The 72,089-nt window shown below is 34.4% G+C and overlaps 2 protein-coding genes and 1 long non-coding RNA gene across 3 annotated transcripts; 2 read left to right on the top strand and 1 right to left on the bottom strand.

The window, feature by feature from the left end:
* The first annotated feature begins 35,722 nt into the window (after positions 1 to 35,722).
* Positions 35,723 to 38,298, top strand: LOC131653205 (receptor-like serine/threonine-protein kinase At4g25390). The gene has a single exon (XM_058923294.1). It carries the CDS (start codon positions 35,814 to 35,816, stop codon positions 37,938 to 37,940), a length of 2,127 nt encoding a protein of 708 aa, XP_058779277.1. The 5' UTR covers positions 35,723 to 35,813; the 3' UTR covers positions 37,941 to 38,298.
* An 8,338-nt stretch (positions 38,299 to 46,636) lies between these two features.
* On the top strand, positions 46,637 to 49,347 carry LOC131647620 (transcription factor bHLH36). The gene is made up of 4 exons (XM_058917491.1): positions 46,637 to 47,052; positions 47,393 to 47,740; positions 48,416 to 48,485; positions 48,596 to 49,347. Exons 1-4 carry the CDS (start codon positions 46,942 to 46,944, stop codon positions 48,667 to 48,669), a joined length of 603 nt encoding a protein of 200 aa, XP_058773474.1. The 5' UTR covers positions 46,637 to 46,941; the 3' UTR covers positions 48,670 to 49,347.
* A 13,364-nt stretch (positions 49,348 to 62,711) lies between these two features.
* Positions 62,712 to 64,917, bottom strand: LOC131647619 (uncharacterized). Its single transcript, XR_009297887.1, has 3 exons — positions 64,399 to 64,917; positions 62,994 to 63,608; positions 62,712 to 62,902 (listed from the first exon to the last, which is right to left on the bottom strand). It is a non-coding gene; the product is annotated as an uncharacterized LOC131647619 (long non-coding RNA).
* Positions 64,918 to 72,089: the final 7,172 nt, after the last annotated feature.

Here is a 72,089-nt window from a genome sequence, read left to right as displayed (position 1 = left end):
ATCTGCTTCACATCCTGAGTCACCTCCTCTTTCTGGAGTTTCCTTGTCGGTAGCCTTCACTTGTCAACCGAGACAGAAAGAGTAAGAGAAACAAGCTGATGAGAATCATAATGCCTTGTATCTGAGTGGCTTACTTGCTTGTGGGAATTTCAATTGGTTAAGATTCTTGCTTTGGATCTTTCTCATCACATATAGCTCTCCTGATTCCGATGACAATACTCGGTGTTCCAATATGGGGACACCTGATCATAATGTCAAGCCTTACAAGGTGTTGAGGTGCAAAGAGTCCAGGACTTGCTCGATACATAGATGTTTGAGTTTACTCATAATGGTTTCTACTGGTAAATCTCATTTCATCTTCCGCAAGTAGAATGTTTATTCTTCCTCGAGGAGTAACGCACGAGAACCACTTGCAACTCGTACTGCCAGAGGCTTCCTTCACAACAGCTACTGTGTGTTCCAAGTAATGACTTTGAAAGCCAAGCGTCAGAGGTTATTGTTGTTCGCTGATAGTAATACAAGTTTCCTCCATTCATGATGGTGTTTTCTATTTCAGCAGCTATATTTGGGGCTCCCGACCGAGGGATAAGCAAGACTCCGTGTTCTTGAGTTCACATCACTGGCAACTCAAATCCCTAAAGCATTCACAAACTCTAGTCGCTATATTTGGGGCTCCCGACCGAGGGATAAGCAAGACGCCTTGTATCTTGAGTTTGTGCACCACTGACACATCTCAAATCCCTAAAACGCACTTACAAACTTCTGTATGGCTTCGCCAAAATCTTCTTCCAGGAAGTAATCTAAAGTGTTCTACGGGAACATATGCAATGCTTGGTGTGTTTTCCACTCTGGGGCACTTGGTTATCGGATTGATGGTTGTCAGTCATTCAGAGACAAGGTTCAAGACCTGATTGACACTGAGGCTATCATATTCGCACCTGAAGGCCAGAATTGAAGTTCTCGTCCGACTCAGCGGATCTTCTAAAGCAATAAGTCCATACGGAGAAAATCTCCTCAACGTTGGCAATTCCTAATTCATCATGCATGTTCATGTTTAAGCTTTCTTGCTTTGTTCAATACCGTTTGTATGTAAAACTTGTTTATTTTTGAACTATAATCATAATGCATTGGATATGTTTGTCTTGAAAAAATCCATTCGCTTTTGCTCTTATATGTTTTATATGCTTTTTCTGATACCTAACTCTTGTTAACAAAGCATGATAACTCCGAAGGGAGAATGATGGACATAATACCAAAAACCTCAAATGGTATGCTTTTGAGTAAAACCCTGTTGATGATGTACAGGCATTGTTTCAATTCCCAAACACTGGAGATATAAGGGAGATAAACCCTCGTTAACCCCTCTGAGCCTTCGAAGTAGGAGTTTCTTTTCTCAAAATGAAAAAACCCTCACATTTAACCCAGGGGCAGGGTAGTATTCAGTTGACCTGATCGAGCATTCGAAATTCATCAAGAGCACACATCTAAAGACACAATAATGGTTATCTTTCAAAAGAGTGAGGCAAGTCAAAACCACAACGGTTATCTCTCACCTCAGGAGGTTGAGACATCATGATTATCCCTCACATCAGGAGGTTGAGACTAACATCAAAACCGCGGTGGTTAATCCCTCACATCAGGAGGTCAAAAGAAGATAATACCACCATGGTAATTCTTCATCAATCAAGGACTCAGGCAGTCACAATCACTTCAAACAAATCAGAGATTCCGAATCACACGATTTGTTCAAATAAAAAATAAAAAAGGAAAAAGAAAAAGCCCGCTAAGTCAATAACTTGAAAACAAGTGACTTAGGCAAAAGTTAGGGCATCCCGCTGGACATCCAAATCAAAATTCAAAAGAATTTGTCCAGGCAAAAGTTAGGGAAACAAAAAAAAGTAAAGCAAAAGCGAAAAACAAGGATTACAAAATAAGAATCCTCATCAAAAGAGCAAAGTCGTGTGATCAGACACCAAAAAGAAAAGGTAAAGTGACGGTCGTGTCCAGAAGACCTCTTTGACTCCTCAGTCATTTCCAAACTCCTCTTGAAAGCCGAATGCTCATGTCAAGTTAACTGAACTTAGGACTGGAGAATATCACGAAGGGGGTGGGCACCAAATAATTTGAGCCTAAAAATCCTTTTTTCTAAAAAACCGTGAACCTGACCACGTTACAACCCTTAAAAGTCCTAACTGAAGCATGGGGTTAATTCGAAAGCAGACTATACATGAGAATACGGTAAGCTGACTCCTAGGAGATCCGCTAAACGCTTGAGTTGGTATCACACCATCTTTCTTTAATAAAAAACTTGATGTTACGACATCTTTTCAAAAAGTTTCTTTTGACTTCAGGACAAACATACTCTTTGCATTAGAATTATATTTCTCATAATAAACATTCTTTGCATATGAACAAGTGCTTGACATCAAGAAAGTTTCCATCATGAACTTCAGATGAAAAGTTTTATCCTCCCGAAGGACAAGTTGTCTTCCGAACTCCGTTGAGCAGAGGCAACAATATTTCAAAGTCTAATCACCCTCAGGGGGCACAAAAGCATTTAAATACTCTATCGAGTAAGTTTTTAATCAATCTGAGGCAATCAGGTCAAGATTCGAAGAATCTCTCTAAGTGCTAAGCAATCAAGGGCATTCACCCAAGCGTATTTGAAGCTACCTCCCATACAAGTCAGGCAGGGGCATGGTGCCAAAATTCATGATACTGGGGCAAGTTGGTTTAATAGGCACAGATATCAGAAGGTCCTTACGAGATGAATTCTTCAAAGTCCTTACAAGTTGGGGCAAGACACTATGCATTGACATTTTATTCTCATCAGGAGGTGTTCAGTTTAAAGTTCAGGTGTGAGCTAAACAACTTATGAACTCGAAGACCGTCGAGAAGTCAGGGTCATCATCCTCAGCAGTTAGAAGCTGAAATTCTAATACTTGTTGGCATCCTTACAATCAAGGCGAATATTCAGAACACTGTAAAAGCCAATGCCTGTTTGGTCCCTTTGAAGCCAACACTTGCTTGACCCCTTAAACCCACTTTCTGGCGGCATTCTCTCAGAGTACCAATGCCTGTTTGATGCTCTGGCCAATACTTGTTTGGTGTTCTAATCATTGCTTGCCTATCAACTCATTGAATCCATTGCCTGTTTGGAAAGCTTCAAAGCCACGATGTCTGACAATCTGTTTGCTCTTGCATTTACCCATTGTGGGTGAGCATCACTATCCTCTGCCATGTGAGGAAATCCCGTGAAGACATCATGCTATACTTGGGGTATTTTCTATGTTACCTCGCAGGTACATGTATCCATTCAAGTGAAGCACGCCGATGCAAAGGCAAGTCTTGCCAAGCGATGGAAATATCCCTAGCCTGGGTTTTCATAATCCCCAGCATTGTCTAAAGATCCTAGTATCTCTCCAGCGAGTTACATTAAGCAGGGAGGATCATTCCCCAAGTTCCCTAGTGGAAAGTGCCTTATTCCCCAAGTGGAATTCATCCCAAGTGGATATTCTTTGAAGCAGAGCTATGCCTCTCATTTTTGAAGGTTCTCAAATTGTCCTTCAATCCCCGCTGATGGGATGCTCCCCAGTTGAATCATGATTGAATGGTATCTGATTCCCCAGCAAGCTCTTAATGAGGTTCCTTGCCCGAGTTCCTCATTTTCCCCAGAAGAGCGTTTCTCTCCCAAATAGATGGACCTGTTTTCCCCAGGAGAGTCATCTTATTCCCCAGTGGAGTTGTCTTAACAAAATGTTCTTATGCCAAGTTCCTTATCCCCAGCGGATTCCTTATCTCCACAGTGGATCGTTATGCAGAAGTATCCATCTTCTCCACTGAGTCTCTCATCAGCAGAGGTTCACATGCATCCTCAGCAGAATCTGTTTATGTCAAGGATTTCCCCAGCGGAATTCTTCATGCACCAGCAAGTTTGTCACTCCCCATCAGAGTTGTCTTCATGACTTGCTCACATCTCCATATCCCCAGTATGTCGAGAATTTGCTTCTCCAATGAAGTTTCCAGGGTATTCCCCAAGCGATTAATTGGGATGTTCTTATTCCCATGTGGGATTTATTTCCCCGATCAGAGCTCGCGTATAGATTTGATCGTCTCCAGCAGATTTCCGATCCATCTTTGCCAGCTCGCAGTTGTGACCCTTGGTCACTCATCTTGTCCTCCCCGCAGAGTTCTATACTCTCTTCAGGACTTCTTCAGCAATTCAGTGCTCATCCGTTGTTTCCTTAAGCAACGTCCGAATCATGCATCATTCGCATTGCATTCTCTAAGCGTGTAGCGTCTTCCTTCTCGGGAACGTTATTCCATACACATTCATACATGCATCATGCATAAATCATATCATATCTGTTTCTTTCTGCAGGAAAGTTATCCAGATTCAAATGCTCCCTAGAGAGCAATATTCGCCTAGTCATTACAGGCGTTTATCCTGATGTTTTGAATCAGAAGAGGATTGTTCTACTTATTTTCTGACACAGCTCAGATCAGTTCAAAGACATTCCTATTCCCGATGCCCCCAGATCGGTGGAAGATATTTGTTCCTATCCTGATATCCAGCTCAGTTGAAGGAACCGCCTCCGGATCTCCCAAGATCTTCCGAAGGAGCAAGCCCTCTGATACATCAGATCAGTTGGAAATATCTACTCCCTGGCGATTTAGTTCGTTCAGAAGAAGAAATTCGTTTGCCCAGTCCTGATGCCTAACCATCAGTTGAGGACGTTTTCTTTACCCGGCGTACACAGTTCGGAAGAAACATCTGTTCCTATCCTAATATTCAGATTCAGATTAGTTGAAGGAACCGCCTCCGGATCCCCGTGGTCTTACGAAGGAGCAAGCCACTGATATCATCAGATCAGATGGAGATGTTTGCCTGATCGACTTTGTCTTTCAGATGAAGATTGTCCTACTTATTTTCTAGCATCATGTCTAGATCAGTTTAAAGGCATTCTTTCCCCGGCGTACACAGTTCGGAAGAGATATTGTTCCTATCCTGATTTCCAGTTCAGTTGAAGGAACCGCCTCCGGATCCCCGTGGTCTTACGAAGGAGCTAGCCGCTAATTCCCAGATTAGTAGGAATATCTACCTGATGATTTAATTGCATCAGAAGAGATGTCTGCCCAGATTCCCAGATCATGATTCCCATATCAGAGATACCTATTACCCGTTGATGTCCGATTCAACCGATGTATCTCCCTCGATTCCCAGATCGACCTAAGACATCTATCCCGATGCAAGTTCGGAGACATCTGCTACGTCTGATACTCAGATCATTCGAGATGTTCCTTCTCTTGATGCCCAGATCATTTGAAGTGTTTCCCCTGCCTGTGGGTGCCCGTTCCTTCTTATCGCAAGTTGGAGCATATTTAATTATCCAGGTCAATTGAAGTTTTTTCTCCCTGCTTGCGGGGTGGTACATTCCTTCTAATTGCAAGATGGAATCTTCTATTGATCAAGAGCGCAAATTTTCGAGTTCATTCTGGTATTCAATCTCCTTCCACCTCAACGGTTCGAAACTTTCGTTTCTCACTCGTCAGGTTCAAGAAGTTTGAATAGGGGCAGCTGTTGCACCCCAAAATTTGCCCTCTTTAGTTGAACTATAAGTTATCAAGGACGTTTATTTCATCGCTTAAAAAATCAAGAAAAATTAAAGAGTTTTCATTGTTTTGAGATTGTTAAGTCAAGAGGTTTGTGAAGTGAATTGCAAAAGAAGAAGTCATGGTACAAGGTTATGAGCTTAAGGTGAGCATTGTGTTTAAGGCCTCATTATACTTCCAATTTACTGGTGGCTTATTGTACAAGTTTGGTTTGAATTAAGGAAGTGATGTTGAATTAGGGTGCTATTGATTCGAGGGTGAATTCGATGTGATGATCTAATTGATTCTATTGCTCAAATTTTGTTCAAGACATTTTTGTTCATCAAGAATTTAATTCAAGCTATTGAGAAATGATTCTTTTTAAGGATTGTGGGTTAAGTATGTTGTTGTTGCAATGCCCTTATGGAAATCGGAAAATGTTCAAGAGTTGGATTTAAGTTCATTCATCACAATTACAAAATTCCAATATCCATTACAAAAGTCGAATTACAAAAGTCAAATTACAAGGAGCATTCCACAAAAATATTGTTAGCTTATTGTTAGTGTTCTTAATCCTGCTTCATAATCTTCAAGACCCTTCATCAAATATCTCAACCTTGATCCATATTCTTTGGATAACGCATAGCCAAGCCAATGCAGTCAAGATTCTGCCGCCAAAGCCAATAAACCGACCCTGCACCAAGGTCCCCACCTACAAAATAAACCAGCCTGCAGATAAACCGAACCGGTTCGAACAAGTTAGTCAACAGCAATCCAACACAAGTAAAACTGATTCAGCCAAGATGGGAGTAGCAATTAAACAAAAACTCAGCTCACGAATAAACCGGATTCACAACAACAAAAGAGAAGAGAAATTGATAATCAAAAAAGGAGAAGCATAACAGAATTTTGGAAAAAAAAACTCATAACAGAATTGTAACAAACTTTATCTCTCTCTGAGAATTCACTCTTCCCTACCACGATTCATTCACCATCTTCAACACTCCATAATCATCAATCATCACACAAAAACTCAGAAAAAGCTTTCACAAACTCTTACCAAAAATCTTCATCAACCTTGAATCTGAGAATCCTCCTTCAAACTCTTCACTCATCACCTGAACCTTCCCTCAGAAACTCTCCCTCCGTCGATTCTGACCTTCATCACAACCTTCATCTTCTTCGGCAATTGCAGAACCGTCCCTCTCGACACTCCAATCTTCAATTTCCGCGTCAGCATCTTCATCACAAACTTCACTCAACCTTCGTCATCATCGGAATACGAAAACGATTCAAGAGAAAAAGAAAAAGAAGCGCAAATTGGATGGAAGATGAAAAAGATCAACGTGTACGCTTACCTTGATTCCTTGTTGCTAACATCTTCGAATCATTATCAAAGCATCTCCGATCAAGAACTCTTCCGCCACCGTTTGCGAGATCGAACCGAGAGATGTGAGCGGAGATGAGAGAGCAGCGTCGAATGAGTCGAGTCGGAGAACGAGGCTCGAAACGGAGATAGAGGGATACGTCGCGCTGTTGGTTTGCATCGAAGGAGAGAAGCTCGCCGGAGAGGACCGAATCGCCGCCGCTGCTCGGAGAATCAGAGAGGGAGACTCGTCTCCGCCGTCGCTCGTGAGGAGAAGGAAGAGAGCTTCTGTGGAAGCTGAATCAACACACGTAAACCCTATTCCCCTTTGTATTAGTGCTTTCTTTTAATTGGAATTAACTGAATGTAATTGTGATTAGTGGAGACTTAGGTGGAAATCTGATTGGTTAATTGTTGTTAATTAAAGAAGAAATCTGAAAACATTTGTCAAAAAATTGAATGATGGATCAAGTTTAGGCCTCACATGAAAATGCTGAACCCACTCCCCTAGGCCCATACAGTTTTTTTGCTTTGGTGACAAACTGTGACAAAAACAAATCTGATAGGCCACCATATGCTTGGGCCTGCGAAATTACTAGGTTGCAACACCTGATTTCACTTTTACCCCCTGGTTCTCCATGTATTTTTAGTCATAATCTAATTTTGTACTTAGCTTTTCTTTCCATACTTTTGATAGGTTTTTAGGTGATAAAATGACGATAAAACAATGCTTTTTGTTAGTTTCTTAACATTCTAAAAAATAATAAAAACTTGTATTTCCGTGTTAGATTTAATATTTTATACATAGTTTTGTTCTATTGTTTTAGATAAAAATGCCATGAAAAATAAATATTCCTGTTAGATTTTATTCTTAGAATTTAATTAGAATTTTACTTCCATTTTGTTTCATAATCCGATTAAGCGACTTTGTTCGCATTTCCTTGTTATTTCTGATAAGTGTGCTAGCTTGTGCAAGGTACTTTGAGAGAGTTTGATTGGGATTCAATTGCGTTGTGTTCCACTTTATTTGTGGGACACAAACTTATTCTTGATCTCTCATCCATTAAGATGTATTCCTGTATTGTCTGGATTGTATTTCTTGCAGGTTGCTTGTGTGGTTGTGTTTGATACACACCACATCGCGGTTGTGATTTATTTTCGCACCGCATCGCTTTGACGCTTATGCTGGATTCCTGGCTTTGCTGGATGTTAGATTACGTGAAGTTTCTTAGTTCTGCTTGTGTTGCTAGCTCACTGCGGATTTGCTATCCGCTCGGTATCTCCTCCGTCCCTTTTACTCTTTCACGCACCATACGATGCCATGAGAAGTAGGGTAGGCATGCGGCATCATTCATAACATGAGAAGTAGGGTAGACATTCATCTGGCCAAGCCCTCTAAAGAGGCTCTGTTTTTGTTTGTTTACTGTTTTCAGTTTATTTCCAGTTATTTGCTTGTTCAACCGTCTCGGAGGACTTTCCCCGTGGACGGTGGCTTCGGAGGACTTTCCCCGTTAGCTAGAACGTTTATTTCCAGCTATTTGTCTTGTTCACCCGTCTCGGAGGACTTTCCCCGTGGACGGTGGCTTCGGAGGACTTTCCCCGTTAGCTAGAATGTTTATTTCCAGCTATTTGTCTTGTTCACCCGTCTCGGAGGACTTTCCCCGTGGACGGTGGCTTCGGAGGACTTTCCCCGTTAGCTAGAACGTCTCCCTAGTTCCCAGGTCACTACTTCGGTAGTTTGCTTGCTTTACGAGCTGAGCTCGTTTGTGTGTTGCATTTGCATTGTTTACTACTTCGGTAGTTTGTTTGTTTCTCGAGCGGAGCTCGAATGTATGCCTTATGGTTGTGATGCTTGTTCACTATCTTTGTATCTGCTATGCCTGTTAGTATGATATCTCTGTGATGTTTGTTCACTATCTTCTTATCTGCGATGCCTGTTCGTATGATATCTTTGTGATGCTTGTTCACACTTGCACATGTATGCCTGTTACATGTTGTTTGCGATGCCTGTTCGCATTATCACTTGTGATGCCTGTTCACTCACATTCGTGTATGCCTGTTACATGATTGTCTTTCTATCTGCGATGCCTGTTCGTATGATATCTTTGCGATTCCTGTTCGCCTGTTCTTATCTGTGATGCCTGTTCACATGCCATGTTTGCTAGGATCTTTGTGACGCTCCTTGTTTGCATGCTCCCTTAGGGTGCTCGGTTCCGTTTCTCTAGGAGACGCGAATCGAGATAGAAACAGAAACTTTTGGGTCGAACTACGGCGCTCTGATTTCTCCATTGCACATTGGAGGTACGTAGGCATAGGGTACGAACACCCTAGCGAGCGATCTTTTCTCTTTTCCTTTATTTTGTTCGGCCTTTTCTTCTTATCTTATTTTCCTATTATTTGCACGTTTTCCTCTTATTTGTATATCTTCCATTGCATGTTTCCCTTTGCACATAGTATGACACACACACACACACACCCTTAGATTAGAAACTAGCAAGAATGGATCCTGTGGAGTACCACAGACGTGAGGGGTGCTAATACCTTCCCCTCACGTAACAGACACCCTTACCCTTTCTCTAAGACCATTGCTTGTTATTTGGTTTTCTTCGATATTTTCCATTCCTTATTGTAGGATAAATAGATGTTCGATGGCGACTTCATTGTATTTGTTTCGATGAGTTTTCCAGTTGCTTCACTTAGGACATATCCCTTGTTTGTTAACCAAGCCACATTACGATCTTTAAAAGTCCTTGTGATTCTTGCTTTTATATCTTCAATGTGATTTTTGGATGAATGCATAATTTAATCTTTTGTTTGCAAGATTGTTGGGTGAGTGTTAAAAGTCCCTCACCTTTGTGTGTTCTTCATCCATCGATGAAATTTTACTAGGCGTGATTCATGAGATAGCTTGTATTGTTTTAGAATGTTTTGCATGATTTTTGTGCTTAGGATTCGTTTCGTTGTAGGATAGTGGTAAGTATTTACTTTGTCTATACGTTTTTGTATTAAGCCATACATTTGTTTTTGGTTTTTCTAAACTTGTTGATTCACAATTCTTTGGTTTATTACTTTCAATTCTTTGATTTATTTGACAATGTTTGAGGACAAACAAAGTTTTAAGTTGGGGAGAGTTTGATAAGTGTCAAAATGTTGTTATTTTGAGTATATAATTGTGACACTTATCGATTCTATTCATTCCGATTTTGTAATAAAATCCCCACTTTTGTGTATATATTCGCATACTTTAGTTTTCATTTGTTTTATGTATCATTTACTAGCTTTTCGTTATGTTTTTGTAGGTATTTTATATTTTTGGAAGCTTGGAATGAAGCGGGCAAGTTTGGAACACTTTGGAGCAATTTTGGAGCCATTTTGGAGAAGTTTTGTTCAGCAAGCTCCGGTGAGCGCCCGTCCAGCGCGCTTTCCAGTGGCGAACCAATTTTCCTGGACGCTAAGCGGAGGTCTGGCCGTTGAGCGGACCCCTATTTACTGTTCTAGATATTTTTGTAATAAGTGTAGTCCGCTCAGCGAGGTTTGCCCGCTTAGCGGACCTGCGCAGAATTGTCTTTATATTTCTTCAATTGAACCATTTTAGGGTTATGGTTTTGGGAAAGTTTTAGTTCCAACTCCATCATTTTCATTCTTAGATCAAGATTAGCTTAGAAAACAACATCGGGTCATGCACTTGGAAGATCGGAGGTGGATTTCTCATCAACCGGAGCTGACAACCCGCGAGATGTTTGGTTTATCTCTTCTATTCTCTGTGTATTTCTTTGTGTTGGGTTTGTTTGTATAGTTACTCGAATCTTATGTATATTTACCGATTACAATGTTATGTTTAACTTGCTTTATAACTCTGTGTTGATATTGTTCTGGATTTTTGCTCTGTGCTGGAGATTTGAGTTGCTTTAGAGATAAACTGCTTGAATCTTTATCTAGGATGATATTCTGCTGGTTCTGAACTCTAGAGATAGATTTAGAGCTAGCATTCACTGTGGGTATCTGTACTTAATGCTTTCGTGTTTGAGCGGCGCGCGAGAGATCGTCGACGCGAGAATACGGATGTTCTCGCGACTTCGCGTTAGAGATAACCTTAGTTGTGAGATGATCTCGTTTGTGCTCCAGAGATGGACGCTTATGTGAGAGATACGTGATGACATAGATGAGTATCGTAGGTTGAGTATAACGGGTTGGTAAGTGTATGTTTGTGAAGAGTGAATATATTTACATTCCTGATAAGTTATTTCTCTTCTAAGAATGTGTTTATTCTTTTCCTGTCTATATCTTTGTTTACTTTTTGCTCATTCAATCCCAAGCTCGAAACCATAGAAACTGTTGAATAACATCTCTCCATCTCTGAGGACAATAATTACCGGATCAATATTTCCAAATCTATTTTCGTTGCTTGCCATATACTGCATTCAACACCAATCAATATGGATTGTAGTGCTGTTACTTTCGAATGCAAGTGATTATTAGCATCTTTATTTAAGAACTCTCATGTTAAGTTCATTAGGAGACAAACTAATGAAGTTGATCATGTCTTGACTCATATGGCTTAATCTCTTGCTAGTTTTCATATTTTTACCGATGTATCAACATGTATACAAATTTTTACTACTAATAAAATGAGTAAGTGTTTTTCCTAAAAAAAAATATAGAGCATTAGATTAATCATTTATAGTAGAAATTAATTAACAGACATGATGAATTTCCCAAAAAGTCACCGAAACTTGATCAAACATATATCAATTAAAGGAGCGTCAATGCAACTATTTTTTTTACTATTAAAGTATGACTTGTTGAAAAATTATGGAGAAAATGGAGTTGATTAGTTTTTTTTTTTGACTAAATATCCTTTTTGGTCCCTTAAGTATACCTCGTGGTCCATTTTGGCCCTTTATCTTTAAAAAGTTACAAAGTGGTCCTTTAAATGTTCAAAAAAGTGGTCCTTTAAGTTTGTACGTGTGGCATCTATTTATCATCAAAGTAATCAAAATTATTATATAAATTCCAAAATTTTATACCTAAAGCCACCTTACATACAAGAGAAACAACTTACCACTACATCACTTTATAATTGATTCACTTTATAATTGATGTTTATCTTACACATTCTTAATTATTTATTATTAACTTTCTCATTATTAATTAATAATTACAATTCTAACTATTCTTCTTCATCCATTAACGAGAACAATCATGCTTTTAGTCCAGCTTCTTAAAAAAACAAAAACCAAGATATACAAAACCATCAAACTATAATATTAATCACATGCTTAATTATTTCTAGTACATATTCTTTTACAAAGATTCAATTTTTAAACCCACCAAAAATATGCAGTGAGTTTAATATTGCTAAACCTAGCTTTTGACAGTTTTTCCCCAATTTGATTTTTTGTAGTTGGAAGTCATAGTTACAATTTCCGATCTAACTCGAACATGGCACTAAGATTATGCCTAAACTAATACCCTAAATCTTTGCCCTTTTTCAATTTTAGAATTCATAGGCTTCTTCCAATTGATTTTCAAGTTCACAGGCTTCTCTGTTTGGGTAGTATTAACAACACCATCCCTTCAAATTGAAATAATGAACAACATTTTATTATTTTTTACTCTGTAATTGTAATTGGATGAAAAATAATAGTTTGAAGCTTGAACCGATGGCTCGGAGCACTGTGTTGTGGGAGGCCAGGGACGACGCGGTTACGGCGGAGGCTGACGGATCTTAATGGACTGCGTGGGCTGATTTGATGGTGCCGGCGGCGAGAGATCTTGCAGCGGTTGTGCGTCTGGTCGGAGGATAGAGGCCGGTAGACGGAGGATAGAGGCCGGTAGACGGAGGATAGCGGCCGGTAGACGGAGGATAGCGTCTGGTCGGAGGCTGACGTATCTTATTGCTTGTCTCTTTTTTTATAGTTTCTGCAAAAAAAGAAAAAAACACAATTTTGCTTCATCTGATTTGTGATTGTGTTTTATTGTGATTTTTATTTGTTTAGAGTTTATGTTTGTGGAATGTCAGCTTTGGCTACTGGATTTTGTTGTTATGTTATATTCATAAATGGTCGTGGTTGCAGGTGAAAAATTAGTTCAGTAGTGATATTATGTCAGCATGATTATTCTTGTTACTGGATGAAGAAGAATTGTTAGAATTGTAATTGTTAATTAATAATGAGAAAGTTAATAATAAATAATTAAGAATGGGTAAGATAAACATCAATTATAAAGTGATGCAGTGGTAAGTTGTTTCTCTTTTATGTAAGGGGGCTTGAGTTCAAATCCAGCTTAGGTACAAAATTTTGGAATTTTTATAATAATTTTGATTACTTTGATGATAAACATATGCCACCAAAATTTTGATAATTTTGATTACTTTGATGATAAACAAATGCCACCAAAACAAAAGTTAACGCCGTTTGAGAAAAATGGATGGAAAGGACTAACGTGAACCTTTTTGAATATTTAAAGGATCACTTTGAAACTTTTTAAAGATAAGAGACTAAAATGGATCCCGAGGTATACTTAAGGACCAAAAAGGGTATTTAGCCTTTTTTTTTTAAAGAAACTAAGTTATTGGAATAAAAAATTCTTAAATGAATTTTCATCTTTGACAATTTCTTTATAAACTCCATGAGATGAAGACCGCATGAAAATCCCAAAATATCTTTAGATTTCGGAGATGTATCTCCGAAATTATCCATTTTTACATTTTCAATTATTTTGAAAATGTAACTCCAAAAACACTCATTTTTAAATGTTTTCGAATATGCACTTCCGAAATAATGTGGGTGTATCTCTGCCCTACACAATTTCCTATTACATTTGTTTTCCAACTCTAAGTCCTTCATTTGATTTATTGCTATCTATTTTTGGCTCTTTTACATTTTTGTATTAAGATACTAAAATGTTTCTTAGTATCTTAGTGTTATGTGATTGTCTCAACGATTTCTTATTGTCAATTTTTCATAGTATCATTTTCTTTTCTATAGATCTGAAAATGGAAGAACACAAATGTGAAAGAGAAGAAGGTTGAGATCTAAAGATGATGTCTTCATCCACATTTTCTTTTAAGAAACTTTGTCCCTCTCATCTACTTCTCTCGTCATTATGCAGTTTTGTATTTTTACAACATCAACCCACACAAAGTTCATATCAAGGGTGTTTCTATTTGTTTTCCTGTTTGTAGTGTGGGTGTATCACTGTTTCCTAGTTTGGTTTATGTTTCTGCATCAACGTTATTTCAAAAGTGTATTTTTGAAATAATTCTAGGGAATTATTTCAGAATTACATCTCTGAATTCGCATTTTTTTTAAAAAATAGGGTGATTTTAAAAGTGTATCTCTGAAATTATTTTTTTTTCAGAAAAAATGCATTTAAAAACGCACTTCTAAAACATAGAGGCATTTAAGAAATTTCACTGCGGATTTCTAAAAAGGTAGAGAATTGGAAAAAGAAATTGTCTCATCTTTTAATAAAAACTAGCGTGATACCCGTGCGTCCGCACGGGTACCCGTTGTGGCCGTGTTATTTTGTTAAATATAGATATTATTCTAGAGGTAAATGTCATAAAACCAGATGTGTAAAATATAGAAATTTCTTTTTAATAGGTTGGGACAAAGTTTGAGATATTTTCATGAATAAAAAGTATTTTCCCGTTAATATTCAATATTTCGATCATTAACTTCATGTTCCCGTAAATATTTAATATGTTTATCAGTAATTCATGTTCTCGTTAATATTGAATATTTTATTCAGTAACTTCATGTTCCCGTTAATATTCAATATTTTGATCAGTATCTTCATGTTCCCGCTAATATTCATTATTTTGATCAGTAACTTCGTATTCCCGTTAATGTTCCAAACTTGTTCCCGTTAATATTTAATATTTTTATCAGTAACTTCATGTTCCCGTTAATATTCTTTATTTTGATCAGTAACTCCGTGTTTCCGTTAATATTCATTATTTTGATCAATAACTTCGTGTTCCCGTTAATATTCCAAATTTGTTGCCGTTAATTTTGAAAAAATTTATCAGTAACTTTATATTCCGTTTATATTTAAAACAATTATCACTAATTTCGTGTTCTCGTTAATATTCAATACTTTATCAATAACTCCGTGTTCCCGTTAATATTTATTATTTTGATCAATAACTTTGTGTTCCCGTTAATATTCAAAATTTGGATCAGTAACTTAATATTTCCGATTATATTAAAAATTTTGATAAGTAACTTTGTCTTCCGTTAATATTCAATATTTTAATCAATAACTCCGTGCTCCCGTTAATATTCAATATTTTAAATATTAACGGGATATTCGTGCATTCGCACGGGGACCAGTGTGGTACGCTCATTTGTTTTAATATTCAATATTTTGATCAGTAACTTCATGTTCCCGTTAATGTTCAATATTTCGATCAGTAACTTCATGTTCCCGTTAATATTCAATATTTTGATCAGTAATTCATGTTTTCGTTAATATTCAATATTTTATTCAGTAACTTCATGTTCCCGTTAATATTCAATATTTTGATTAATAACTTCATGTTCTTGCTTATTTTGTTCAATATTATATTTTTTTTTAAAGAAATTGATGTAATTATTATTATGATACAATTCGTTCAGCAAAGATACATAATAAAATTAAAAATGAAATTGATAAAGAATGGAATAATGAAGTGTTATTTTATTAATATGCAATAAAAAATGGAAAGATCAATAAAGAATATACAATATCGATTGTCCAATGCAATATAAACTTAGTCACATTTACTTTCAACGTATTAACATTGCTTCCTGTTAATATTTAATATTTTAATTGATAACTCCATGCTCCCGTTAATGTTCAATAGTTTGATCAATAACTTCATTTTTCCGTTAATATACAATATTTTTACCGATAACTTCATGTTTCCGCTAATATTTATATTTTGATCACTAACTTCATATTCCTGTTAATATTCGATATTTTTATCAGTAACTTCATGTTCCCGTTATTAGTAAATTCATGTTTCCGTTATTATTCAATATTTTGATCAGTAACTTCATATAATTTTGATAATAAAATAATTAAAAATATTTCATATTATCATATAATTTTGATATTATTTAATTCATACATTATTTATGTATTAATTATAGATCACAATACTATACTTTATAATCATATCAAAAACTAAACGAAACAAAACATTATTATACTTTATACTCGTCACTAAACAACACTAATAAAAAACATAAGGTTAGTTGTGTATGAGTTGAATAGTATTGTAGAGAAATAACTATTTACTAAAAATAAATATTTACTATAATTGTTTAAAATTAATTGAGTAATTTAATATTTTTGAAAATTGAAGATAATATTAATTCAATTTGTATATTTAGAAGATTAAAAATATATTTAATTATATAATTTAATGTTATTAATTGATAAATGTTTCCTTAAAAAATTATGCCAATTATTTAATATGATTGATTAGAATTAATTATGTAAAACAACAATTGATTAAAATTAATATGATTGACTTTTCCTTTCCTCAAAATGAAATATTTATTAAGAATTATGAGGTATAACTTGATGACTTTTAAACTTGATTTTCATTGCCAAAAAATTAAGTGGGGGTAAAAAGTCGGTGTTATGTCTAAAAAGGGCGGGGAGAATCAAATAAATAAGTATTTATGACTCTTAATATATCATATTTATATAGTTTAAATAATATAATATAAATACATATTAAAAAATATAAAATAAAAATTAGAGTAATATTTATGATAGTTAATTTAAATAATTGTAATTAATTATTGTATAACTAATATGGTTATTTTAAAAAAAATTAGAGTATATATAAATAAGCATTATATAGAAGTTGAAATGTTAGCTGAATAACAAAACACGTGCCTATAAGTTTTTTTTTTTGTATATAAATAATATCTAGATCACTATTTTATAAAAACATTTGTTCCCCGTTGTCGCGGGTCAAAAAATCATCGCCACGAAATTGTATCGAACAGAGTCGCCACCAAATTTTATTTATTCCAATGGGAATGGGAAAATATTGATAAAACCCACAAATGAAATGAAATGGACAAAGATGGTCTTCGCAACCAAATTTGGGTTCGGGAGTCAGTTAAGTAAGGGGAAGGTATTAGCACCCCTTACCTCCATCGTACTCGATGGGACCCATTTAGTTATTCTTGTGATCGATTGTTAGCTTATTATCTACCTGCGTTCTAATTATTATATGGACAAGAAAGAAACGGGATTTGGGTTTTTTATTAGTATGCTCGCCAAGATATTTGAATCTTGTGCCTACATATCTTCAATGGAAGAATCAGAGCGATTGTAGTTCTAAAGAACTACGAGTTTGTTGATTGATTTTTATGGGTCTAATCGCACTTGGGCGGGAAGACGAGTTTTTGAATGTGGTTCGCACTTGGGCGAGATTTGCACTTGGGCAAAGAGAAGATGAGTTTGAAATAGGTGTTTTATGAAAAATTGGAATTCGAGTACGTAAACAATGGCTTAACGGCCATCGCCTAGAATACTTGAAAGAGCATTTGCTAAATTGAGTTCTTATGAAGTTTTTTAATGGAATACAAGCATTCAAACAAAAGCTTAACGGCCATCGTCTAAATGCTTTAGAGCAACTTGTACAAGTACGTACAACCCCCTCATGATTAATCCATTATAAACCGAAATTGATTTGATAAAAAACGTTTTGTAGAGAAAGGTGAGACAAATAGAATTTTAAGGATCTTTAATGGAATCAAAGCATTCAAACAAAAGCTTAACGGCCATCGTCTAAATGCTTTAGAGCAACTTGTACAAGTACGTACAACCCCCTCTTTTCATCCATTATTGACAAAACTCGACTCGATTATTAAAACATTTTTTTTGAGATTTTTGATTGTGACCAATGAAGTTTGAAAAAATACTCGGTGTTGACCGAAATTTATTGAAAATTATTTGAGTGAGCTCGATGTTGGATCGAGAAAGTTTATTTGAATGAAAATTATTATTTTGAGGTTTTGAATTTATATTAAAGAAATAGCTAAACTAAAACTTATATTAAATTGAGATGGGGGTGTGAATTTGAGGAGGGGCGTAGGACCCTTGTGAGATTAAGCCCAAAGTTGTTTTGTTTTTTTTTTAAAAAGAAAATGAATTCAGATGGGCCAAAACCTCCATGGTCCATTTACATATGAAGCATCGCATGAGGAGATTTAGACCAAACCGAGTCATGAAGATTCGGCCCAGATGGCCAAAATCTCTAAGAAACCTATCCACCTCTCTCAATCGCTCTCTCTCGGTGCTATCTCTCCGCTCTCTCGATTTCTTTCATTTGGAAAAAACAAATTGTACCAAACAAACTCACCGATTTCGCATCTCTCATGACTCTCGATGCTCTCTCTCACGGTCCAAACAACAACATCAAACATGACAAACAATATTAATACCCTTATCCCCACAAAACCCTAAATCCCCAATTCTCATTAAGATTCGGTGATTACATGTTACATGGAAGAATTTAAATGCAGAAGTTTAAACAACCTGATGGAACGAAACGGAAATCCAGGTACTTGCCTTGCTTGCTTCTTTTCCTTTGCTCTCTGATTCTTCTTCTTCTTCTTCTTTGTTTCTGGATCCGCGGTGTGTGTTGTTATGTTTGTCGTATGCGTTGAAGTTGTCTCCTGCGAAATGTTGTGTTATTGTGTTGTTCGTACAGATGAGTGTAGGTTAGCGGTTTTGTGTATGAATGGAAGGTTTGAGGTTATGGTGAGTTAGTGTTGTGGATGAGTGATTGAAGAGAGTCAGATTAGGTTGTGTGTTCTAAATTGAAGGGTTCATCTGATGAGGGTTTATGAGGGAGTATGGTTTGTGAGTTGTGATGATGGATTTGAATGAGGTTAAGCGAAGGTGTGTGAAAGGGAGTTTTGACGTTTGGTGTGTAGTTGAAAGAAAAGTTTAACAGAGGTTTCTCTTTTCGTTTTTCTCCCCCCTTCTATGTTGCTGAATGTCTGTTTATATAGAATATAAGATTAGGGTTTGGATGAAATTTGGGGGGAAATTTGGTGTAGTATTTGAACAATTGTGGTAATCTGTTTCTATGATTTTGTTGTGCAGGTTTGTGTGGCTATTTCTGTGCAAATATTGGTATCCTATATGCAGGTTTTGGACTATAATGGAGGCAGCAGGTTGGTGGAGCAGAGCAGCAATATGCAGGCTTTTGAGCAGAATTTTTGTTGTCTTGCAAGGCTAGTGATAGTGGTCCGTCCGTTTCTGCTCTTGAAGAAACAACAACAACAATTCTTTTTTTTTTTATCTTTTATCGTTTTTTTTTTGTAATGGGCCCATTGTGGTGTTCTCAATAATTAATAAATAAATAAATGGAAACAAATCATATTTATGCGAGAATTATGTGGTCCTCTAATTTAAAATGATGAAACAATTAAATAAAAAATTTAATTATTAAACTAATTTAAATAGATTTTTTTAGAAAAGCAAACTAATTTATTAAAAGGTATATGACAACAAGAAAAGAACAAATGATAAAAAACGACTTCAACATGCAAGAAAAATGAAATATAAGATGACTTTCATATTGATTTGAAATTTAAAATGCAATGTGAATAGTGCAATCGAATTGATCGACGCTAATGCAAATGAATCAGATGAACAAAAACTTAGGTCAAAATTTAGGGTGCGACAGATGCCCCTATTTAATTATCTTTAGCTAGATAGCTCGAACGACTTTGATCTTCGGGATATCGAAGGCGAAAGGTAATTAAATACTAAGTGACTTGAATTTTGACCTTTGATGCGATGAAATGTCGTGAATGCATGGATGCATGCAGAAGATATGAAAATTGAAAGTAAATATGTGGGGATATATGAAATGATTGGTTAAGGAGCTCCAATGGGAACGCTTGCTAGGAAAATGCAATGGTGCAAAAAACATTCTCAACCAATGAGTTGATTTAATTAAAAACAAGGAAACAACCAACATCGACCAATGAGCTAATGTAGGTAAACAACAATTCGGTGTCAACAATTGAGTTGACTTCGAAAGACATGAGTGACATCAACCAATGAGCTAATGAAAGTCGACACGTCGTACACAACCAATGAGTTGAGTGCGATTTAAAACAGGAGGACGCCAACATCAACCAATGAGCTGATGAAGGTGAACAAACAATTCGTTATCAACCAATGAGTTGAAGAAAGACATAACTGACATCAACAATTGAGCTGATGAAGGTAAACAAACAATTCGTTATCAACCAATGAGTTGAAGAAAGACATAACTGACATCAACAATTGAGCTGATGAAGGTAAACAAACAATTCGTTATCAACCAATGAGTTGAAGAAAGACATAACTGACATCAACAATTGAGCTGATGAAGGTAAACAAACAATTCGTTATCAACCAATGAGTTGAAGAAAGACATAACTGACATCAACAATTGAGCTGATGAAGGTAAACAAACAATTCGTTATCAACCAATGAGTTGAAGAAAGACATAACTGACATCAACAATTGAGCTGATGAAGGTAAACAAACAATTTGTTATCAACCAATGAGTTGAAGAAAGACATAACTGACATCAACAATTGAGCTGATGAAGGTAAACAACAATTCGTTATCGACCAATGAGTTGAAGAAAGACATAACTGACATCAACAATTGAGCTGATGAAGGTAAACAACAATTCGTTATCAACCAATGAGTTGAAGAAAGACATAACTGACATCAACAATTGAGCTGATGAAAGTAAACACGTCGGCCACAACCAATGAGTTGAGTACGATTAGAATAGAAATGAAGCTTCCATCAACCAATGAGCTGATGAGGGTATGAAGAAATTGATTTCAACCAATGAATTGACTTATGTTAACTGAAAAATGAGACTGAAATTTCAACCAATGAGTTGAGGAAGTAAATGATAAATTTCAACCAATGGGCTGACAACGAGAGAAAGATTATTCTCAACCAATGAGTTGATTAAAATGACAAGAGAATTAACGATTGAATTTCAACCAATGGGTTGGCTCAAATTAACAAGAAGGTAATGGTCTCCTATGCATGATTTGTGCTTATGTATGAGATATTTTTGTTTTTTCTTTTGTGCAAAATGATGCATGATGGTTGCTCAATGCAAGTAATGAATTTACTGGATGTGTGCCAATGGCCAATGCATTTTTTTTGGGTATCCATGGTGGACCATGCTTGGTTTTCAATGGAAAAGACCGAGCAAGATTGAATTTTTGATTTAATGTTGTGGGAGGTTCCCCCATGAATTGATATGCATGATTTATGAATGCATGCTATGAATGAAATTTATGGTTTGGAATATTTGAAGGGATGCCCCAGTGGAGGGTAATGGTTTTTGTGAGGTGGAAAGAATCCCTTGGTAAGAGTTTGTGCAAGCATAATTCCCGACACCAATTCTGAGTTTGAGGACTACTTGATATGGCATAGTCTGCTTGGACTGTTTGAAGGAAAGATCTTGGCTTTGATTTGCCCCAGAATGCTGAGTCTATGGAGAAATTTGCTTCAATAAAATTTGGATTCAAACTGATGATCCTGAGATGACATGCCCCAGTCCTTGGGAACTTTGAAATGAAATGCCCCTGAATGATGGACTTTTGAAGTTATGTGACTTTGCTGATGCCACTTTAGGCTCTTTGAATGATTTCCATTGTTGGAACTTCCTTGATGGAAAGTGCTTATTTACAAATGAAACTATTCTATTCAAAATGGTAATTTTAATGCGACGTGCATGCAAGTTTTAAAAACAAATTATTTATTGAAATGAAACTGCGGTATACGATGAATAGATCCCAATGAGGATGCAATGGAAGTTTGAAATTCGAGTTGTGAAAGATGATGTGATATTGTGGTATCAAAACAAATGATTAGCAAATATTCAGGAGTCAGGTTAACGCAACCTTGCTTTAGTTATGCTTTCAAAAGAAACCTTGCTTCAATTAGGACTTTTGAAGGTTGTAACGTGGTCAGGTTCACGGTTTAAGAAACAAAGGATATAGGCTCAAAAATTTTATTTTTAACCCACCCATTCTTCGTGATGTACTCCAGTCCTAAGTTCAGTTAACTCTTACAAGTATTCGACTTCCAAGAGAATTTGCAGACGATGTTTGAGAACCAATGAGTTCTAAGGTGGCAGTCACCTATTCTTCCTTGACAGTCACACAAGTTTGTTCTTGCTTTTGACAATGATCTTTTGATCTCTTTTTTTTACTTTTGTACCCTTATTATTTTTGCCTAAGTCTCCTTTTTAGGTTTTGACTTAGCGGGCTTTTCTTTGATTTTTTGTTTGTTTGAACAACTTGTGTGACATTTGTTCAATGATATGAGAATTTGAGATTTGTGACTGCCTTATTACTGTTCCAAGGGAAACAACTGTTGTAAGCTTTAGATGTTCACTACCACTTCGACATTGTGTACGAAGAGAGGATGCGGTTGAACCTTTGGTCGGGAATGGTTCCCATGAAATGATCTTCTTGGAAATCAGATGCATTAGTCACTTTAACTGAACAACTACCCTGCCCCAGGTTTTGATTAAGGGTTTCAATTTTCGTGCAAAAAGAAAACACCTACTTCTAAGGCTCGAAGGGGTTAACGAAGGATTATCTTCCTTATATCTCCAGTGTTTGGGGATTTGAAAGAATGCCTGTACATCATCAACAAAGTTTTATTTGAAAGCACACTGATGCAAATTGGATATTTCGTTTATCGTCATCCTCCCTCAAATCTTGCTTAGACAGAAAGTTGATAAAGAAAATGAAATGGAAAAGCACAATTTTTGTATTTTTTTGAATTTGTGTAAGTGATACAGAAATAAAGAAAGAGAAACACGTTATGATTGATTCAAAACAAATGCAATGCTCATTTCATTAAAATTACGATTAAGGATTACAGAATTCAAATGCGACAAAACACAGTACAAACAAGGAAAATTAAGAAATGAAAAAGACAAAGGCCTAGTAACTATCAGCAGCAAGGATGAGCTTTCCCGTCTGATATCTGGCTTTAGGAACATCCCTTTTGATTCGACACTCAATGGGGTAGGGGATTAGTGACCACATTCGGATTAATATCTCGGAAGGTGAGCATCTTGCTCTCGATCAGGTCTTGAACCTTCTCCTTCAGAACCCAGCAGTCTTCAATGGAATGACCAACTACTCCGCTATGAAAAGCACACTTAGCATTAGGATTATATCCTTTGGAGAATGGTGGCGTTGGAGCTTTGGTTGGCCTAGGAGCTATCAATGACTGATGGATTAGCGCAGGCCACAATTCAGTGTAAGTCATTGGAATTGGGTCGATGCGGCGAGGCTCCTTTGGTGGATCTTTCTGAGGCCTATTCTGATTCTGCTGCCTATTTTGATTTTGTTGAGCATTCTGAGGAGCACTTTGTGAAGCATTTTGATGAGAAGCGTTCCATGGTTGTTGATGCGATGGCATTGGGATGTATGGTTGTTGATGTTGAGCAGCTGCAACATGTGGATACTGATAGTAAGGCATGAATGGTGCTTGTGGATAAGTTGGAACTTGATAAGGTTGTGGATTTTGAGGTCCTTCACCACTAGTCACAACAGCATTAGTTTCACCTTCTTTCTTTCTATGGAAGTTTCCAGGGAATCTCTTTGTTTGGTTGTTATTGGAAGATTCAGCAGCATTGACAATCTTGCCATTTTTCAAGCCTTCTTCGACCCTTTCTCCAATAGTGACCAGGTCAGCAAAGCTAGAAGAGACACTTCCAATCATTTTCTCATAGAAAACTGGCTGCAAGGTATCCATAAACATACTAGTAAGCTCTTTTTCAGCGAGAGGAGGTTCGACTTGAGCAGCTAGCTCTCTCCAGCGTTGGGCATACACTTTGAAAGTTTCCCTATCTCTCATGGTCATAGTCTGAAGTTGTCTGCGATCAGGGGCTAAGTCCATATTGTATTTGTATTGTTTCAGGAAAGCTTCACCCAAATCTCTCCATGTTTGGATATGATCCCTCTTCAAACTCATGTACCATTTCAGAGAAGCTCCAGCTAAGCTATCTTGAAAGATGTGGACGAGCAATTTGTCATTGTTGGCATAGGCGGCCATCTTGCGAAAGTACATAGTCAGATGATCTTTAGGACAAGTGTGCCCCTTATATTTCTCGAACTCAGGGACTTTGAACTTTGCAGGCACAATCAAGTCAGAAACTAAACAGAGGTTCATGGTGTCAAATCCAAAAATGTCATTTCCTTCAACAGCTTTCAACCTTTTCTCAAGGACATTGTACTTTTCTTTCACTTCCTCCACCTCGTGGTTGTGTTCTTGATCACCACGTTCGGAATCATCAACATGATAGACAAAAGGAGGATTGTTGAAAAGTAGGTTGAACAGTAGTGTGAACAATCGGTGACTGTTCAGCGGCGACTGGTATTGGTGCAATTTGTTGCGCAGAAAGTCCTACTCCCAAAGTATTCGCGAATGGGGGCGTATAACCAGGTGGTAAACCAAATTCTGGCCAGGTAGAAGGTGGCCTCTGAACGGGAATGGGATCCTCAACAGCTTCGGAGACTTCAGCTATGACAGTTCTTTGGGGTTCAGCATCCCTAGCTATTAGCACTTGCATCATCTCAGTGAGCTTGGTGATGCTTCCTTTCAACTCGTCGATTTCCATCCTAACTTCCATGTTGTGTTGCTCTTGGTCAGCCATTCTTTTTCGAGAGACACTACGCGTCTGATAAGGATGTCGGGGAATCAGCTTGCCTTGTTAAACTGTCGGAGGAATAGATGTATGAGTACTGGATTGAGATGCAAATGAATGCAGATGCATGATGATTTTTTTTTGTTTTTAATGCAAGAATGAATGCAATGTCATATCATGTATGATTCACAAGTAATGGACTTTCAATCAATTGGATACAGAAAAATTCAAATTATTTGGCACACAGTGGCTCACCACAGGATAGTTCTAAGGTTTTTTTGACAAGGTTCTAGACGCGGTTCTCAGAGTTACAAACTTCTTTTGAAAACTCAGTCATCTAGTAAATAACTTACCACCCAACTGTGTTTTCAAACGAAGTCTATTCTGAGTGTGGTTTTCGCACATACCCACAGTAATAGTTACGTTACGCAAGTTGGGTGCGAAACCACCATTTCCTAAAAGTCATGGTTTCAGGGTCTTTCTAAAAGGTCCCTAGAGTTAACGATCCGAATTGAAAACATCATCGCTCGAGTAAATAACTTACTCAACCAAAGACATCTTCTCAAAGGACCTACTCTAGGCGGGGTATTAGTATCTCCTACTTGACACTACGTCAAGCAAGTTTAATACTAAACCACCATCTTATCTTATGTGTTTCTTGAGCTCGGGCGTAGAGCTTTGTCCATAAAGTGCCAATAATAGAAAGATTCCAACCATAATGATGAGAAATCAAACAATGATATAATAAAAGCAATAAAGAAGCAAGTAAATAAATGAAAACAAAATCACAAGAGAAATTAAATTAGGGTTGACTCTCTTGGAAGTCCCCAGCAGAGTCGCCAGCTGTCGCGGGTCAAAAAATCATCGCCACGAAATTGTATCGAACAGAGTCGCCACCAAATTTTATTTATTCCAATGGGAATGGGAAAATATTGATAAAACCCACAAATGAAATGAAATGGACAAAGATGGTCTTCGCAACCAAATTTGGGTTCGGGAGTCAGTTAAGTAAGGGGAAGGTATTAGCACCCCTTACCTCCATCGTACTCGATGGGACCCATTTAGTTATTCTTGTGATCGATTGTTAGCTTATTATCTACCTGCGTTCTAATTATTATATGGACAAGAAAGAAACGGGATTTGGGTTTTTTATTAGTATGCTCGCCAAGATATTTGAATCTTGTGCCTACATATCTTCAATGGAAGAATCAGAGCGATTGTAGTTCTAAAGAACTACGAGTTTGTTGATTGATTTTTATGGGTCTAATCGCACTTGGGCGGGAAGACGAGTTTTTGAATGTGGTTCGCACTTGGGCGAGATTTGCACTTGGGCAAAGAGAAGATGAGTTTGAAATAGGTGTTTTATGAAAAATTGGAATTCGAGTACGTAAACAATGGCTTAACGGCCATCGCCTAGAATACTTGAAAGAGCATTTGCTAAATTGAGTTCTTATGAAGTTTTTTAATGGAATACAAGCATTCAAACAAAAGCTTAACGGCCATCGTCTAAATGCTTTAGAGCAACTTGTACAAGTACGTACAACCCCCTCATGATTAATCCATTATAAACCGAAATTGATTTGATAAAAAACGTTTTGTAGAGAAAGGTGAGACAAATAGAATTTTAAGGATCTTTAATGGAATCAAAGCATTCAAACAAAAGCTTAACGGCCATCGTCTAAATGCTTTAGAGCAACTTGTACAAGTACGTACAACCCCCTCTTTTCATCCATTATTGACAAAACTCGACTCGATTATTAAAACATTTTTTTTGAGATTTTTGATTGTGACCAATGAAGTTTGAAAAAATACTCGGTGTTGACCGAAATTTATTGAAAATTATTTGAGTGAGCTCGATGTTGGATCGAGAAAGTTTATTTGAATGAAAATTATTATTTTGAGGTTTTGAATTTATATTAAAGAAATAGCTAAACTAAAACTTATATTAAATTGAGATGGGGGTGTGAATTTGAGGAGGGGCGTAGGACCCTTGTGAGATTAAGCCCAAAGTTGTTTTGTTTTTTTTTAAAAAAGAAAATGAATTCAGATGGGCCAAAACCTCCATGGTCCATTTACATATGAAGCATCGCATGAGGAGATTTAGACCAAACCGAGTCATGAAGATTCGGCCCAGATGGCCAAAATCTCTAAGAAACCTATCCACCTCTCTCAATCGCTCTCTCTCGGTGCTATCTCTCCGCTCTCTCGATTTCTTTCATTTGGAAAAAACAAATTGTACCAAACAAACTCACCGATTTCGCATCTCTCATGACTCTCGATGCTCTCTCTCACGGTCCAAACAACAACATCAAACATGACAAACAATATTAATACCCTTATCCCCACAAAACCCTAAATCCCCAATTCTCATTAAGATTCGGTGATTACATGTTACATGGAAGAATTTAAATGCAGAAGTTTAAACAACCTGATGGAACGAAACGGAAATCCAGGTACTTGCCTTGCTTGCTTCTTTTCCTTTGCTCTCTGATTCTTCTTCTTCTTCTTCTTCTTTGTTTCTGGATCCGCGGTGTGTGTTGTTATGTTTGTCGTATGCGTTGAAGTTGTCTCCTGCGAAATGTTGTGTTATTGTGTTGTTCGTACAGATGAGTGTAGGTTAGCGGTTTTGTGTATGAATGGAAGGTTTGAGGTTATGGTGAGTTAGTGTTGTGGATGAGTGATTGAAGAGAGTCAGATTAGGTTGTGTGTTCTAAATTGAAGGGTTTATCTGATGAGGGTTTATGAGGGAGTATGGTTTGTGAGTTGTGATGATGGATTTGAATGAGGTTAAGCGAAGGTGTGTGAAAGGGAGTTTTGACGTTTGGTGTGTAGTTGAAAGAAAAGTTTAACAGAGGTTTCTCTTTTCGTTTTTCTCCCCCCTTCTATGTTGCTGAATGTCTGTTTATATAGAATATAAGATTAGGGTTTGGATGAAATTTGGGGGGAAATTTGGTGTAGTATTTGAACAATTGTGGTAATCTGTTTCTATGATTTTGTTGTGCAGGTTTGTGTGGCTATTTCTGTGCAAATATTGGTATCCTATATGCAGGTTTTGGACTATAATGGAGGCAGCAGGTTGGTGGAGCAGAGCAGCAATATGCAGGCTTTTGAGCAGAATTTTTGTTGTCTTGCAAGGCTAGTGATAGTGGTCCGTCCGTTTCTGCTCTTGAAGAAACAACAACAACAATTCTTTTTTTTTTATCTTTTATCGTTTTTTTTTGTAATGGGCCCATTGTGGTGTTCTCAATAATTAATAAATAAATAAATGGAAACAAATCATATTTATGCAAGAATTATGTGGTCCTCTAATTTAAAATGATGAAACAATTAAATAAAAATTTAATTATTAAACTAATTTAAATAGATTTTTTTAGAAAAGCAAACTAATTTATTAAAAGGTATATGACAACAAGAAAAGAACAAATGATAAAAAACGACTTCAACATGCAAGAAAAATGAAATATAAGATGACTTTCATATTGATTTGAAATTTAAAATGCAATGTGAATAGTGCAATCGAATTGATCGACGCTAATGCAAATGAATCAGATGAACAAAAACTTAGGTCAAAATTTAGGGTGCGACACCCGTTTATAAAAATAACATTGTCTATATTTAGTTTTTTATATAAAACCATTTTTTATATAATGTTTTATAATTTATTTTTAATTGAATGTAACATTTAATATTTTTAAAATAGAAAAATGAAATATATAGTAGATATTAGAAAATATTAAAAAATAAAAAAATTATTATCATTTAAAAATAAAAATAATAAAAAAGGAAACAAATCAAATGCATATTATATTATTGTTTCGTCGATTTTGTTGTCTAATAACACTATTACATTAACAAAATGCTAAATATAGACAAATTAATAGACCTATATGGATAATTATATTAAAAATAAATTATTTTTTAGTATAAAAATAAATCTTATAACTATTAAATAATACACATAAAAATTAAAATTTTATAAATAGTTGTTCATCAAAATATAACACATCATAGCAAGTTATTTGCAATCTTATCTCCGTTCACTCATAAAAATATGTTGTGTCTCCCCTTCATTGGTCCGTCCAAGATTTCATTGTATCTTTGCTCTTTCGGATATCCTCACCATGGCAATTTTAATATTTTTCTCGTATTTAGATAAGTAGTACATATTTATTAAATCATTATTTCATTGACATAGATTTCAATAGTAACATTTTTTTTTTCATATTTAGATCAATAATAAACATTACATTCTATTTTTCTCTTATTTTAATCATTATTATATTTTTTTATTATATTTTTTCCTTAAGTTATTGTAATATATATTTACTTAATTTATTTTAAACATTTTTGAAAAATCAAAAATTTATAAATATTTATCCATTTTAGACTTTAATGTAGCAATAATAATTATTTTACAAATAGAATTCTCAACTCAACAGAAACAAAAAATTATATTTTATGTCTATCTTCTTTATAATTTAAATGACTTGAATAATAACATAAAAGCAATATCTCTTTTTCCGTTTATTTTTCTTATTTTCACTTTTCTTATTTTTCATTTGGATTTTGTAGAGAATATTTTTTTATTTTATTTATTTAAAGTCCAATATAATTTATTTAGGTTAAAAATTTTATAAATAAATATTTTGAAATTAATTAAATACATAGTTTATTAATGATCACATCATGATTATGCTCTCTTTTTGATCTTTAACATACATAGAAATAATAAAACAAATAAAAAAAACAAATCAAAATTCATTAGATATAATGGATTAAATTTTATTTATTCTTTTACCCTTAGTTTTTTCTTCTTCTTTAAATTCTATTAAAAAATATATCAACAAAAACTGAGACCCAAAATCACCGCAATTCGAGAAGAACGGGAAATACCGTTCAACAATAAAGTTGAAAAGACAGATTTATAATTCCAGAAGAACCGTTCAACAGTAAAGTTGGAAAGATGAGACTTATAATTCCAGAATAACCGGAAGAACTGTTCAAAAGTAAAGTTGGAAAGACCAGATTTGTAAAAGTGGAACCATTTCTAAGGTAGAAAACCAACGGAGCCGTTCAACAATAAGATCAAAACAACATAAAAAAATGAAAATGAAAACTCATTAAAACCACAACAGTAACAAACAAACCACGTGAAACACATACAATCATCACATTTATCACTGTATAATTTATCTATTCTCTTTTCAACCTATTACAAAAATTAATTGCACTCTGATTACAAAAATTATACTTACATTTGTATTAACTTCTACTTCTTACGTACTCGTACTCTACAATTGTACTTACAAAAATGACAGAAATCAAATAAAACTAATAATTTGAAAACACTGATGGCAGTTTTTCCCTTGTTCAGATGAGTTTTGATGAAAACCCTATCAAAGTACATAAATGTAGAAAATTAAACCAATATGTCAGTTGATTTATTCTGATGTTGCTTGATCTCATTCCACCCTCGTATTTAAATAACATAAGACCAAAATAATAGAATATAAGAAAAAAAACTCATCAAATCATCTCAAAATGCTCCCTCTTGTTCGAAACAACCTTCCACTTGTGGTGCACTCGAACATAAATTTTCCAAAGTTCTTTGCTATCGTTGATGTCACAGATTTTCGCCAATGGTCTCGCCATATCTTACAACCAGTTAGCACAAGCAGCAAAGTAAAAATGGTATGATACTACAGAAAAGTGGAAGCCACTGATGCTATAAATAACACAATCATTATGTATAATGTAGCAGTTACAAACTCTTCATTACAAAACTGATGCAGAAGGTGAATGGACAGAAGAAGATAAAGTTCTCATTATGTTAATTATGTAACACATAATTATGCAGAATGGAAGATGCATGGACAGAACCACACAAATGCTAATTATGTAACACATTCATAGTGGAAGATGGAAGAACATAACTTCATAAATAAACAGTACACGTGGCGCATCCATAAGCAACATTTCCTACTCTCAGAATAAGCCACTTGGCAGCATGAGAGGAACTCTTCAAAAAGATAGAGTTTTCTTATATTATAGATGAATATTGTATTGTAGTATTATTTTTTAATTAAATTATATTAAAAATAGGGAAATGCTTACCAGTGCTCTCAGGTAGGGGTGGAAATAGGTTGGGCCGTGCTAGGCTTTGCCAAGCCTAAGCCTGGCCTCTCAAAAAAACTGAAGTCTAAGCCTGGCCTGTGGCCTGTCGTAGGCTTAGTTTTTAGGCCTGAGCCTGACCTTTTCGAAGACCTGGTTAGCCTGTTAGCCTATATAAAAATCTATTTAGATATTAAAGTCTGTAGCTTATAAAAAAAAAATTAAAGTCTATACATCAAGAGCTGTAATTATTAGTCTTTTTCTTTATCTTGCAATAGAAGAAATAATGAATATTTATAAGTATAAAAAAGTAGGTAAAATGAAATATAGGCAATGATTTTCTTGTCATAATAAACACATGCAAAAGTATTAAAGAGTAACAATTTGTTTCACAAATATCAATAAAAGAGGACAACTCACAAGAGTAATATACAGTTGTAAAGAACGAGTCTTAGGACATTATTAAGTGCTGGACTTTAATACATTGGACACTAATACACTATAGTGTTTATTTTAATGTACATATTAATCGGTTATACGATGAGTTGGATTCTTCTAAAAGTCTTTAATTTTTTTTTACCTAAATCTTCATATTAAACCTAAATATACTCCCTTCGTTTTTTATTATAAGTCGTTTTGGAAAAAAAATTTGTATTTAAATATAAGTCGCTTTACAATTCCAATGAATAATTAATGATACTTTTCCTATTATATCCTTAAATATTTATTATTCTCTCTTCTTTCAATTATATAAATTTATCTTTCATATGTCATTAATGAAAGATAATTTTGTAAAAACCTTCATAATTTCTCATTTTAATACAATAATTATTATTTTTCTTAAACTGTGTGAAAAGTCTAAAACGACTTATAATAAAAAATGGAGGGAGTATTAAACAACATATTTATCATATAGGATTAAATTATGACAACTACATAGTTATTTGGTTTTAAACAAATGGCGCTACACATGTCTTGACAAGAATGTCTACATTGTAATCTGTAGTGGCATCATTTTTAATTATATCAATATTTGTGTGTCAAATATAAGATATGAATTTAAATAGTTTGGACTGAGTCAAACGAAAAAGAAAAGAATTGGGTGTATTTCTCTTTGAATAAACGGTCTAATCCATAAATGAATTCTAACTTTCTTTAAATTTATTCATAGCTATTAAAATTAGGCGTGTTAAAAGGTATAGTGTTTATATAAATTATAAGGTATTTATATAATATTTGAATATCTTTTATATGTTACTAAACTATAAAAATATAATGATGAATCATATAAGACATACATGTTTAAAGGACGGTGTATCTCAACGGTGAATTATTTGAGTTAAAAATTAAAAAATTTAAAATTCATAAATTCAATATTATTAAAGAAGAAAAATAAAAAATAAAGTAAATATATAAACCCATATAATAGTATTGGAATGTAATAATTTAATTAAACACTTAATAAATATTACGACAATCTCTCATTTGAAGTTGGTAATTATATCAAAAAAGAAGAATTGCATAATTAGACACCGTTGTACTAGTGAATATGTCGGAAAAAAAATTGCATAATTAAATTTTGTATCTTTGTCTAATCTTAAAATCTCTTGATATAAAATACATTCTCAAAAATTAAGAAAGCAAAGCTTGTTGCCTAATTGATTAGAGCTTGCATCTAATTGATTACAGATCAAACTCGTCTTTAAATTATTAGAAATCCTTAATCAATTATAATATGCTCATGGCTTAAGTATTTCATATTTGGTAGGTCTAATCGATTAGCGCTGCAGGCTATTTGATTAGAGAGCGACTAGAGTTCATAAATTATTTTTTTTAGTCAAATTTTTCTCACATATAAAGGAATTTTGTGCTCACTTCCAAAGCACAAAAATTTGATTTACTATTCACTTTTCTCACTCATTCTCTTTCTAGAAACATTTTTTATTCACTATACATTAATTTGGTGAGTGAGTTGAAGGCTTATTTGAGAGTTCTGTAATTTTGTTGTTATGATAGAATTGTAATTCAAGAAGATAGTTCTATCGTATCACTATAATTGACTTTGAGATTGCAAGTTAAATCTGGTAGAAAACTTAGTGTAAGGAAGGTTGTTAGATTGATACAGATTTAAAAGTTGAAGTTGACGTTCGTGAAAATTTCAAGGGAATTTTTTTGACCGACTTGATTAGGCTGCGTGGTTTAAGGTATAACCAATACAAATTCTTGTGTGATCTTACTATCTCTATTTTTTAATACTTTTTTCACAATGTATTTTGCGATGCTTAATCTCTTCTTATCATTTTCTTTACAAAAATCAAATAACAAAATTCATTCTCTCCTGTGTTTGAAGTAATTTGGTTAACAACGTGGACTTGATCCTTCCTCTCACGTGAATAACTTGAGATCCTTCAAAGTGGTGATCTTTTATTGTGAATTTTTGTAAGATATGATATATACTAGGGATAGTTTGTTTAAGTGTAAGGTTATAATTGATATAGATAAAATTTCATGTGTCATGTATATATTATTTGTAGAGTCGGTTTCTCATCTATTTGTAACATGTGAGGTGACTTCATCTATGTGGTATATGATATTTAAATAATTATGGTGGTTATTGGTTCTCCCTAGAAATCTTAGGTCTCTTTTTGAGTTGTTTATCTATATGAGTATATTGAGTATATGTCTAGGATTTGGGGTGGACTTGTCATGATTTGACATTTAGTTGTCTTTTTGATATGGGCTTTCTGAAATGATATTATTTTTCTACATTATTTACTAATGTTTTTTTTAATATATATGGTATTCAACTAGTCAGATCGCCTAATCCACATAGAGGACATTTTTATCACCCCGCATAGCCCTTAAGGGTTTGAGAATTGTTTTTGGTCCCGGGCACCATCAAACTCGAGACCCCAAGGGAGCAAACCCTTGAGACCCGAGCTCCCTTCCGCTGGCCAAACCTCTCAGATTATCATTTACCAATGTGATTGATGTGCAAGAAAAAAAACATTTTTCTAATTTGAAAATGCCATCTTAGCAGGTATGTGGTTAACTCTTGTACTTTTATTTATTTGATTTAAGAATACTATCTTTTATTTGAGCTAATAGCCGTTTGAGTATCTATGATCTTATTTTTGCGATGAAATGTTTTTGGTATTTTTTTTAGAGGATTAATTCTGTGGTGGTTTCTCGTGATTAGGATCTATCCAGCTAAATAGATGTAAATTTTTTTCATTACGTGATTAGATGTTTCTTTTTAATAGCCATTTCCATTTATTTGTCTAATTGTTTTTATTTTTTATTATTAGTGGTATCAAATAGATTTATATTGTATTAATTAGTAATATAGTTTTTTTTATTCTGGTGCACTTTTAGTTGTCATTTCTTTTATATATATATATATATATATATATATATATATATATATATATATATATATATATATATATATATATATATATATATATTTATATATATAGTCAGGGCCGGCCATCCCCAAGTGCAGCAAGGGCTGCAGCACTGGGCCCCAGATTAAGGGGGGCCTCACATCTAGTTTTTTTTTTTGTCCATGCTTAATTGTTTATCCATTCTCACTCGGTCACTTTTCTAGTTTTTTTTTTTTTTTTACTATGTTTAGTAATACTATATGCTTGTGTGTGCCATCAAAACTATACTAAATGCTAATATTAATTTTTAATGTGTGGATAATAAACCACGTTAATTTTTAATTTTGTGTCATTATAATGAATTAAATACTTTCATAAAATTTATATTAAATATTGTATGTTTAATTTTGCCGAAAAGTTAAAATCATTTACTTTCAAGATAAGGTGTATAAAATTTAGTTTGATTTGTTGATAAAAAATAAGTTAGTATTTTTAAGTGAAATTAATATAAATTAATTAATAGATATTCTTTAAACTTTAAATTTTTAGAGTGGGATATTATATCTTCGACTTAAAATAATTTATATAGAAAAAATAACATTTCTATTTATTTTAATTTCTTTACCTCACAGTTTTTTTTAATCTTAATCGTTATATGGGACTAAATTTTATTACATTTCAAAGCTCAATAATAAAACAATTTTTGTGTCATCTTCATTCCAATTTAATTATACATTAATTAAAAAAATAAATAGATTTAATTTGTCTATCTGTTATCATTCTAAATAAAATATATTTGTTATCATTCTAAATAAAATATAACTCAAACAAATTAACATACCTTATAAACGGATTCCAAATTTGGTGGAGTCTAATTATTTCTTTTTTAATTATAAAAGTAATGGTTAAATATATAAAACTCTCATGTATTATAGGTGAAATTTGTTTTTTTTTTCTCTAAATTTTTTTTCAAACACCCACTTGAAATATAAAAATATTATGTCTTTTGTCCCTTAAGTGTAAAGTTTACGCTGTAATATTTTTGTTTGATTTCCTTTCAGATTTGGTGCAAAATCAAGTGCAAAATTATAATTCATAATTTTAAAGTATTTTTTTAATCTAGAACAGGGCCTCTAGTTTGATTGGGCCGGCCCTGTATATAGTTAAAATTAACCGATGTTAAAATTTTGAAGAAAAAAATTAAACAAGTAATATATATATTATCTTCAATTTTTTATTATTAAAAAAAAGTAACTTTTTAATCTTATCTATAATAAAAAGTCACGTGTTTATTGTTTAAAATGTCTCACAAGTAACTTTTTAATCTTATCTATAAATATTTAATGTCTCACAATTTATGACAAAAATATATTTTAAAATCCTTCAAAAAGAAACCCTCTTCATTATATGTTTTATTTTTTATCAATAAATTAAACAAAAGCACTTGTCATGCTCATTGGCAGGCACACCAATCCAAATCCAAACAAACCAACAACCTCATCAAAACCCATTCAACAAAAACAGTACACCCAAATCTCACACACTGAAACACACTATCCTCTTGACTTTACTAAACAGAGAGAAAACAAAAACAACATAGAAAAAGAAAATTTACATATTTTAATAAACAAATAAATAAAAAATGTTTCCACTTACTCCATTAAAATTTCAACTCCCAACCCAACTCCCACTTTCTTCTTCTCTCCCTTTCTCTAAATTCAACAAAACCCAAAAACCTTTCTATTTTCTCATCTCCACCATGCTTTCCCGTAAACTCTTTCAATCTCAGCCGTACACGTCATCACCACATCTTCTACCTCGCCGCCACCACCACATTTTAATTCCTCTCCTCGCCGCAACCGCCGTCTTACTAACCATCCTCCTCTTTTTTATCTTCCTCTTCCGCCGCACCCGTAAAAAACGCACCGCTCCATTCTCAATCACCGACGATAATCCACCGCACCGGTTCTCCTACTCCCTCCTCCGCCGTGCTACAAACTCCTTCTCAGTTCCACTCGGTCATGGCGGATTTGGTACCGTCTTCTCCGGCACTCTCTCTTCGAAACCGATCGCTGTTAAGCTCATGGATAGTTCATCTCAGCAAGGTGAACGAGAGTTTCACAACGAACTCTTCTTCTCTTCGAAGCTTCGGTCTCTTTATATAGTTCCTCCGTTAGGGTTTTCGTCTGATCCTAAACGGTGCCGTTTTCTTCTAGTTTATCCTTTGATGCAAAACGGTAATCTTCAAGACGCGCTTTTGAAGCGTAAGTGTTCTGAGCTTTTTAATTGGAGTAAAAGGTTTGAAATTGTGATGGATATAGCTAAGGGACTTTGTTATCTTCACTCTTTTGATCCTCCGGTTATACACGGTGATATAAAGCCTAGTAATATTCTTTTAGATTGTGAATTTGCTGCCAAAATTGGTGATTTTGGACTTGCGCGGGTGAAATCGGAGGCGGTTAGGGTTGATGTTGAGCTTTTGGATATTGATAGTGAGGATGAAATGAAGAAAAGGGATGGGGATTTGGAGTGTGGTGGTGTTAGGGTTGTGATTGATGATTGTGGATCTGTGGAAAGTGTTCATACTACTTTTTTTGAAGATGGTGCTAATTTGGGTTTGGAGCAATCTCCGATGGCGTCGCCTATGACGATAGCTTTGGCAGCGTCGCCGGGGTTTGATAAGGCTAGTGTGAAGAGTGAGAAGGATGTGGTTAGTGTTGAGGATGGTAAGAGGAATGGGAAAGGGGTTGCGGGTAATTCGGTTAGGGATTGGTGGTGGAAACATGATAATGAGGTTGCAGGTTTGACGCCGGTTGGGGAAGGTAAGAAGGTGAAGGATTATGTGATGGATTGGATTGGAAGGGAAGTGAAAAGTGAAAAGAGTGAATTAGTGGAAGAGAAGATTGAGAAGAAGAAGAAGGAGAAGAAGAAGAACAAGAAGCATAAATTGGAATGGTGGGAATCAATGGATGAGGAAAACGTTGGTGGGGTGATGAAGAAGGATAAGAGAAAGTCGGTTAGGGAATGGTGGAAGGAGGAATATTGTGAAGAGGCTGCAAAGGAGAAAAAGAAGAAGAATAAGATTAAGAATAAGAAGAAAAAAGGCGTAGAAAATGATGATGGCGTTAGCGTTGATGATAATTGGTGGATGAGTGATGATACATTATACGGGGATAGAAAGAAGGAAAAGAGAAGAAGTAGAAATAATCGCGGTAGTGTTGATTGGTGGTTAGACGGGTTTAGTGGCGAGTTATGGAGAGCACGTAGGAATAGTTTTGATTCAGCTAGTGGAGACATTCCAAAGAGTGGTGGTGTGAGTAGTACACCAAGTATGAGAGGAACTATTTGTTATGTTGCTCCCGAGTTTGGCTATGGTGAAGATGTATCCGAAAAATGTGATGTTTATAGCTTTGGGATCTTGTTGCTTGTTATCATTTCCGGGAGGCGCCCACTTCAAGTGACAGGTTCACCAATGTCAGAGTTTCAAAGAGCAAATCTTTTGTCATGGGCACGCCATTGTGCAAGAAACGGTAAGCTTATTGAGTTGGTTGATGAATCTATTCAGTCATTGAATAAGGACCAGGCTCTGATCTGCATCAAAGTGGCTTTGCTTTGTTTGCTAAAGTCACCTACTCGGCGTCCTTCAATGAAGGAGGTTGTCGGGATGCTAAGCGGAGAGCTGGAACCACCCCAGTTGCCTGTTGAGTATTCGCCTTCAACCCCTTCTCGCTTCCCTTTCAAATGTAGGAAGAAAAACCAAGGCCGGTAAGTTAGTTATAATAGATACCATCTCATAATTGATTTTCATGGATAGTAAATGCTAACGTAATATACTCGCAGTGCTAGTTTTCAAATGATAGATTATTGTATAGGGCCTTAAGAGGTAGGAGCCGTGTTCTTACCATAGATAAGAGTTTTCTTTCTCTCCTTTTGTCTTGGTTGTTTTTATTCCTGTTTACCATTTTAGTCCTAGTCTTTTCACTTTTCTTCTGCTGATACCATTACAGGTTACGGTTTGGGGTTTGATCTATGTACATTAACTTACTTCCATTATTCTTTTTCATACTGATTTGTAATATAGACATGCATTGATTAATGTTATGTTTGGGAATTATACTTTATGGCAAGGACTGAAATAAATTACAGCATACTATACCTTTTCTTAGAATGTTATTCTGTTATGCTCCATTATCGATTATTGTTATTTTTTTCTTTTTGTACATTTATGGTTTGATATGTTTCCTGGGTTTGCGGAGCGATGCGACGTGGATCTGGAAGTTTTTCTCTTTTCTCCCCTTTGGCATTTAGTCTCCAGATTTTTGGCCCCTATATCTTGTTGATTGAAGTTGGTTTTATTGCAAAATCAGGGTTTGTTTGGATTGTTTGAGTTTGGCAGAATCATAGTATGATATTGATTATGTATTTTGAACCTTCAATGAAAAGCTGACTTGTTCTTTAAAACATGGTTGGATCTTTTTAGCCTTTTGGCTGCTTTATTTGAACTGATGTAAGATTAAGTTACGTTGATGATGTAATAAAACACTGCTTGCGAAAAATGTGGTGATTTTTATTGATCCCACCCATGGATATCTATCGATTATTTGTGTCAAATCTCAAAAAATAATCATGGATTTATAATTAAATTTGTTCTGGTCATATATATTCAAATCCATGTAAGACAATCTCAACTTTTTAAAATAAGAATATCATATCAAATAGTCTGTGTAGTATAAAAGTGGTTGGGTTACCTATTTGGTCTCTTATGTCACAGATTTCACTTTGTTCTTATTATTACTTTTTATTTTATTTTCATCTCGTAACTTTACTTATGTAATTTCAATTAAATTCCAGCTTGCAAACGTTAATTAAGAAATATTATTTTTAGCAACAAAAATCTGTTACATGATCCTTAAAAATCTTTCACTAGAAATCATTAGGACTAATAGCACAAAATATGATAACGAACTAACAGTATAATTTAGCCTATACATCTGTAGGTTGTTAAGTTCTACTTGCATTACATATTTACATAACACATAGTAGAGCTTAAGGAACTATAACAGTACTAGTATATTATAGGAGGTTGTTCTCTCCACCTGCATAGTGCTCCCACACTTGTGAAAATCCAGAAATATTCTTATTGTCTCTGAAAATGTATTCCCGGTCATATTTAAAATTATACTAACAAAGATACTGCAAGTGAGACACTATATTTTTTCTAGAAAATTGTCTGGAGATAGATTTCAGAGATGTCCATCCGTAAAGTGCTCAATTGGAAGGGATAAGAAAGTGCTCAATTGGAAGGGATAGGAGAGACTCTGTTTGATTCTGCAAGTTGTCTGCAACATGATCAATTTCGATGAAGGAGTGGTAATTGAAAGGGATAGGAGAGGCTCCGTTTGATTCTGCAAAGGCTTTAATACTTGAAATATTTGATGTATGAACTTGTGTTGGTACTCATGATTAAATATTGGTAGATGCCGAAGCCATGGATATTGTATCCGAGTGGTTTTAATACAATATAGATGTAAAATAGAGAATATATTATAAGAGAAACAAATAATGTTATTGAAGAAAAAGTCCTACACGCACAAGTGTTTTGATGAGTGATCTCTTCAAACACTCGCAAATATTATTAGACAACATTTTAAGGAGATACATATCACTTGCAGTGCTTATATTGATGTAATTTTAAGTGTGTTTAAAGATGAATCTTTGAATGCTAGGAGTATTTGAGACTTTTCATAGTGTGAGAGAACATATAAGGTGGAAAGAGGTACCCCATATTAAATGTGAAGCTTGTTAGTTCATTTTTCTCTTGGACCAAGCCGGGTCTTAGCCCAAATGAAAAAAAGAAACATATAAAATACTACTGGCTTATTTTAAGCAAATGGAAGTGTCTTTTTTAAGTTAAAATCTAATATAAGACAAATTTGGATTTTTTTTTTTAAATCTTGATATCCGGCCTTGCGATCGACTAATTTAAGATGATCAATTCTACTGTTTTTTAGTAAGAGTCCCTTTTAAGTTCGGAGCAAACCTCTATATGAATAAGTCTAACACAAAGATTGTTAGCACATAGTATGATTTGAACTAACAATTTAGGATCATTGGTTGCCATTTTTAAAATTTTTATAATACTATATTTTTATTCAAAGAGTTTAAGTTTTTATTATAAAATTTGAAATTAAAAATTGGGTTAAAAAACCTTTTCATAAAAATCATCATAAAAATTGTCCCTTCAACACTTTATAATATACTTGTAATGGTGGATATAATTAATGGATGGCACTCTTAAGAGGTTTATAAAACAACAATAAGTTGACAGAAAAGTATCCTGTAGTTAGAAGCGATAAGTTTGCTCCAAATAATAATGAAACAATATATGGTCTTGTTCAATGCATACCTGATTTATCCAAATTAATGAAAGAAGTTAAAAATGTGTACAATGGTAGAGCAAACAAAAACCGCTAAAATGAATTATAAATGCAAATCATAATGTTTTGTATTGAAGTCCCACGTTGAATAGTTTGAAAATTATATTAGTGTTTATAAAATTCACACATACTTATCATGTTTTTTTCTTGTGAGCTGCCGAGATCTTAGTAAAAACATTCGTGTTTAGTTTCTGAAAATATCACCTGCCGACACTTAGTGTTTTTTCAAAAAACTCTACGTATCAATTCTGTCATTTTCTTTAAATATAATGTTTATAATATTTTTATATAAAATTTATTTAGTTTAACAGGTTTATTGTGTTTTTAGAAAATGCTGTACACAACCTCTAAATTTATTACACCGAGTCAATTAAGTATGAACTAATCTTAAATTTCAATATGTTTTACGGTTTAAAGTCAGAAGATCTTAGAAAAGACAAATATTTTTGAAAAAAAGTCCAAACTCCTTTTGTCATGGTTTAAATAATTTCTTTTTCTAAAGAGGCTTTACAGCGAAGACAATCGATTTGACCCAATAAATATATTGTTGTTACTATATACATGCCGCCACTAAAGAAACAGTTAAAAATCACGTTTTGTATAAGGTAGTATATTCTAAAGCTTGTTCAGACTTCAGTGAAAAAAATAAAACGAAATGGGAAAGATTAGGGTCTCTTTTATTTAAATAATAATGGGAGGAAGAAGACGTGTTAATTAATTTTTTTTTATTGAAGCGTTAATTTAAGTTTTATACTCTTACGCTATATCGAGATATTTACGGTTTTTTCATGGTTATCAAAAAAATATAAAAAACGTCTAAATTAAAAAAAAGAAAGAAAGAAGGGAAGTCTAATGAGCTTTTAATCAACAGTACAGATAAAATAGAAAATTTTAAAAATTATAAATTGTGGAAAATACTGAAATGTTGTGTTTGGGCCAAAAACGAACTTGGACGACTTAAAAAGTCCATGTATAATAGAAAATTTGTTAGTTGAACTTGCGATTCGATTCCTTATTCAAAAAGTTATAATAATAGTCATTTTTAACGGACACCAAACTTACAAAAATCCTTCTGAACCTCTTCGACATGCGATCAACCTTTCTATATCATAAACTTAATCTTGCAGTAAGCATTATCATTGATCTTTCAAGTCACTTTAAACAAATCATTTTTGCGTGGCTACAACTTGTTGTAAGTACCAAATGAGAACCTCTCCCTACGCAGAAACGCCATCACATCATCTCCCACATTGAAAATTTTAACTCTCACGCATTTATCAGTAGCTGCCTTCTTCTTCTGCCCAATAGCTTCTAACTTAGCCTTGACATCTTCTTTAATAACTACATTATCCTCAGCCATATTCTCAGTAGCCGTGCTAACTCTAGGCGCCTTAGGCAACTTAGCCAAATCAGTCACATGCTTAGGAACATAAATATAAACTAGAGAAAATGATGGTTTCCCCGTAGCTGAGTGCACAACAATGATGTAAGGAAATTTGACCCGAGACAAAACTAAATCCCACTATTTTGAATTGTCCACACGAATACTTCAATCATATTCCTCAAAGTTATGTTGGTTACCTTAGTTTGTCCATCTGTTTGAGGATAAGTTATAGAACTCATGTTCAACGCTGTTCTAAACAATCTCCAAAGAGTAATCTAGAAATGACTAAGAAATTTTGTGTCTTTGTTTGAATTAATTCACGTAGGAACCTCATGAAGACGCACAACCTCCCTAAAAAACAATTTTGCTATGTTAGACGCATCAACGATATTCTTAGGCTCTGTTTGGTAAGCCATGTTTTCGAGCTTATAGCTTATGTCTTATGTCTTATGTCTTATAAGTTCATATGATAATTTAGACCCGTTTGGTAACGCTCTTTTCATCACGAGCTTATAGCTTATTTTACTAGCTTATAGCTTATTTTCTAGACGCTATTTCAAATAGCGTTTTAGCTTATGTCTTATAACTTATCATTTTTTCTTCCTTTTTTAGCCTTATTATTTTAATTAAAATCCATTTTTAACCCTTATAATTTATTTTAATTTAAAATAAAATAAATATATATTAAATATCTTTTATGTCATTTTACATTTATAAGTTAATTGAACCGCTAATTTTACCAAACACTTCAATTAGCTTATAAGCTATCAGTCTCAACCATCCGCTATAAGCTATAAGTCATCAGTCATCAGCCATCAGTCATAAGCTATAAGCTATCAGCTAGCTTATCAGTCAACCGCTATTTTTACCAAACAGACCCTTATAAGCAATGAAATGTGTCATCTTGGAGGACCTGTCTACTACAACGAACACATAATCTACGCCTCGTTGCGTACGAGGCAATCCAAGCACAAAATCCATGGCTAAATCTTGCGAAAATCACCAGGAATAGGTAAAGGTATATAAAGATCAATATTTTGAGACTTGCCTTTAGACATCTGACAAGTATAACACCTCTTGACTATAGCACAATCATCCCTCCTCAAATGTGACCATGCAGATCTCAAATTAAATTCTATCTTAAAGAGGAGCAAGGGATGCACAGTCGATATCCTTTTAAAAAGATATCCATCTCGAATATGAAAATTTGCATAATGATGTTTTACATTAGTGTTGGCCCATAATTCCTTGAATTCAGCATCAACTTCAAACAACTCTTTTAGGCCCTCAAAGCCTACTATCTGATGCGCTAAGATGATTAGTGAGGAAGTCCTCCTACTCATTGCATCCACTACCTTGTTAAGAGCCCCTGCCTTATGATGAATAATAAAAGGAAATTTATGCAGAAAACTCAGCCAAAAATCATGCATCTTGTTTATCACCTTTTGGATGTGAAGAAACTTGAAAGCTTGACGGTCAGTGAACACAACCAATTCTTTTTGAACCAAATAATATTCCCACTAGCGCAGAGCTCTAAAAACTGCATAGAATTCCTGATCATAAGTACTCTATTTCTGACGAGCATCACTTATTATCGTGCTGAAAAAGGCCACTGGTTTCTTCTCATGAGACAAAATAATTCATATTCCCACTCTTCTAGCATCACATTTAACATGGAACACTTTGACAAAATTAGGAACTACTGGCACTGGGGAGGTTAATAACTTCTCCTTAATCAATGCAAAACTCGACTCTTACTCAAACCCAATATAACTTCCATTTCATCAAACATTCAGTAATAGGTGTAATGATAGTACTAAAATCCTTGATAAACCTCGTATAAAAGGTGGCCAGACCATGAAAGCTATGAACCCCAGTCACTGATTTAGATGCAGGACAATCTCTGATAACACTCACCTTATCTTCATCAACCTAAATCCCCTATTCACCAACAACTAAGCCTAGGAAGAGTAACTTGTTGGATTTGAATGTATATTTTTTCAGATTAATGTATGTTTGGTTCTCCTGTAATACTTTTAACACTTGTTTCACATGCTCCAAATGCTCTTTCTTTGTCTTACTATAAAAGAACAAGTAAATGGAAGCGGAACCTGATTCATCAATCTCATGAAGGTACTAGGGGAGTTTGACCACCCAAAACGCATTAGCGACCACTCATAAAGTCCATCTTTTCTCTTGAAAGATGTTTTCCATTCATCTCTAGGCCTGATTCTAATATAATGATATACCCTACGCAAATCTATCTTCAAAAACACCTTAGACCCTGACAACTCGTCAAGCATGTCTTCCAAACGGTGAGTCGGGAAATGATATTTGATATTTATCTTATTGTTGGATCTGCTGTCAAGACACATCCTCCATTAATTTCCTTTCTTAGGGACTAGACAGATCGGTATTGCACAAGGGCTCATGCTCTCACGGATGAATCCTTTCTTCAACAAATCCTTAATCTTCTTCCTTAAAATCTCATTCTCCTTAGGTCAATCTGATGTTGAATGTCTTACTTGGGAGGCAAATTATTTGTTAGTTCAAATGCAATCAACTCCTTAAAACCCTTTAAGATCACTAGCACTTCTTCTGGAATTTCTATTTCCTTATTTACAACACTCATCATTCCTTTAATCACCAGTGGACAAAAACATTCATTGTTTTAACAGCCTCATCAAACTCCATTTCACTCTATGTCATCACCAAGAAACTAGAATTTTTTCCACTTGGTTTCTTATCAAAGTGCAAAATAGGAGCCATGGCAATTTTATTCGTGCCCCATGTAAACATCATCACAATATCACGTCCTTGATAAGTGACATCATTATTAATTTTCCATGGTCTACCACATAGAATATGACAAACATCCATATCAATAACATCACAAAGTACCTCTTCTCTATAATGCTTTCCAAAGGGGATAGGAACTCTGCAGGCGAGTGTTACTTGAACTTGGGAGCCCTTTTTTACCCAACCGAGGGTCTATGGCTTCTCATGGAATTTTAAGGACAACTTCAAATAATCTACCAATTCCAACAACACGATATTTTCTGTGTTGCCACTATCCACGATAAGATTACACACTTTGTTCTTGATAGAACAATGTATTTTAAACAAACTCTTGTGTTTCCCTTCCTCTTTGGACACTAGTAGACTTCTCTAAAACACATAATTTACCCGCTCATCTGATTCTTCCTATGCAAACTTAACCTTTGCATATTTATCGTTCTCAACTACATATCCTTCTCTATCCTTCTCCTTTTCCCTTTCTTCTGCAACGATAACAACTATTTGATATCGTCCACTACAATTATAATACATGTCTCTAGTAGATTTACCATGTGAATTATTCTTATGAATTATTCATCTAGTGGATAGATGCTTTACTCAACTGCACACCACTAGAGCTGCTAGCACCCTTATTTACAGGGTTGGAATCCCAAGTTGTTGCACTATTTTCCATGTCACCTGTTGATTCAAAGTTATTCTAGGGTGAATACCTTTTAAAAGATGAGAAATTTCGAGGGGGTTTCTTTTCCAATTCTGCATTCAAAGTTAGACTTGGTGCCTCAACTATAGTCTGTAAGCCCTTCTGCTCCTACAAAGATCCCTTTAAGCCACTAATGTTTGGAGCCACTTTCGGGCTCTCTAAATCTCCCAGTTAATTACACTTAGAAAAATGCAAGAAATCAATTGTATATTCATTCACAATTCTCTTTCTCTGAACACACTCAATATACATATTATAAATAATATGTTCATAATCCTCTAGTAAAAATCGCTTCAACATCAATTTTTTCATTCTTCGTCAAGTTTTGACTGACCCTTTCCTTTGCTAGTTCCGTTGTTGTTCACTTGATTTCTTAAAATTGCCATCTCTTCAGTCAAAGCAACTAGGGCCATGGTAAAAGTTGCAGAAGTTTTCTCAAGGTCTGCTCTAGTCACCGGTTGATCTCCCATGGATGATCAAGCTCCGAAAAGAAACAGGAGAAAACCTGCTTTGATGTCACATGATGCAGTCACAATCACGAAGAATTAGCAAGCATTAAACCTAGAACGAAACATAAATTTGCAAGCGACAAACCTATGAGATAAACCTTTGGAATCCACCAAAAAGAAAAAACTATTGAATTTTATCATAATGAAAGATGTCCCTGACAGCCAAAAGGATTAATGGATTGTTAATCGAAAGCAGAAATAAAACAAAAAATTACTAAAAATATTAAAATGCTGTTTTCGGGCTTAGAAATATATAATAATAGTCATTTTGCCTATTTACTTGCTATTTCTGTGTAATCTAATCATTCTATATATTTCAAATAACAAATATCTTTTCATAATTTTTCTTTTACTCTTTCTAATATACGATATATAATTAAAATCGCAGTATGTAGCATTTATTTTTGGTACGAATAGGCTACACTGTTATATTAAATCAATCTTCATTAAAAGCATTAGTATCAAACATATTTTTTATTTGAAGTTGGACCGTTCGCATTCAAAAGAAAGAGCAAACACTATGTCCCACCTGTATTCTTTTCTACTAACCTATGTCCCACCAGAATAATAATTTATGAAGGTAGAGGAAATATAAATGAAAACTATGATATTTGGCAGGTGGAAACGGATCTTATCTTATATATGAAGGATTTGAGAATCCAAACATATCTGGAAATTGTAAAGTACTATCAAAACCCTAACAACCAAATATACCTTGATTTCCTTGTTACAGTATCTTTGTCAACCCCACAAAGATAGTACACACTAATCCTAATCTATATCCAACTAATTAAAACATGAGTTGATCTTTAGCTTTTTTGTTAAAGTTGATCTTCTCACCATGAAAAACAACCTCAGAAATCAGAAGATTGCTTAGAAATTGCATGATCTTGTGAGTGAAATAGTAGAGTCAGTAGAAGTGGATATTATAGGATTATAGCATGGAAGAAAACAAGAAGTGGATGCATAAAGAGACAGAAAGACAAAGAAGACAAGAGATGGCCAACCTCTGCACCAACCTTAGATCTCTTCTTCCTTTAGAGTATATTAAGGTAAGCACCTATACACAAGTCTATCTCTTTATTATTTCACCAATTTTTTTTGTTAAATTCATATGTCTACTATGGAGCCGGATCCAGATGGAGATTCTACCATTTTAGTTTAACCATGAAAAAATAAATAGGGCTGCGGTCCTATTGTGCCACGTCTAACGGAGGAAGTTCTATTTTGCCACGGAGGAAGTTCTATTTTGCCACTGTTTAACTGTGACAAATATATTATGAATCCTTTCTGTAGAATATTTTGGCTCATACTTCATTTTACACATTTTTAAAGACGGCTATGTTGTTGATATATTATTTAGTTGTATGATTTGATTATGAACATTGTTAGGGAAAACGCTCGATTTCGGATCATGTGAATGAGGCTATGAATTATATCAACCACTTACAAACCAAGGTGAAGCAGTTAGAAGCTAAGAAGGAAGAGTTAAAGATGATATCTAGTTTGAATACAAATGTCCCTCAAAATGACTCTAGTTGTAGTGCTACCAATCTTCAACCCTTTGTTATTGTTCAACCTTTCCCCGGAGGAATTGAGATTGTGTGCAGTTACAGCTTCAAGAAGTGTTTGTTTCCTTTGTCAAAAGTGCTTCTCATGGTGATTAAAGAAGGGCTTAATGTTATAAGCTGCACTTCCAACAAAATAGATGGCAGATTCATATACACCATACGATCTGAGGTATAGTATTTCAATTTATTTGTCACTAGCATGCAGTAAATATGTTTATACATAATGGTATACCTATATGTGAAAGTCGCACAACAATTTTTGTATAAATACTTTATTTATCTGCTTTCATCATTTTAGTGACTCTCTTATTTCACTCATACATGCAATGCATTTTCTAATTAAAGTTGTGTTATTACTTACTAACAACATAATTAAGTGCCTATGAAATCATATTAATGTTTATCATAGACATCGTGTTTGGTTTGCCATTGGAGATTCCATGGTTTTAATTTGCAGACAACATCACGTGATGCGGCTGCAATATTACAGTTAAAATAATGTCTGCATCCAAATCAAGCCACAATTACAGTGTAATCGTAAATCACATTAAAAACTGCATTATAATGCTGCAACCGCATGATATCACTTTAACGGCCACATAAACCCGCCCCAGGCCAGAATAGATTATGTATTGCTTTAAAATAATATTTTATGTAGTTAAAACATAAATTCACGTTGAAATGACCGTAAACCGCATCTTCACCGCTGCAATAGCCGAACCACAGTGGCCCTAACCGCATCCACTGTTGCAACTGCAATTTAAAGCCATTGGAGGCTCTATAAAAAACAACACTATATGTTCTAAAATTGGCTACTAACATTCATTTGTATATTTCCTTGAAGGATTCGATAATGACTGGCATTGATTGCTCTGAACTGCAACGAAAACTTACCGAAGCAATATCATCTTCAAGTAATTATTTATACACTGCTAAGATACTTTGCGTGAATGAATAAAAATAGTTTAGAATATGTATTTTTTTTGTTTCTGAATGTTCACGTTTTTATTTAACCATTTTGCAGGTTTACCAGAGAGTTCATCTGAACCAGAAAATTGGCAATATCTTGAGAAAACTGTATATTTTGAAAATTTCTGATCTCACATCAATATATATCATATTTGTGCACTCTTATTTTCTAAACAGAAGATTGCTAGTTGAAGATTCAAATTCGCAGTGGTATGCATGCAATACGCGTTGAGCTAGCTGATATCTTTTTCATTTGAAGTTAGAAACAAGCTAGTCATACAAAAAACCTCATGTTGATGTTCAATGTATTGATAATACATGTATTTTATGCCTTTACGTAATTATTTTCTATAGTATTATATTTAAATAGTTGTGTATGTCAATGTTTTAAATTTCTCGTGTTACATAACCATGAGATAGCAAACAAGTGTTTATCATAGTTTCTTTTGGGAAGATGACAGAGAGATAAAAAAAAAAACTAAGAAACTAATTGGACATTCTTAGGCATCTAAACTCCAAAGATGTCATCAAAAATCCTTTAAGCATCCCCTCAAGATTAGGTTTTTTTAGGTTGATACGATCTCTTTGATTATTCTGAGGGTAGAGTATGAGATCTTTACTTAGAACTTCGTGGAGAAAGTTTTTTTTGTTTTTGTTTTGTAGTTCATGAGGAATTTGTTGTTGCTAATTTCCTTTCGGCAATTCAAGATCATACTAATTCTTAGGATAGAGACAAGTGAAATTGGAAGTTTGTTAGGGATGGTACTTTCTCGGTGTCCTCAATTCAAGATCATACTAATTCTTAGGATAGAGACAAGTGAAATTGGAAGTTTGTTAGGGATGGTACTTTCTCGGTGTCCTCTATTTATCATGCTCCTTTGTCTACTTCTAATTCTTCTAAATTTCTTACTGTACTAGTTATTCGATCCTTCTATTCATTTGGGGTAGCTAGGCTCCATCTAAAATGACTGTTTTCTCTTGACACCTTCTACTTGATAGGTTCCCTTCTAAAGATAATTTATTCAAAAGAAAGGATTTTGTTGCTCAATTGACATCTCTTGTCCCTTCTGCGGTGATTTGGTAAAGTCGCTTTCCACTTGTTTGTCACTTGTGACTTAGTTAGCAATGTTTTATATAGGATTTTTAGAAGTTTGGGGTGAAAAGTAGTTCTTCCTAGGGATCCTAGTCGTCCTTTTTAGAGTTTTCTTTAGTTGGCAGGACAAAGTCTAGGAGTGATTTTTCTATTACTTCAAATGTTATGGTCTAGGCCATTTGGAGAACTCAGAATCATAATTATCTTTTCTGGTTCTTCATAAAGGTGAAAGAAGTAAATGAAACAATTTTTTTTGGCTACAAAATGATTTTTGGGTAGATCAACGACAAACTCATGCACCTTCTCAAAATGCCTTTAGAACACCATCTTTTAGATTAACTAATAGTCAATTGCGATTTTGGATTGGTTTAGAGTGTATGTGAATTTTTCATTCTTCCTTTGGTAATCTCTGATCTATTGTTGGTGGAACTATTGGATTGAGATTTAACTTACTCCTTTTTTGAGTTGGAGCTCTTAAATGACAATTTTTTGTCTAGTTATGTCTTGTGTTAGTGGATCTTATGGTTTTGTTCTTGTAGTTTTTCTTCATCTTTCTTGTAGTTATGAACCCTTGCTTTTTGATATTATTGCATATTAAATCTTTGCAATTTAAAAACAAAAGTGTTTGTAGTCATCATTTTTCTTCTGAAAGTATTAGAATTTAAACAAGATTTAAATTCTGATGCCACTTGTTTGACATGAGATTTCGAACACAAGGAGGGTTGAATTGTGTGAGATTGAAATTTCATTTTCAAAACAATTTTTTTACAAAGACCAAGTTTAAAAAGATTTTGTAAAAGAAACAGAGTAAAAGCAGCAGAAATATGATAATGGAATGGTAGTGGAAATAAATGACTGAAAAGTACAGAGTTAGGGGGCGAGAGAAAACACAAAAAATATAGAGATTCGGTCCAATAAAGTGACCTACTCCTCTACTTAAGAATTATTTCTTGAGAATTTCCACTATGATATATGAGCTTTTGACAAAATATGCCCACAAACATCCTTATACAATGATTGAAGTTTTTCAATGACTAACTTTCCAACAAACATGAATTTTAAAGTACGGAGACTTCCATAACCAACTAAGAGCTTTTTAACAGTAGTTTAAGCTCATGAATCAAGTGGGAGCATTTAACAACTAACTAAGCTCAAGAATCGAATGGTAGTTTTAAATACGGAGATCTACCTAATCAAACAAAGGTTTTAGCTTGGTTTACCTTAACAACGAAGCAATAGCTTTTCACTTGGTTTGTCTCAAAACCAAAAAAAAATTTCCCCAATGAAAAATTACAATTAGTCCCTTTCACCAAACAAAAAACTACATCATAGATATAAAGATTTTACTCTCAAAAGCACTAGATTTGAGAAATAAGGAGAGTGATAGAAAGGTATTTCAATGTATTTTCTAGTGTGTTAGAAATAAGAAAGGATCCCTCTATTTATAGGACAAGAGGTGGTTAAATTATGGAAACAATCCATGTGATTTTAAAGGCTCCTAATCGATTATGCACATTCATTAATTGATTATAAGATACAAATATGGAATATTTTCAAAAGACCCATTACATAATTGACTATTAACCTTAATAGATGATTATTGAGGTATTACAAAAGGAATAATTGATTATGCATAAGAGTTAATTGATTATCTAGTGCAAAAATCCTTCATAAACAACTTTTCAAGTTTTTAGCCAATTAGGTAGGCACAAAAACATTTTGGTGAATTTAATGAGAAGAGAGAGGCTTTCCAATGAGTTGAAAGTGCGTGTGTAGTTTTTTTAGTAGAATTAAGATTTAGTCTTATAATTTTACCGAATCTGATTGCTCGACACAGACTCCTCGAGCTTTCACACTTCCAATCTTTCAAATATTTGAAGCTTTAGGTTCCTTACCACATTATCTTTGAGTTTAGAACTTCACTGGAACCTTGAAACTTCTTCCGATAAGGCTTGAGATAATTATTTATTTTAACCTCTATCACAAGACAAACCGCTTGATTAGAGATTTTTGTTAACTTCATTGAATGCCACTTGACAACAGGTGTTGATCACCAGAACTTGATTAACACAACTTGATCATCTTGATCATATTGATCTTCACCCATAATCACTTGATCAACATATCAAGCCCCATAACTTGATTAGTTTATCAAGCATTACTCAATAAACATATCAAACACCATCATCTGATCGACATTACAATCACCATAACCTGATCAACATATCAAATGATATCATTTGAACTAAAATGCCTTGAATAGCAAGACTGGTGAGGACTTCTCTGAAGAACTTGACAACATCCAAACCAAATCAACAGGTTGCTACATACTTTATAATTCCAAGCACATAGATCCATATTCTTCCTGTTCTTGATCATAACAATGCATCTCTCAAGAAGATGGACAAAAAAAGATACAAGGGTGATAAATTGAAGTGGTTAAACTCTCGTTGATAAATATAAAGAGTATACTCTACTCCTCCTGAGAGTAAACTTCACCCCTTTGACATTATCAAAAAGACGGAAAAATAAACAGATAGATAATTATGGCATGAATCAAGCATATAGATCATTAAAGGCGAGCGTAAGCGAAAACATACTTCATTAGTTAAATGCTAAAATTCAAGTACAAAAGGAAAAATAACTAGGAATAAAAAAAATAAAGAAATACATAAACACAACAAAGCAAACTACTATAATCATAATCATCATTGCTGAACATCTCAGATGGCCCGTGACATCCAAGTTTAGCGAGCATCTGAGCCATAACAATAATCTTCTTATCAGTCTTTTTTTGCCTCTCCATGATCTTGTTGATAAGAGCATCACTTGGAGTAGTTTTTGGATTTTCAAAATCGAATTCTTTCAGCAGAGATGCCTCTTCATTATTTTATTTGATTCAAAAAAAAATATTGACTTTTAGTTCCTATAAAATTACTTTTACACTCAACTTTAGTCCTTGTAGAGGGACAAAAATGAATGCAAAATTTGCACTCATTATTATATATCTGTGTATAAAATTTACCCCTACTATTTAAAAATTCTGGATCGGTCCCTATATATACATGCATTTGATTTTTCATTATGATTTATTTATGAATTTGCCTCTATATTGAGAACGAAACACATACCTACGAAATTTGACCACAGTTGTGTAAAATTTACTACTATACAAGGTAATATGGATTAATAGAAATTTAATGAAATATAAGTCTCTTGAAATTAGTATAATCACTTGAATTCGTTATTGTTGTTTTCGCACCATATAATTTTTTTTATTAAATAATTTCATCGTAAATTAACCGTTTTAATCAATTAAACTTTAAATATCATTTTTCCGATTTGACATCTAATTTTGTTTTCGGTATCCGAACTAAAATTTAACCGCTTTAGTTAAAGTTTAAATAGAAAATAAAATTACAAAAATGTGTGAAATTTAGAAACAAACAAATAATAATATATTTAGAATATAAATCGTATTTTCAACCCACTATATTAATTAAAGATGAATAGTAGCAACCTTGAAGAGCATGTCCATTTGTAACCCACGTATTAATAAGGATTATCACTTTAAGAAAGTGAAGATATGACAACTAATCCAATCCTGTTTTCAATGATTTTTCTAAGACTTTGTTTCTCTATAAAGAAATAAATAGTGTAGGTAGAATCTTTAAATTGTACGACTCTTTTATCTTCTTCTTAATATTGTAGGTTTCTTGATTATGATATATATATATATATATATATATATATATATATATATATATATATATATATATATATATATATATATATATATATATATATATATATATATATATATATATATATATATATTGAGGTGGGACTGAGTTGCACGAATGTGAACTAAATATGATCTCATCATCCAAATCTCGCAAATCAAAACAATTATAAATAAAACAGTATACTTCACCATTATTTTACTAAGATATTCTCATTTCATATCCTTAATTTGTCACACTTCAAGATAAATCATATTTTATACGAAATTTTAAGATTAATGTCAAATTATTTTTTAACTAAATAATAATATTCATACACTCAATTCTTACACCAATCGTTACACTTAATACTATTCATCGTATTTAGTTTGTTTTAAATAAAAAATATATATTATGAACAGCAACATGAATAGTAAAATATTATTATAATAATAAGTATTTTTATTTTTTTTAATTTGCTTAGATTAAAAAATACTGATATAAAATTGTTCCATTAACCAATTTCATAACTTCATTAATCAACCATTTATATTTTATTAATCAACTTTGTTTTATTACTAAAAATTATTTTTATATCTGTGCGGTTATTAACCAACTTCGTCACTTTATTAATCAATCTTCTATTTTTCATTAACCAACTTTATTTTACTCCTAAATTATTTTTAATATTTGAACGTTTATTAACCAATTTAATAACTGCATTAACTAAGCTTTTATATTTTACTAACCAACTTTGTCACTGTTCGTGTTTATTGTTCACTTACATGTCACTATTCATAAATATATTTTATTTAAAAAAAATACTGTTCAAATACATGTCACTGTACATATTACAAGCTGTGCTTGGATGAAGATGAAGCCATAAGGCGGGAAGCGGAATTTGAAATGAAGAAGAAAGTGAACAGTAAAAATGTATATTTCGTCTTATGGTGAACTGAGTACATGTAGATTTTATATTACAATATGGCCTAAGCCCATTTATGATTAGGCCCAATATGTCTAACATACAATTGAGCCCAATATGCTTAATACCCCTCCTTAAGCTTGGGGTATATGCTGTGTAGTCCAAGCTTAGCTAAGTTTTCAGTGAAAGGCCTAGCATCCAAAGGTTTTGTTAGAATATCAGCTAGCTGTTGGTTTGAAGAAACTGGAAGTAAACGAAACAATTTTTGTTGTAACTTTTCGCGAACAAAATGACAGTCCAGGTCGAGGTGTTTAGTACGTTCATGGAAGGAGGAGTTATTGGCAATGTGTACGGCAGATGCATTATCACAGTATAAGGTTGCTGGTTGTGTGAACGGTACGCGTAATTCAGTCAAGACATTGGTGAGCCATTGTATTTCGCAGACGGTTGAAGCCATTGATCTATACTCTGCTTCAATTGAACTTCTGGAGATTGTGGGCTGTTTCTTGGATTTCCAGGAGATGAGTGATTCGCCGAGATAGATGCAATAGTCGGTTACGGATCTTCGTGTTTCCGGGCAGGTGGCCCAGTCTGAATCGGAGAAGGCTCTGAGCTGAAGTGTGGAGTTGCTTGGGAAGGAAATGCCTTGAGTTGGAGATGATTTCAAGTAACGTAGGACACGGATGGCTGCTGAATGGTGTAGGTCTGTGGGACAGTGCATATGCTCACTGAGTTGTTGTACATCATAAGAAATGTCAGGTCGTGTGTTGAGTAGATATATTAACTGTCCTATCAAGCGGCGGTATGGTGTTGGATCTTCAAGAGCAGTACCATTGGTGGAGGTGAGTCTTGTGTCTCTTGTCATAGGGGTGGAAGATGGTTTGCAGCCAAGCAAACCTGCATTGTCCAACAAGTCGAGTGTGTATTTTCTTTGTGAAACATTGATGCCTGTGCTGTTGCGAGCTAGCTCGAGTCCTAGGAAGTACTTCATGTGCCCAAGGTCTTTGATATGAAAATGATTCTTTAAAGTCTATTTTGTTGATTGGATGATATCCATATTGTTCCCTGCAATTAGAATGTCATCGACATAAATTAAAATAAATGTATGGTATTTGTTAGAATTATGGATAAATAAAGAATGGTCTGATGTGCATTGTGTGTAATTGTTGGCAGTTAAAACAGTAGATAACTTCTCAAACCATTGTCTACTAGATTGTTTGAGACCATAGATTGATTTGAGAAGTTTACATACTGCATTTGGTTGAGAACTTTTCATGCCTTTGGGCATAGACATGTAAACTTCTTCAACCAAATTGCCATGAAGAAAGGCATTATGCACATCCAGCTGAAATAGGTGAAGATTTAAAGAAGAAGCAAGGGAGAGAATTAATCTTACAGTAGTTAGCTTAGCAACAGGGGAAAAAGTTTCAAAGTAGTCTATACCTTGGATTTGGTTAAAGCCTTGAGCTACTAACCTGGCCTTGTGTCTTTCTATAGTACCATTGGAGTTGAATTTAATTTTGTATACCCATTTGCAACCAATGGGCTTCTTACCTTTGGGCAGAGTGGTGAGTTGCCAAGTATTATTTGCAGTGAGAGCATCAATCTCATCATTCATTGCCTTGATCCATTCAGGATATTGGCTAGCTTCTTTATAGTTTTTAGGAGTGACATTGGTAGTTATAGCAGATATATAAGAAAAGAAAGCAGGGGATATATGTGCATATGATATGTATTTGGAAATGTCATATAATGGTGATGAAAAAACAGTATTGCAGTTAAAATCTCTTAAATATCCAGGGGCAGACCTAATTCTTGTTGAAGTCCTAGTTAAAGGTTGGTGATCTTGGGTAGAAATGGTGGGGACTGGAGGCTGCACCCGTGTGTTTAATTGGTCAGTTAGGTTTTGAGAGGTGTTGGGCAAAGATATTGGTGATTAAATGGCATTAGGGGGCTGAACATCAGGGGTGATGGGAATAGGTTCAGGTGCAGTACTGATTTTATTGTTGGGTGGTTCTGTTGGGGGGTTGATATGATCAAATAAAAAAGGGATGGTGGATGTATGTGGATCAAGAATTATATTGTCAGTATGTGTAGGATGATTGGGTGTGTATGGGAAAGTATCTTCATGGAAATAACAGTTTCTGGATATGAAAGTAGATCTAGTATGCAAATTGAACAAGAGGTATCCTTTTATTCCTATAGGGAATCCTAGGAAAAGGCATTTGACAACTCTAGGGTCTAATTTATCTCTATTCCTATGGAGAGAAGATGCATAGACAAGAGAACCAAAGGTTCTTAATTCAGTATAAGAGGGTATGGTTTGAAAAAGCACTTGGAAAGGTGTTTTATTTTGTAATAAAGGGCTGCAGATTCTATTAATTAGGAAAGTAGCATGGCATAGGGCATAGGACCAAATGTATTTAGGGAGATTGGCATGAAAAAGAAGGGATCTAGTAACATTGAGAAGGTGTCTATGTTTCCTTTCAACTATAGAGTTTTGTTGTGGTGTTTCCACACAACTTCTTTGGTGAATGATGCCTAGGGATGAATAGTAAGATGGCATGAGGAATTCAGTGCCATTATCACTTCGGATTGTCTTAATGGTGCATGAAAATTGATTTTGGCAATAAGTGATGAAGTTTCTAATATGCAATCTAGTTTCAGCTTTATTATGCATTAAAAGGGTCCAAGTATAACGGGAAAAATCATCAACAACAGTTAGGAAATAATGATAACCATCCATAGAGGGGTGAGAGATAGGCCCCCATATGTCCATATGAACCAATTCAAAACATTTAGTAGTAAAAGATTGACTTGTAGGAAAAGGAAGTTTAGTTTGCTTGGATAAATGACAAGTATGACAATTAGAAAGTTTAGAAGATTTGATAATAGGAAATTGTTTACACATGGTTTGTAAAACATCAAATGAAGGGTGGCCTAACCTATGGTGCCATAAATTGGAAGTACAATTCAAAGTGGTGCTATTGCTAATGGAATTACAAGTAACATGTTGTATAGGTAATCTGTCCAAAATATAGAGGTTATTATGCTGTGTCACCCGTCCAATCGTTTGCTTGGTACACACATCCTGAATGAAACAGGAAGTGTGTGAGAATGTGATGGTGTAAGGTGATGTTAAGCATAGTTTGGACAGGGATATAAGACTAAAGGTAAAGGCAGACATATAGAAAACATTATGCAGTTGGAATTTGTCATCAAATACAATAGAACCAGAATAATTGGCAGTCATAGAAGTACCATTAGGTAGATGTATGCTAACAGGTGGAATGCATATGATAGTATGAAAATTCTGAATAAAAGGGCAAACATGATGGGATGCACCCGAGTCTAATATCCAGGCAGACATGTTATGAAGGAAATTACCTGAAGAAGAAATACCTGAGATCACTGCAGTTTCTAAATTGCCTTTAAGATTGTGGTTATCCTTCCTAGATTGCTGTAGGAGATGGATGAGATGTTGGTAATCCTCTTTTGAGATGGAGAGTTCCTTATCTGTATGCATGGTTATCTTGGAATCTCCTGCAGCTTTAGAGTTCTTCGAACGATATCCGGGAGAAAAGCCATGTATAAAGTAACAGTTGTCAATAGTGTGATTGGTTTTGGTGCAATTTGTGCATAGCATGGGGGTTTTGGAATTAGGTTTGGATTTAGGTTTATTAGAGGAATTGGCATAAAGAACTGTGGGAGTGGTGGAAGAGATAGGGGTTTGTTGTTGTTGTGCTATTAAGGAGTATACTTTGCTGATACTGGGCAGGGGGTCCATAAGAAGAATCTGAGTGCGAACACTATGGTATGAATCATTGAGGCCTTTGAGGAAACAAGTGATGTATTCCATGTGTTTGTATGTACGCACGGCCTTAGCAAGATCACATGTACATGGCGTAGGGCATGTACAGGATGGGGTTGGTCGTAAATCCTCAAGCTCATCCCAGAGGATTTTAAGATCCGTAAAGTAGGTGGATAAAGAACGATCTCCTTGTTGTATAGAGTGGAGATCGCGTAAAAGATCAGAGAAACGGAAATGGTTACCTTTCGTAAATCTTACACGGAGATCTTCCCAAAGATCGAATGCTGAGTCAAAGCAAATGGTACTCTGTGCGATGTAAGGAGAAAGCGTTCGATTTATCCACGAAAGAACCATGCTGTTAGCACGATCCCATAGCTCGAAATCAGGGTTTGCGGTAGCCGGTTTAAGGAGGACGCCATTGCTGAAATTGATCTTGTTCTTGGATGTTAAATCCCTGCGCATGGATTTGCTCCAATTGTGGTAGTTGTTGTCATCTAGAGGAGGAGAAACAAGGGTTGCGCCTGGGCTTTCACCTGGATGTAGATAATAAGGGTTTCTTGGGTTGAGGCTTGGATCCTCTGGTTTGGATGAAGTATCGGGTGTGGTTTTAGGTCTTTCTTCATCAGAAGAAGAAGACATGGTGATGAAGGAGAAGGTGAGTATGAAAAGGGAAAAAAAACTAGGGTTTATACACTGATACCATATTACAAGCTGTGCTTGGATGAAGATGAAGCCATAAGGCGGGAAGCGGAATTTGAAATGAAGAAGAAAGTGAACAGTAAAAATGTATATTTCGTCTTATGGTGAACTGAGTACATGTAGCTTATATATTACAATATGGCCTAAGCCCATTTATGATTAGGCCCAATATGTCTAATATACAATTGAGCCCAATATGCTTAATAGTACATTAAGATATTTTTTATTTAAAAACCACAGTTCACGTATAAAGGATGCAAGTATAAATTAGGTGTAAAAATAGCATCTAAAAAAAATTATTGTTGAAAATACTCTGGATTTCCATGTGAATTTTTGCTAAATTTTTGCAAGAGAAAGATTTCCTGCAGTTTTCCTCCGGATGTAATATCACGGAAAAACAAAGAATCAACAATTAATATTTTCTAATTTTTTTTTGTTAAAAAAATTCATTATTGCAAGTTAAACTTGATCATTACAAACTTTTCCCACATTCTATTCTAAACAGCTTTCACTGCTTTAAATCTTAGCAAGAGTGGCAATCCTTTCACAACCATTCATATACAGAATATAGCGGTTTAAGATGATATACAAATAGATGTGTAAACTAATATAGTTCAATAATAGTTACACACTTCACTTAACAAAGGTTGAACAAAATAAAACAGGTTTTGGTCTAGAAAGAAATTAGAGTTGAAAATACATAAGAGATTGATACATTCTAGTAAAGATACTTAAGTGGAGTAGTATTTGGGAGAAATGACAAGAGTTTTATTTTCTCTTATATTTTTTAAAAAATGCATTTTTTTTTATATTTTGGACCGAGAGAGTATCTTCTTCATTTATTTAAACGGGGACGGAGGGAGTATCGCTCTTCATTAATTTATTCGCTTCAGTATCTAAATTAGGAGGAAGATGGTGTTACCATTTTGGGAATTAGGATTTAGCAATTGAAGTTTGTGACAGCAAGCGAAAGAGAGAGTTGGGAGAGTCTCAAATTTGGTATCCGATAAGCTGATCCAAATTGATTAATTGTTTCTGTTTTTTTTTTTTTTTTTTGATAAATGGACCACCAGTTCTAAAATTTTATTTTGGATTGAATTTTTAAATATGAATTAATTTGGATATAGATTTGGTTTATAGTTATTGGTTTTTTTAACACCCCTAGTCTCAATGTTTGTCCTTCACATAATTTTTTTTATTCTTTTGAGCTTACGAAACCATCTCGTTCATCTTCACAAATAACAAAGAGAAAGAAGAAGAAAAACAAAACTGCAAAACTAGCTAGTTAATGAAAATTTATTCAACATAACTCGTATCAATCTAAAATCAAAAATTTGCCTATGATAATGTTGAAAGAAACATATATTGTTTATGACATGATAATATCCATCAAGGCATACATATTTTGTGGTGTTTGTGGTTTCATAACATCATATAGTGATAGATTATAAGCTTAAAAACATAGCCATTCATGTATGGTCATATGCAAATTCTCGCAACTATTGCAATAAAGTAGAAATTGATAAAAAAATTCACTTCAAACTATTCATTTTCTTAATTAATGTCATTATTTTCCTGCTATAGTCTATAGATGTTTATACTTGCAATATCCTTGTACATTCCATAAACCATCACTAGCCAAAATTATGAATTCAGTGTCTTTATCAATCTTCTTGATCTTCACATATAGTTCTGCAATGATGTGTTCTTTCAGTTTTCCGTCTCCTAATGCTCTCGTCAATTCTAACTCTCCATTCACACATGGAGCATTCAATAACAAAACCTAACAAACAAACAAAAAAATTCATATCAAGTTATAATAGAGAGACCCTTCAAGTTAAAAACTTGTAATATTTAATTCTAATTGTGATGTTACTAGAAATCTATTTATAGTTTTTTTTTTGAATTCTAATGACTAATCAACCTTTTTATAGAAGGAATAGATCATATTATTTGAAAGGCTATGAATGAAGATCCATTTAATAGTGTTGTAGAAAACAAACATGAAAAGGATTGAACCAAAGATGATTAAGAAAATGTGTAGCGCATTTTGAAGGAAAAAATTGTCATCACTATGGCTCTAGGTCTCGCTGAGTTTTTGCGAGTTTCTTATTGCAAAACTCCAAAAGAAATGTGGGATATCCTCCAAATTACCCAAGAAGAAAATATTGAGGTAAAGGGGGAAAGGTTGGGCACATTAATGCATGAGTATGAAATCTTCGGAACGAAACGTGAATAGAGCATAAATCTACTGCCAACACGATTCACCCATATCGTGAATCATACGGGAACTCTGAGAAAAACAATTTCAAATGAGGAAGTTGTAAAAGTTTTAGATGCCTAACTAATAGCTGGAAACCCAAAGTCACTAGGACTTATGATTCTAAGGATTTAACGATCATGGACACACACTCTTTTTGGAAAATTGCCTGAACACGAGATGGAACTAAAAAGACTTGCTGATGACGAACAAGGTAAAAAGAAAAATAAGAAAAGGCACACACTAAAAGCCACAAGCATTAAGTATATGAAGCCATAAGATAAGGAGTGTCATAGTAAAAGTAATTAATTCATGGAATTCATGTTTCATAAATTCAAAGAATTCATAAAGCATGAAAAAGAAACCTCAAGGTTGCAGACGCAAAGTGAAGAAATTTTCTCGCCCATTCCTACATGTCATAAATACGGAGAGAAATGGAACATAAAACCAAACTGCCCTCAAAAACTGAGAAGAAACAAAAATCAAAGAAAGTTCATGAAATCTCAAAAGAGAACATACATATCCTAGAATAACAATGATATGGAATCATCATATAAGGACAAACTGAATCGTCATGAACTACCACAACACAAAAAGGGTGGTTTGTGGTGAATAATAGTGTTCATCAATCAACAATGATGGAAAGGTTTTCTTCTCCAAAATGCAATTTTAAAACGATGATGATTTAAGAACCATATCCTCAAATTTTGGCCAATATTGTAACTAAGAATCGTTTGAGTTAGACGCTACCTTAGTTATATTTATTTGTAATATCTTTTTAAACTTAATGTGTCCTAAGACATTTGATAAAATCAAAGTGTGCAAGGTTGCATCAAGTGAAATAATTAATTTGTTTCTTTCATGTTCTTGTTGACGTTTATTGATATTTTTTAGGCTTTATACATGTTTTAATCCATTAACTTAATTTAATATTTCGCTTCAGTCCCTTAACAAAAAAAAGCATTTTAGTCCTTAAAAACACTTTTGTTTGGTTCAATCATGTACTCCTTCTTAATTAACCAAAAGAGAAGTGTGTTTAAGGTAATAAAATATAACGTTTTTTTAGTTAAGGGACTGAAACGAAACATTAAATTAAGTTAAAAGACTTGATGACTAATTAGAACTAATTTTTTACTTATATTGATGTATTGTTGGGGGTTTTTGATATATTATTATTTGATTAGATTTTATTGAGTGTTTATGGTCATTTTATTTGTTTATTGAATTCACCATGATCAGATTCTAAAATCGAAGCACTTCAAAAACACGTTTCATATTCTAAAATTCAAAAAGTATTTAATTATCACGAGACTTTAGAAAATTAAGAGATAGAAAACAGTTTTTACAATCTAAATTGGTTGGTTTATTGGGCCTGAAATAAAATAGAAATTTGGTAATTTTTTTATTCCACCTCATGTACAAAAGAAAGACCCTACGCAATTTCTAAAATGTCCCTCTAAAACCCGAAGTATATTTCTGTTGCGCAACTTTTTTTGTTTAAATTGATTGAAAACCGGAAGTATATTTGCGCTTGTAAAGCGGAAATATATTTCCGCTTTTAATGCTACTAGTAACAGGAAAAATTTAGGCAGAGAAATTTCATTTTTTTCTCGTTGTTTCGCATTAAATACAAAAACCTGTTCATGACTTTTTTTATTATATATATATATATAGTGATATAGTAGTACACATCACAAAAAGTGTCCGTGGTCGATAAAGGGATAACCCAAAAATGTCATCCAAATACGCTAACAAAAAACTAGAACCAAAATACAAATACTTCATCAAATACTACTGGGTACGACAGATGATGAGTCGGCCTGTCACTCTCGAAGCGTCCCGCCGTTGCCTCCTGCAAAATAGAGCCTCATGAGCCTCCGCTATGATGGCATCTAAAACACCTGTAACATCAGATCAATTAAGAAACAAACTTGTATCAATACCATCCCGCGCAATCTCCATGATACGAAGACACCTAGGAAACACGTCAGTGGCATGATCGACCCTAGCCTCCTCCTCCTCTAGGATCTCTTGATGAACTGACCTCGGTGGGTTCCCTGGAGCATCATGTACCACGTATGAATGAGACACCTAGAAGAACCATATCATGTAACTGTACACGTAGCTCTAGTTTCCTAGTGCTACGATACTCCTGGCCTCATCAGGAACAAGATGATTTTCAAAATCATCAAACAAAGCATCCAAATCCCTCCGTTTTACCATCGGAGGAGCAGATATAGTAGGATCTCGAGTAATGGTCTGGGTGAAACCGAACTGACGCATCACCCACTCAGGCATATAAGAAATCTTCTTGAGAATCCGCAGGCCATCCATCCCGTAAAAAGTACAAAGTCGTCAAATGGTATCGTCACACGGTGGTCGATGTATGAACAAAAGTGTATGTCCTCATGCACCATCCGGTCAATGTACACCCGGAATGGCTTTATATCTTGAGTCCCTCGGTGCGGGTCGTATGCGTAGGCACGCGACTTATCTTCAGTATAACCTGTAGCAAGTGACCAACCTGAAATGAAGGGGAAGTGTTGTAGCATCCATCTCTGAAATAGGATAATTAAATAGTTAGTTCTAGAATCCAAATAGTTAATAAAGGCCACAAAGACAAAGAAGTTTTATCGCCATGAGTGATATGTTGTCGGTCATCTGATTCGTATTCCACTTAATTCCTTCATCCAACTTCATATACAAGTAAACCAGGCAAACAGCCCCCCAGTTCCACTGGTGGATCATCTCAAAATCATCAAAGTATCGCAGGTACATAATGTCAACAAGATACAAAAGGTATGCTATCATAGCAAACCTCCTGTGAATGGTAACCTGCTCGGGATCACCATCAGCCTCTCAAGCACGCCTTATCTCATTCGTGAACACCGTATTCAAATAATTATACTTGATGTGGCAACCACAGGTTTTATCAATCTCTCCCAGGGTACTCTGAAGGGTAACTCCCAACTTCTTAACCAACATATCCAACCCCTCCTCCTTATCAATCCTCTCATGATCCAAGAATGTCCCTCTAATCAGAAAATGTAGCAAACACGCGATGTCTTCGAGTGTGATCATCACCTCATAATATGGTAGATGAAACAACGACGTCTAATGGTGCCACCTCTCAACAAAAGCGTTAATCATACCCTAGTTGACCATGTTGTATCCACACTAGGTAAATTCTATCAACCTTGTAAGATATAAAAGCTCATCAAACCATGGTTCAATAGGGGGTACGAGCCTATTAATCTTTCGCCCAAGGGTAATTAACAAACCAAAATTCATAACTCATAATAAAATTCATAACAAAATGTAATAGAAATCAAAATTTAAAATTCATACCGATCCATCCCATATATATCTAGCAACATGGTCAGGATAAAGAGGAAGAAAGGATAAATCAGATGATCCTCCTTCAAAATTCTAAGGCGCCGCAGGTGCAACTTGTGTAGGTGCAGGCTCAGGCTTAAGTGCCGCCTCATGAGCCAGCTCAGGTGCTTGGGATGACTGAGGAGACGCCTCAGGTGTCATCTGGGACCGAGATTGTGATGAAGGCTGTGGCTTGGTCTATGGTGTCTCATGAGAACCGTACGACTCTCCCGCCTCAAATGCACTCAGTGGAGAAGTGCGTTTGCGGGGGGACGGGGGCGGAGATAGATGAACAGGATAATCCCGCCTGCTGCGGGAGAACGACGTAATAGGAGTAGAAGTAGAAACAATAGAGGCTGAAGCTGTAGGAGGTGCATTCGGTATGGCCTATCCAGAGGCAAAAGGAGGCTAGGTTGTCGGACTCCTTTCTCTTCGTACAAAAGCATGTTGTGCAACCCTGCTGAGCCTCAATCAAGATGGTGTCTCAGTCATTGCTCCTGTAAAAGTACGAAAAAATATGTTAACTTAAGGACCAATGTTCAAAACAAAGTTGAAAACAGATGTAGACGAAAACCGGAAATGCACTTGCGGTTTTGTTCTTGCTAAAACCGGAAAATGCATTTCTGGTTCCCTGCTGCGATTATAGAAATATGTTAATGGCTTCCCTGCCCCATAAATGAGCTCACAAAAAACCTATTGATTATGAAAATGACGTTGCCAACACCTTTCTAATGATTCCTAATATTTATAACAAACTACAAAATCCCAATTTCTAACTTAAATCACACATTTGAGTGAATTTTACATAAACTCTAAAAGGTTAAAAAAACAACTTACTTGATTGATTATGGTTAATTTTTCTTGATTTATTGTGGTTGAATGGTTGAGAGAATGATGCTTGATGATTTCTAACAACTTGTTGTAAATGTGGTTGATTTGGTGATAATGAGATTGAGAGAGTTTTTTGTTTTTTGTGGTTGATTTTGAAAGTGATATTTTAATGGGAGGGGAAGAGACAACGCACCTTTTAGTTACTCCTCAAATCGAAAATATATTTACGATTCTAAATTATAGTAATATTTTCGTTTAGTGTCCAACTCTTCAAACGTAATTCATGTCTAACATGATGCGAACCGAAAATATATTTTTGATTTTCATGTGTATTTTTAAATTTTCGTGTGATGCGCTAAAAAAGTATGAGGTAAGATAAAAAATTCTCTAAAATTTTCAATCCAAGTGTGGGCCACGGGCTGGAACATAGAGTAAGAAAGGCCCGAGCAGACCATTCTATAATGAATTCTACTTAATTATTTTTTACCTTAATCATTTAAATTAGTACAAGCATTTACTGCATATTTAGAGCTTCTTTTTTTTTTATCGTTTTACTTTTAGTTAATTAATATCATGTTTTGTAATTACTTATTTGTATTTTTGTTCATATGTATTTTAGTATTTGTTATTTGGAGTTAATTTACTTTTGCTGACTTTATGTATTTTTTAACGTTATCTCTATTTGAAAAGTATATCAACGTATTAATTATACTATTATATTAATATTATCTGTTTTTTAATATTCTTTTGCAGAGTCATAATCAAACAATGAAAAAAAAAAATTAGTATTGTATAGATATAGACGTTACTTTAGTGGTAATTAGGGGTGAAAACAGGCCAAGTCGACTAACGGGGACCTACGGTACAGACTATACAGGCCAAAGCCAAATGAGACATTTTATATAAATAGAAAAGGCCTAAACTTTTATAAAAAAGTTTAGGCCACAGGTCATATAAAAAACCTTTTAAGCCTATGAAGCCGGTCTATTGAATAAATGTGAATAATTTTATTATTATTAAATTGCATTTTGTACTCTTAAAGAAATTATTGAACAATATCATTAGTTATCTAAAGAAATTATGAAAATAAGATAATAATTATCATAAGTTGCTTCCAATAATTCTTTCAAATAAATAGTACTACAAAATTTATGTTATTAGGTAAACTCAAATAAGTCAATGCAAACAAACATTTAATCTCACGGATCTTTTAATTTGTTAATCTATATAAAGTTACGTTGAATGACTTATTTACAAATGTTCAAATAAAATAGGCTTTTAAGTAGGCTAATAGGTCAATCAGACTTCAAAAATGTTAGACTCGGGCCAAAAAAATTTTACGATAAGTTATAAGCCAGACTTAAATTTTGAATTTTTTAGCAGGTCAGACTCAGCCTTGACAAAGTGTAGCTTGGCTGTTAAGTGCCAAAATGGAGTTATTTTGTGTTTGTAAATAGTGGCACTTATCGATACTTTTTGTTAATACCGTTGAATAATTCCCCGTTTTGTGTATAAATACGTATACTTTGTGAATAGATATATTTTCATACACTTTTATACTTTTTGATAGTTTTCTACTCTTTTTGTAGGTATTCTTGCGTATTTGGAGCATGAGCAATAACGTGTCGAAGACACGGCTTCAAACGCGCGATTTTGAGCGGCGGAATCAATTCATTCGGCGAATAAAGCTCAAAATCAAAGAATAATAAATCAAAAATTTGGTTGATATGTTGTCATTGTTAGATAGGAAATTGAATAAGCTTTCCAACGCTTCGAACCGGGCGCAAATCGGAGTTACGGTTCTCAAGTTACGCCATTTTTACTAAAAGCTGTTTTTTTCAATTCAGCAGGTTGGGCGCGATGCGCGCTCCTGCGCGCGACGCGCGCTGTACCAGATCCAAAATTTCATAAATAGGCGGAAATCAGATTTTTTAGGTCATGTTTTGGGTATTTTTGAACCCCAACTCATCCTAGGTCATTTTTGGGTAGATTTGGCTTGGAAACACCATTGGAGCTTGCAATCGGATGATCCGGAGTCGAAGCTTCTTTGCTCGTGATTGACACCGCGAAAGATTTGGTTTTCTTCTTCTTCTCTTCTCTTTGTATTTCTCTTTTGGTGAGTTTGTATGTAAATACTCTAAACCCATGGATGTTTGTTACTCTTTGTACTAGTTGTATAATATATTTGCTTTACAAATCTTAATGGGTATTTTCTTGATCTTTTTGCTTGAATGCTATGGATTTGTGTTGTTGTAGAAATAGACATCACAAATCTTGATTAGGGGGATATCTGTTAGCTTTTGATTCTAGACATAGGATTGGGGTTAACATCCACATAATATCCGAGTTTAATGCTTTTGTGTTGTTCGATCGGTGGAGACATCATCGAAAGAGCAATATAGTTGAAATCTGTCGGTGTTGCAGAAATGGACATTGATGTGAGGGATATGTGGTGATTCTGATGAGTATTGTAGATTGAGTACGGCGGAGTGATAAATCTAAGTTTGTGAGGAGTAGTTTAGATTCAAGCCAGATAAGTTATTCTCTATCAAGAATGAATTTAGTTTATGTTCAAATGTTATATTTTTACTTGTTTGCTTAAAACCCATTTTAACCCAAACTCAAGAACTAAGAATCCGTCGAACGGCAGTTCAGTAGCACCGATCTCTGTGGACACGATAAATTCCCGGATAAATATTTCCAAAACTTTTGTTGCTTGCCGCTTTACCGCATCCAACAAAATGGCGCCGTTGCCGGGGATTGGTGTTTCTATTGAATTCGCATTGCGATAATTTCTTTATTTTTGAGTTTTGTGAATATCGTATATTTTGTGCATATTCTCATACTTGTATATTTTTGTATATTGATACATGTTTATATTTCCATACTTATACATGTTTGTGTGTTTGAGTTTGTTCCTCTTCACTTTTGCTATTTAGCAAGGTGAAGTTGGCTAAACAAATTGAACTCGGATAGTTCGTAAATTCTAAATCTTCACTTTTCAATTTGTTTAGCCAATTAAGGATTTTGTAAATATTGCGTTTTATGTATATTTGTGTTTTCACACATACTTGTGTATACTTTTGCTTTTGATTCGTTTGTTAAGTGTTTGAGCAGGTCGCTTTCTTTTGGTTGCGTTTGAGGCGAAAGCATTGGCGTACTGAGGGGAAGTTACTTACCATTCGCGAAACAATAAAAGGCGTCGAGCTAACGACGTAAAACGAGCGCTTGTTGGGAGGCACCCCAACGGTTTTATTTTTCTGTTTTTCTGTAAATGAGTAGTGTAGGTGATAAGTGGAGGCCGCATTGGAAATTCTGGTCTTTTTAGACTGGTTTTGTTTTTCTGGTGTAGCGCGCGTCGCGCACAAAGAGGGCGCGTCGCGCGGCCTGAGAGCTGAAGAGCTTGGTTTGGCAGAACTTAGCGCGCGTCGCGCGGTCTTATGGGCGCATCGCGCGCCTTGTTACTTTTGTCAAGTGAACTCTTTTTAATGATTCACTCGGCTCGCTTTTTCCCACTTACACCAAGGCTTTATAGTATAGTATTTTATAGTTTTATTTTTTAATTCTTTTGTTGTTGTTTAGACTCAAATTTTGGCCCGATTACTTGGAGTCGCATTTGGTAATTCTCCGATTGTGATAGATTCAACATGCCGGTTGTGCGGTAATGATTGTTCAAATTTGTACGTCGCAAGGTACTCGTTTATCGCTTTCTATAGCATAACATGTTTTTGAGACTTTTCAGTTGTACAAATTTCATATTACTCATTCTTTTTGCATAACTTGCTCATGACTTGAATCACAATTAGTTTCCCCCTTTTTACCATAAATGTGAGGTGGCTTTTCATTGTGTATATATGTGAGTGACCGACATTTCTTGTTTTAACTGGATATTATTATGTTTAATCTTTCATTTGTATTGATTTTGTGAATGCACGAAAGTGATCAAGGCACTTGTTTGATTTTGAGCACAACTACCATAGCCAAAGGTCAATTTACCTTGTGAGTGTGTGACCATTCGTAACCCCTTTGAGCCTTTTTATCATTGTCCATTTTGTTTTTGAACTTGAGACATAGTTCACATTTTTGATGGATTTTGATTATCGTTTTTCTTGAACCCTTAACTATGATGTTTAGTTGTATTTTTACCTTGCCTTAGAAAGTAGGGAGTATTCACTTTATGTTGTGGTTGAATTCAAGTTGGGGAGAGGATGTTTATCTACTTATGTTGTGATTGTTATGCGGTTGTGGATAGAAAAGATAAAGAAAAAAATGTGAAAAAGAAAGAAAAGAAAAAGAAAGAAAAAAGAGAAAAAGTTTGAAAAAGAAAATAACAAAAAGAGTATGAATAAGAATATGCTAATAAGTATTGTGTTTGGTGTGAAACATGTGATGAAGAAGAAGTTTGATTGAAATTTCATTGTTTGAAACCTTGTGGATTGATCACTCCCTTAGGTTTAGGCAAATTTTTTGTTTCGATTAGCTTTAGGACTTATCACTTGTTTGTTAACCGAGCCACATTACAACCTTGAAAGCCCTTGTGATTCGTGCCGTTGCATTTTCAATACTATTTTTGGATGAATGCATAATTTTGTCTATTGTTTGCAAGATTGTTGGAAGAGTGTTCAAAGTCCTCACCTTTCGGTGTTTTTCATCTACCGGTGAGTTTTTGCTAGGCGTGATTCGTGATTGAGCTTGTTTTGTTTTAGAGTGTTTTATATGATTTTTGTACTTAGGATTCGTTTCATTTTCATGTTCGTTGTAGGATTGTGGTAAGTATTTGCTTTGTTCGTACGTTTTTGTTTGAACCGTACAATTGTTTCGTTTTTCTAAACGTTGTTGATTCTTGATTCTTTGGATTTTTACTTTTGCGATTTGAGTGTTTGGCCTTGTTTGAGGACAAACAAATTCAAGTTGGGGAGAGTTGTTAAGTGCCAAAATGGAGTTATTTTGTGTTTGTAAATAGTGGCACTTATCGATACTTTTTGTTAATACCGTTGAATAATTCCCCGTTTTGTGTATAAATACGTATACTTTGTGAATAGATATATTTTCATACACTTTTATACTTTTTGATAGTTTTCTACTCTTTTTGTAGGTATTCTTGCGTATTTGGAGCATGAGCAATAACGTGTCGAAGACACGGCTTCAAACGCGCGATTTTGAGCGGCGGAATCAATTCATTCGGCGAATAAAGCTCAAAATCAAAGAATAATAAATCAAAAATTTGGTTGATATGTTGTCATTGTTAGATAGGAAATTGAATAAGCTTTCCAACGCTTCGAACCGGGCGCAAATCGGAGTTACGGTTCTCAAGTTACGCCATTTTTACTAAAAGCTGTTTTTTTCAATTCAGCAGGTTGGGCGCGATGCGCGCTCCTGCGCGCGACGCGCGCTGTACCAGATCCAAAATTTCATAAATAGGCGGAAATCAGATTTTTTAGGTCATGTTTTGGGTATTTTTGAACCCCAACTCATCCTAGGTCATTTTTGGGTAGATTTGGCTTGGAAACACCATTGGAGCTTGCAATCGGATGATCCGGAGTCGAAGCTTCTTTGCTCGTGATTGACACCGCGAAAGATTTGGTTTTCTTCTTCTTCTCTTCTCTTTGTATTTCTCTTTTGGTGAGTTTGTATGTAAATACTCTAAACCCATGGATGTTTGTTACTCTTTGTACTAGTTGTATAATATATTTGCTTTACAAATCTTAATGGGTATTTTCTTGATCTTTTTGCTTGAATGCTATGGATTTGTGTTGTTGTAGAAATAGACATCACAAATCTTGATTAGGGGGATATCTGTTAGCTTTTGATTCTAGACATAGGATTGGGGTTAACATCCACATAATATCCGAGTTTAATGCTTTTGTGTTGTTCGATCGGTGGAGACATCATCGAAAGAGCAATATAGTTGAAATCTGTCGGTGTTGCAGAAATGGACATTGATGTGAGGGATATGTGGTGATTCTGATGAGTATTGTAGATTGAGTACGGCGGAGTGATAAATCTAAGTTTGTGAGGAGTAGTTTAGATTCAAGCCAGATAAGTTATTCTCTATCAAGAATGAATTTAGTTTATGTTCAAATGTTATATTTTTACTTGTTTGCTTAAAACCCATTTTAACCCAAACTCAAGAACTAAGAATCCGTCGAACGGCAGTTCAGTAGCACCGATCTCTGTGGACACGATAAATTCCCGGATAAATATTTCCAAAACTTTTGTTGCTTGCCGCTTTACCGCTCCAACATTGGCCCAACCTCTTCTCGCCCCTAGAGGTAACAGATAATTTTTATAATATTAAATAGTAGAATTTCACATCACCAAGACTTTGATAACTTTTACAGAGTTGGATAAAAATAAAAACTATTATTTTTATAATTGTTATTATTTAAAAAGCACAAATAACTTTTATTTTGATGTATTTGAACAATAAAAATAGATTCCACGGCTAAAAATAATAATAATTTAAGAGAACATAGATAAATTATTTATTTAGTTCGATCAAATCGATATATTATTGAGGAGAGAGTAGTTCTTTGATTCACTATATTTAAAAAGTTGTTATAAAATATTACAATAAGAGTTACAAGAAAGTTGTCTTTGGACTTCCCAACCTAAGTTCTATTTTCTATCAAAATATTTCTAAATCTCTTCATCCTCAATATAAAAATCACACAAACCCAAAATATTTAAAGTGTTTTTCAAATATCTTTGATAACCCCAAAAGACTATCAAACTCCAAGAACAAAATCCTAAGAATTTGTAAAATTTGGTTCTCACTTAAATTTTCTACTTTATGCTCCTTTTGCAACTTGTGATACAACAAAAGAGAGAAA

This window comes from Vicia villosa, linkage group LG2 (genome assembly GCF_029867415.1).
Source record: "Vicia villosa cultivar HV-30 ecotype Madison, WI linkage group LG2, Vvil1.0, whole genome shotgun sequence".
NCBI lineage: Eukaryota > Viridiplantae > Streptophyta > Magnoliopsida > Fabales > Fabaceae > Vicia > Vicia villosa.
This window is presented reverse-complemented; position numbering and strand designations above follow the sequence as displayed.

Coding starts and splice junctions, on each gene's coding strand:
- LOC131653205 (XM_058923294.1), top strand. CDS start 35,814: ATGTTTCCACTTACTCCATTAAAATTTCAACTCCCAACCCAACTCCCA.
- LOC131647620 (XM_058917491.1), top strand. CDS start 46,942: ATGGAAGAAAACAAGAAGTGGATGCATAAAGAGACAGAAAGACAAAGA. Junction 47,053..47,392: donor TTCCTTTAGAGTATATTAAG/GTAAGCACCTAT, acceptor GAACATTGTTAG/GGAAAACGCTCGATTTCGGA. Junction 47,741..48,415: donor TATACACCATACGATCTGAG/GTATAGTATTTC, acceptor ATTTCCTTGAAG/GATTCGATAATGACTGGCAT.